The 72089-nt window shown below is 44.4% G+C and overlaps 2 protein-coding genes across 5 annotated transcripts; one reads left to right on the top strand and one right to left on the bottom strand.

The window, feature by feature from the left end:
- Positions 1-1089: 1089 nt before the first annotated feature.
- On the bottom strand, positions 1090-5361 carry LOC120670106 (protein FATTY ACID EXPORT 1, chloroplastic-like). The gene is made up of 6 exons (XM_039950100.1): positions 5040-5361; positions 2322-2517; positions 1819-1986; positions 1543-1589; positions 1427-1467; positions 1090-1341 (listed from the first exon to the last, which is right to left on the bottom strand). Exons 1-6 carry the CDS (start codon positions 5205-5207, stop codon positions 1260-1262), a joined length of 702 nt encoding a protein of 233 aa, XP_039806034.1. The 5' UTR covers positions 5208-5361; the 3' UTR covers positions 1090-1259.
- Positions 5362-21129: 15768 nt separating this feature from the next.
- Positions 21130-56218, top strand: LOC120671529 (proteasome activator subunit 4-like). 4 transcript variants are annotated; one of them, XM_039951893.1, is made up of 35 exons: positions 21130-21495; positions 23902-24004; positions 24092-24204; positions 24282-24404; positions 29768-29869; positions 29964-30129; positions 34144-34260; positions 36582-36649; positions 36734-36835; positions 36926-37142; positions 37302-37529; positions 37624-37751; positions 37852-37969; positions 38064-38279; positions 38364-38513; positions 38613-38689; positions 38793-39010; positions 39290-39503; positions 39586-39665; positions 39736-39853; positions 39931-40101; positions 40496-40664; positions 40745-40788; positions 40976-41018; positions 41129-41274; positions 42664-42758; positions 42904-43802; positions 49665-49946; positions 50040-50135; positions 50506-50684; positions 51157-51238; positions 55064-55185; positions 55301-55393; positions 55574-55727; positions 55819-56218. In XM_039951893.1, the coding sequence occupies exons 1-35, from the start codon at positions 21335-21337 to the stop codon at positions 55858-55860; spliced, it is 5436 nt and encodes a 1811-aa protein (XP_039807827.1). In that variant the 5' UTR covers positions 21130-21334; the 3' UTR covers positions 55861-56218. The 4 variants fall into 4 exon arrangements, with proteins under 4 accessions (XP_039807827.1, XP_039807826.1, XP_039807828.1 ...); XM_039951892.1 differs by having other exon boundaries at positions 21149-21495; positions 39287-39503; XM_039951894.1 differs by lacking the exon at positions 34144-34260 and having other exon boundaries at positions 21149-21495; positions 39287-39503.
- The last annotated feature ends 15871 nt before the right edge of the window (positions 56219-72089 follow it).

The raw sequence follows: 72089 nt of genomic DNA, 5'->3' as shown, positions 1-72089 counted from the left end.
GGCGTATCCCAAGACTACATACAATGTTGTGGGTTTTTTTTCGCAGGTCAAATTTGTGGTTTTGATTGATGCAGATACATTAATAACTCATGTTTGGACGGCGTAGCAATAGGCAGACTAATGCAGATCATATCTGATTTCAACACATGATCACTCACATCTTTTCTACATCGATTCCATTGTACATGTCAATACATATTGTTATGTACGTATAGATACTAGATAGGATAATTTACCAGTGACACTTTAAACTTGAGCTCAGACATTAGCTTATCTGTGTTCTTGCCAAGGGTAATTAGGGATGGTGATGGCAGGTAGTCTCACAAATATAACAGTTTATTTGAGAGCTCGTTTGCGCTATCTGATCTAGACCATTCCGTACATACATCATTTTCCCAGTGTTTCATGCTCCATACATATAATCCCCAATAATATTTGGCTATTTTCCTGGCATGTGAATGCATAAGATTATACTCCCTCCGTTTTTGTAAATCACTTTGACAAATCTTGATATGTAGTATTACTATATGTATCTAGATGCGGCGTATGTCCATATGTATAGAAGTTATATATTTAGAAAAGCTAAAATGATCTACAATTTCGAAAGAAGGAATTATTCGGTAACTCTTCAAATCACTACTACCGCCTACTTCCCTGAAAAGCTTGGTAACAAGAAAGACAACACCAGGACGCCGCGGAAGTCCCATACAAAATGCACACACAAGTAGTTAGAACAAATAATACATTGTAGTGGCGCCATTCATCGGTTGGCATGCAAGCCGCAAACTGGATCATTCGGATCGGCACTGATGCTCTCACCCCTTCCATTCTCAAGGAATTGGCAGAACCATTGCATTCTTTCAGAATAAAGATATTAAAACATGACCTTTATTATTACAAGAAACAAAAGTTAGTTGCCATTAGATAGTGAAGACAAGAATACAGATTTTTAAGATTACTCATTGAGGGGTTAAATTGGCAAGGAAAAGGCATCTAAGGTTATCTGAAACAATAAAACTAACGGAATTTATGGAGCGGCTTCTTTTTTTTGTAAAGAGTGATGCTATTGGTGTATAAATAAAACAATAGTCATGTAAAATCAGGGAAAATTTTATTATCTATACTCAGGACTTTCACTTAGTACAGATGCTACAACGCAATTTTGTGTTCAGTATTCACCAACATAAAGAAAACAGTAACCCTATCATCAACATAAGTACAATTATGAGAAGCTTCGGTGAAAGGTCTTCAAGACTGAATCAAGCAGCAGCTTTTGCCTTCTTTGGAGGTGGATTCCCTCCAGCAAGGAGAACGTAGGAGTAGAAGCAGATCATTGCAATACTGGTGAAAGCAACAGGTATTCAAAAGGTAGTGGAGGTATGAAACGCAACTTTGAAACAAGACACAGAATTGGGGTTAGCAGTACCTGAGTGCAGCATAGAAGCCCCAGGGAAGCAGCTTCTTCGTCTATCACAAAAGAGTAAAATAGATCAGAAAGTGAATCAAAGTGGTCCTTGACAACCAAATTACAGTTTGACTTACTGTGGTGTAAGCCTGACAGTGTTTCCATGCTACCGCAGCAGCAACACCTGCAAATGACGAGCACCACAAATTAAATCTCATAATTTTCCACATGCAGAACTTCAATTCGGCTTATGGTAGGAAATAATCAGCAGGACCAAGATTTTGGGGAAGTCATGATATTGCCTCCTCAGAAATACGTATAAGAAGACCTATCAGATAGTCAACTTGCACATGAACTCTTCACTCTGATTCAATGAAATCTGATAAGATGCTATATTGGGGAAAGCAAACTACCTGCTTGCGCCAGTATGAATGGCAAGCTGGATTTTCCACTCCTCCAAACCTTAAGGCTAAGCACGCCAAGGGCTAATATAGCAAGGCCAGGTGCGACACCGAAAGTAAGACTCACAGGAGTCCTCCAAAATAGAAATCCAATAAGGCCCATACAAAACAGAAATCCACCTGAAAGAGGAAATGTGCATGTTGTTAGTACTAATGAACTTTTTGACGAGACAATATTGTACAACGAAGGGTAGCATAATATTAAAGAAATTAACAAGCTCACAAAAAGGTCGAAATATATAAATCATCTCCAATTAGATCTAATGATAGAATATCTGGAACTTCCCTACAACCTCTATCTGAAGATTTATTCAGGGGCATGGAAAAATAGAAGAAATAGAAGATATCATACACAAGTAAAAGAAGCAAACTATATCAATAAGACTTAAGTAATGACTAACTTCGGCTTAAACTTATTCACACTAAAATTTGCTAGAACAAATCTGAAATCATACCAAAAGGGATCCCTAGGCAAAAGTCATGTATTTTTGCACACTTTTGTTGAGGAGCAACTTCCTGTGCTGTATTTATCTCTTCATTAGCAGGTGACATAATGGCTGGCTCTTCAATTTCAACACCTGTTTGCTCTGTAGCAGTGACAGAATCAACAGGAGTGGTATAGTCTGCCTTCACGCACATTGTAGTCAATGGCTGCAGTGTGATACAGCAATGCCATCAAATGAAATTTAACCATAGAGATTAGGAGCACAAGAGGACCAACGTAAACAAGAGTAGATACAAATATGCCAGAACTTTTTTGCTAGAAAAGATTTTTATTGCTAATAATTTGCTTACTCCTCCATAAAGGAAGAACAATTAACTATTTGCATGGAAGGTACAGCACATAGTCATAATCACACATACATATATTCATGGGGTTCAACAAAAAGCTTGCTTTACTCAGAAATATTACCTCTTACATCATAAAAAAATACGGGCGCATAAAAAATGATATAAACATTCTAGGCACAAAGGGTATGATATCTAATATTTGCTTTAGCTTTGAACTTGTATAAATAGATGATAACTTCAGTAAGCGCGTATCTTGAACCCAAAAATTTATTTAAATTAATCTGACAATTAAGATAAAGTGATGTTTTGTGAAGGAATATTAAGATGGAAGCTTCCAATAGCATGATCTAACAATATATAATATATTTGCAACATTAATTTGAGGCAAAAGCTCATGAGAACAACAGTTGAAAAGCTCAAATTTAGAACTTCAGTAATGTAATACACACCAGGAAATGTGCTCCAAGTTATACAGCAATTAAGGCATATATTCATTTTTTTAAAAAGAAAAAAATGAGCAGAGATAGTAAAGGCCATAATGATTACTGATAAATTAAACTCTGGTCCTTCAACTTAGTCTACCAAATAAACATATTTGTAGTTTTAGACTTTGGAATCTAGTTTCAGATTTGGATTCGAATAATAGCATATAAATGTGACAAGTGACAGTTCTGAACGCTCCTACTGCAGCACCAATAAACTGAATAGATAAAGAGTACAGTTGTACAAAGATTGATTAGCCTATAGGATTCAGACAAAACACACGCACATATCTAATCAAGGGCTACTAATGCAAATTGAAGCGCAAGCAATCATGTAGTTGATGTCTACTGCTAAGTTACACAACAAAAACTTATTAGTGTGAAAACAATACTTTAGTTCTCTATCTCAAGTTACAAAATTCGGATTTAAAGAATAGAAAAAAAACTGCACATGAATACAACTAGCTTTGAACTAACAACACAGAAAAGATTCAGTAACTAAACACACAAATATGGCTGACTGATTCGAGATCATTGAAAGCCAAGGACACTACTGCAGACAAAAATAATTCTTATAGCAGTCTGGGTTATCGTATTGGGACAGGAAACCGAAGTTCTGACAGCTCGACAAGTCGAAGCTATAGACTCATTTTGAGTTGAAATTTCGTTCTTTAGTACCCACAACAAGTTGAAAGGTTCCTCTTTCTTATGAGCGGACCCACATAAAAAATGGGCACAAAACCAAACTGCTTGACATGGAAAATCAGGACAAATCAGGGTTGCCCTAGCGCTCCCGCAAAAGGCAAAGAAGGTGCCCTTCGGGAATTTTCACAGTGACAAACTTGAATTATGCCAAGCTCTACGGCATTGGCTTCATAACTTATACAGCAGAATTGGCTTCATAACTTATACAGCAGCATTGGCGACCATGGGAGTAAAGAGCAATGTTTTCAAATCGAGCGACTAATCGCGATTAATCGCGATTAATCGACCTTATCGGTCCAGCGTGCTCGATTAGGGTCCACGACTCGATCAGGAAGCCTGATCGACCGATCGACCGACTAATCGGCGATTAGAGGCGATTAATCGTCCGACTAGGGGTGTTCTCGATCAGGTTTGTGTAACTGGGCTGGATTGCTTGTGGGCTGGTGAGAAAATGAGAGGCCCAAAGCCCACTAGGGTTAGAACTTAAGAGGCAAGACTGGAGAGGCTCCCAGCCAGGCAGTCACCATTTGCTCTATATTTACTAGACATAGAAAACTAGACACTTTTTTGGTCTGAAATATATATGAAAATATATACTAGTACTTCAGGACTTAACTCCTATATATATATACACACATATATATATCCTAAATGTCCTGGACGACTAGTGGACGACTAGGGTCGATCAGACCCGACTAATCGACCCTAGTCGACGACTAATCACGATTAGTCGTCAGGTCCACCCATTGTTCGATCAGACGATTAGGCGATTTAAAAACATTGGTAAAGAGTGCAGAATTGTGGCAATGATGAGTGGCCATGTTGACCCCCAGATAAACCCATACAAAATAACTGCACTGGTAACGAAATGAGGTACAATTCATGAATTCGGCATTTATTTGTTTGCCAGGGAGCGTTAAATGAAAATATTGACAGGAAATTCAAATTTGTGATTCTTTTCTGAAACTCACCACGTGTACTAGTTTTATTCCCAATTTGGAACAAGCCATTCCGTGCACTCTCTGGCACTAGATCTTCCTCCTCTTTATACTATTCTGGAGTAGCAGTAGAAAATTTTCCTAAACCATGTGTCCTCATTCTAGCAACGAAACACAAGGACCGAAGCACGAACATGTCTAAAATCTAGATCCAGGTAGGCGAGGCAGCTGACGAAAACCGCAGCAGGAAGCTCACCTTGTACACGGAACCAATGGCAAGGCCCCCGAACACTCCCCGCCGAGGCGAAGCCGGGACGGCAGTCGGGGCCAGCGGCGCGAAGCGGAGGATCCGGGCGCTGGGCGGGGCCGGCCACCGCCTCGCCGTCGCCGGCGCGGCGGATCCACGGATCTGCGCCGCCGCCATCGACTCTGCCGCCCGCGGGACTCGCTCGCGCCTACGGCACCGTTCTGTGAGAGAGAGCGGCGGGCTTGCTCGGAACTCGCGGCGCGGATTGTGCGGAATGGGGTCTTTGATTCTTCTTCTGTTCCGAGTGGAGGCGGTCAGAGGAGGAGGGGAAGAGCCGACCATATAAATAGTATTGAATCGGTAAAATAAATAATATTTTATGAGAGAAAATAAATCAAAATAAACCGAATAAAATCGTCGAGGAACAACAAGCCACCAAGATAAGCCGAACAGGCTCGAAGTCTTTGCGACTCGAGCTGTTTCTTCGTGCTCAGCGGCGACCGGAGCACGTGGGTCGTGGCCTCGCAGGAAACGGGGAGCAAGGCGGAAGAACAATCATGCCAAGGGTCTGTTTACTTAGCAAAAATTTTGGGGCAAATTTTGTTTGGCAATATTTGTAACACTAATTAGAAATATTAAATATAGATTAATTATAAAACTAATTATACGGATGGACGGGAAATCACGAGACGGATCTAATAAGTTTAATTAATTCATCATTAGATGTTGTTTACTATAGCACATCATTGTCTAATTATTGCATAATTAGGTTTATTAGATTCGTCTCGCGATTTCACTCGGGGTCATGGAATGAATTTTGTCAGTTATCTACATTTAATAATTCTAATCAATGGTCAAACGTTCGAAGTTATTTTAGCGTATGAAAAATTTTGGAAACTAAAAAGGACTTAAGACGATGTTTGTTTCTGATTATAATCTGTTATAGACAAAAATAAACGATAATTTTACCAAACGTCTCACTTATTTTCGCTTCTATAATAATTGGATTTAGATTATACTACGAGAAGTGAAAATTGAGAAGCGATAAAAATCTTCATTTCTCTCAAACATACTTAGATTATAAACTAAACGAAAACAAATAGAACCTAAACCTAAACCTAGGCAGGGAGCCGGGCGGAACTCGGGAGATGGGCTGCCGCTTAGCAGGACAGCGGGCTCTGTCGGCGATTTCCTTCGGCGTGGCGGCCCGGGGAAACGAAGCTTGCGGCCTCCCGGGATGACGGGCAAGGGCCAAGGGTCCGCTTTTCGCTTTTCATTTTTTTATTCTATTCATTCTTATTTTCCCCTCTTCCTAGTTTCCATTTTTATGAACAAGAGATCTAGTAATTCGGAATAAATGGTCAAAATGAAATAAATGCATGCCCACCGTACGAAATATAAATGCTCATATACATGCATACACACTGATCACTATGGACACCACAGATGTTTTAGTATCGATGGTCACGTTTCCTAAAGATGATGGAGTTAGAAGATTCCGAAGATGAGTGTGATAATGTAGAAGAGGATCTGATTTCACTTGATGAAGTTGGTTTATGCTCTCCAATAATGGAGGACAAGACTGTGGATTCTCCTATGAAGAAGAAAAACAAGTGGGGTCCTATTCTGCAGCCTCAGAGACCGAGAAGACACCCAGAAGATGGGAAGACTACGATTCAAAAGGCAATGGAGTATGCTAAATATAGGAATCTGGAAGTGGACTACAAACCTGGTAATTCTTTTGCCTCCTCCGATAATCATTCTTTGAATCATATTGCTGATAAAGTAGATTTAAAACTTGGCATTGATGCCTCAGTTGTGGATAGGAATATTGATACTATGAAATTGCTAGAAAAGGAAAATAAAATGGCTTTTAAAGCTGAAAACTCAGATCTGAATTTACCTGGGAATTTGAATGTAGAGCTGCAGTGGGAGAACTTCCCTCCCCTGCCTATCAACTTGAATTCTCCTAATTCACCCTCCTTAAGGGGGGTGGGAGAACAAGAAATTTCTTCTAGTGGAAAACAGAAAAAAGATAAAACTTGGTCTCAGGTGGTTCTTGAGAACCCCTTGGAGAGTCATACAGTTAATTCTGATACAGTGACCCATGATAAGCGCATTTTGGAATATAAGAGGCCTGAATAAAGCAGGTCGCGCATCAGTGCCTTACTGATTTTATTAATAATAATAATCTAGACTTTGTAGCCATTATGGAGACAAAGAAGGAAAAAATTTGAGGTCTCTTTTCTCAGCTCTATTAATTGTCACTTTAAGTGGCATGTTCTGTCTGCTGTGGGTACTTCAGGTGGTATTGTGTTTGGGGCTGATGAAAGATCTCTAGAGGTAATTAGTTGTCTTAAGAGACAGTTTTCTATATCTATGCTGATTAAGAATACTAGAGATAATTTTGTTTGTAGGGTGATTGTTGTTTATGGTTGTCCCTATGATGAAGGAAAAGGTGATTTTATCACTGAATTGCATGAGGTTATGTTAAACTGGTCTGGGCCCACTATTGTTGGTGGAGACTTTAATATGGTCTGTAATCAAAGTGAGAAAAGTAATGGGATGATAAACCATCATTGGTCTGACTGTTTTAATGACTGGATCAATTCTTGTGGCCTAATGGATTATAAAAATCCAACTAGATCTTTTACTTGGAGTAATAATCAAGAACAACCAATTATGGCTGCCATTGATAAGGTCTTTTGTACCACTGATTTTGATCAGCATTACCCTCTTGCTAGCATTTCTGCTGGCTCTAGAGCTGGTAGTGATCATGTCCCACTTATCTTAAATTTAGGTGAGACACCAAAAAGAACAAATAATATTTTTAGATTTGAGAAATGGTGGCTAGAGAGAGAGGACTTCCATCAAATAGTGGTTTCTTGTTGGGATGCTCCCTGCTCCTTTTCAAACCCTCTTGACAAGTGGCAGTACAAAATTAGGAAATTAAGGAAGAAAGTGAAAGGCTGGTCCCTCAATATTAATGCTGATATAAAAAAGAAAAAACATGTCTTCTTTTAGAGTATGACCTTCTAGATATTTCACAAGAGTCTTCCACTCTTAGTCCAGAGGATAAAACTAGAATGTCTAATATTCTGGCTGAACTAGATGAGATCTGGAAGATGGAGGAAGTGAGAGCCAGGCAAAGATCTCGTGAGAGAAATGTGAAGGAGGGTGACAAGAACACAGCATACTTCCATGCTCTGGCTAACCAGAGAAACAGGAAGAAGAGAATTTCTGTGTTGGAAGGTCCACTAGGGCCGGTGACTGAAACCAAAGATTTACTGTCCTTAGCAACTGACTACTATAAAAGCCTTTTTGGTTATAAAGAGAAGCTGGATGTTAAGTTAGGTGACAACTTTTGGTCAAAAGAGGAAATGATTTCTTTGCTGGAGAACGAGCTTTTGGAAGCCCCGTTCTCGAAAGCCGAGATTAAAGAAGCAGTGTTTGGCTCCTACTCTGATGGAGCTCCCGGCCCCGATGGCTTCTCATTTATGTTTTATCAACATTTCTGAGAAACCATTAAAGGGGATTTAATGGAGTTGTTTAGTTGCTTTGAGAGAGATGAGTTGGATCTAGCTAGACTAAACTATGCCATGATTACTCTGATTCCTAAGGAGAATGAAGCCAAACACCTCAAAAAGTTTAGGCCTATTAGCCTGATTAATTGAAGTTTCAAAATCTTTGCAAAGGCTATGAATAATAGACTCATCAAGATTGCTGATAGGTTAATTGCTTCTAACCAGACAGCCTTCATTAAAGGGAGGTTTATTCTTGAAAGTGTAGTGGCAGCCCATGAAATTATTCATGAGGTGCCCAAAAATGACTCCCAAGGAATCATCTTGAAATTAGATTATGAGAAAGCGTATGATAGAGTTAGATGGGAGTTTCTAGAGGATATGATGTCCTCTAGAGGCTTTGGTGAGAAGTGGATCAGATGGATTAGAAAGATAGTGAGAGATGGTTCTATTTGTATCAGAATCAATGATGAAAATGGGAGCTACTTCCATCCTGGTAAGGGTTTGAGACAGGGTGATCCCTTATCTCCTCTTCTCTTTATAGTTGATGTCTTCACAAGAATTTTAATGAAGGCAGCTAAGGAAAATTTGATCACTGGGCTGTTAACAGATGTGTGTGAGGGGGGCATTGTAAGCCTCCAATATGCGGATGACACACTTCTTTTCTTGCAGAATGACTTAGATAAAGCTAGAAATCTTAAGTGGCTTTTGGTCTGCTTTGAGCAGCTCTCCGGCCTTAAAATTAATTATGACAAGAGTGACTTGACCACAATTGGCCTGGACGAAGATAGAGAAAATGATATAGCTAGAATTTTCTGCTGCAAGAAAGGGCAATTTCATTTTAAATACTTGGGTGTGCCTTTGCACCACAGTAATCTCCAAAGAGAGCATATTCAACCTGTGGTGGATAAGGTGATTAAAAGGATTGCCGGCTGGAAAGGCAGACTTCTCTCCTATGGGGGAAGACTGACCTTGTTAAACTCATATTTAGCTAGCATACCCATTTATTTGATGTCTATTATAAAATTTTCAAAATGGGCTATAAAGCTGATTAATTCTCAAATGAGTCATTTCTTCTGGGATAACACTGAAGAAAAGCATAAGTATCACCTAGCCGATTGGCATTTAGTTTCCCAGAAAAAGGAGTTTGGGGGCTTGGGAGTTCCTGATCTAAGAAGTCTGAATATGTGCTTGCTTGCTTCATGGATCCAGAGATATCATTTAAGTGATAATGTCCTCTGGAAAAATATTGTTGATCATAAATATAGAACCCATCAACCAAACCTGTTTTGCTGTCCTAATTATGGAACCTCTCCCTTCTGGAAAGGAGTGTTGTGGGCTGCTCAAGCGGCTAGATTGGGATATTGTTGGAAAGTGGGGAATGGCCGTAAGGTCAGGTTTTGGGAAGATATGTGGTTTGGGGGTCTAGTCTGGCTGTGCAATATTGGCCTTTGTATGTTATTAATAATGAGAAAGGTATAACTATTGAGAGAGCTTGGGATGGTGTCAACTTAAAATTGACATTTAGGAGAGCGATCCCTGAGAGGTTAATGTTGTTATGGGAGGAGCGCCTGCATATTGCAAGTACTATTGAATTCTCTGACAATGATGATGACATCATTTGGCAGTATGATTCTAAAGGAAAATACTCAGTGCAATCTCTGTACTCTGTAGTGAGCTTTCGAGGTGTTACTCCAATGCATGTTCCTACGGTTTGGAAATTGATCATACCACCTAGGATTCATATTTTCCTTTGGCTGTTGTCTAGGAATAAACTGCTTACTAGGGATAATCTGGGAAAAAAGGGAGCTGCATGATCAAACATGGCTGTTTTGCTGTGAGATCGAGTTGGTTAATCATTTATTCTTTGACTGTTGTGTTGCCAAGGCGATTTGGTCTGAGATTTCTATCCTTATGGATAAAGAGGTTGGGCAAGATTTTGAATCGGTTGCCCGGTGGTGGATCAGCAATAATAAGAATGAAATCTTGAATTGTGTATGCGCAGCTACTCTTTGGGTTCTATGGAAACTAAGAAATGGTTTATGTTTTCAGGGAAAATGTTGGAGAGGTGTGGAACCGATACTAGGATCGGTGGCAAGGATGCTGGAGAGATGGGAGGTGCTGCTCAAGGACGACAATACAGTGATGGAGGACTATATTGGGAAGCTAGAGGTGCTGGGACAAGAATACCGTGGATTATGGGCGCTATGGAGGGATCAAGTTTGGGAGTGTCTCTGTCTACTCTGTCCCAGCAAGTCTCCAGCACTGCGGATCAGGAAGGGGATGAGCCCTTGCTTCCGAGAGTTGATGTTCTGTCGTTAGTTCCTTTGTCGGCTGCTGTTGTGAGTGGCCTGGATGTTGAACCTTCTAGTTTTCCAGGCGCGCCTTATACGCTATTCTAGCACGCTTGAACTCTTTTGTACGCTTTGTTCTGGTAATAGAACGGGGAAACCTTTTGTCTAAAAAAAGCGTAGTGCGCGGTTAAATGCGGGAAGAAATATATTAAAATGCAATCACCCGTGCCGAGTTGAAAGCTCGAATTGAGATAGACAAGATCCATCATGATAAATCTATCCAGATGACCTACGCTCATATCTTATCGTTATCATTATGACCACACATAGCTAATTCTCATGACGAGTAAGTATAGGGATGGATTTTGAATATTATCTCATGGTTGTAATTCCTATAACATTAACGATATTGACCCAATACTCGTTATCACCCCTATCGTGTAGTGATATATCATGTTGTTGCTTACTTTAGCAAAATTATTGTTTAGTGGGGTCATGTTCCATTTGTTTTTTTGTTATTTATCTATACTATAAAAATTGAAAATAATTAAAAATATTTATTACTCGAATCAGGTTCACTATAGCCATCACACTGAACCTATAAGGGAGGTGGGAGAGGGTGCAGAACTATAGCAATCGAGAGGTAGAGAGTATTTCTGTCAAAAAAAACAAATATTTTTGTCACCAGGTGCTTTTTTACCCGCCGCACATACCCACCAATCCTCATCATGTCTCTCCATCGTCCCTGCTCACCCCGTCCTGCCTCTGCTCCGCAGGGTTAACCATTTCGTTTTCGTTGCAAATACCGGTGTTTAGCGGAAACGAAATTTCGTTCCGAAATTTCGGTAAATTTCGGCGAATTTCGGTGTATTTTGGCCGAATTTTTTTGAATTTTGAATTTTCAATCGAAATTTTCCGAAAAATACCGAAATTTTTTTTCCCGGTAACTAGCGAAAACGAAATTTTTCGCCGAATTTCGGCGAAATTTCGCCGAAATTTCAAACCCTGCTGCTCCGTCGTCCACACCCTTCCCCCCACTCCGCCACACCCGCCCCAGCCGCGGGGAGCCGTTCCCCACCTCCGTCATCGAGGACCGCCACGCCGCCACGCTCCACTCCGCCGAGCTCCTACACTCCCCCCTCCGAAGACGCGGGCTCCGGTGACGGTGGAGCCCAGGTGCCGCCGCCAAAGCCCCGCCACAGGGTAGGGGAGCGAGCCCCAGCCCCGCGCCGCTGCCGGCTGGTCGAGCGGCTCCCTCTCCCCGTGCACTGGAGGCCGCGACCGCTACAGATGCGGATGAAGAAGCTGGTCCAACTCGACGACATCGAATATCAAATCAAAAAATAAAAATAAAAACTATTCTGCTATGTCGCCGGCGGATCGGAGCTTCTTCTCCATTGGTGACAGTCATAAGCGAAAGCCAGGCCACGTGATGCTCCTCGGCTTTCTAGCACGAGGCGATCTGAATTTTTGTTCGCCCATCCGGAACCCTGTAGCTATTTAAGCAACATAGACTATAATGAAATTGATTATAATTTATGTTTTTCATTCTTATTAGTCTTAATAGTAAAAATAGAGATATGTTTAAAATTAATTAGATTTTTCTAAATCACGTACGGCATCTATGCTAGTCTAAAATAGTGTCCCAAACTTTTGGATGTGCTCCTACGTTAACATACTTTTTCCCGTGATCCAAATCAACATCTTGGGCATTATCTAAGATCCTGTTTGGATCCTCCATCTAATGATTAGCTAGCTAAATTTAGTTACGAAGGAACCAAATATGTCAGCTAATGAATCACTTAATGATCTCCTAGCTAATTGGGTCTATATTATGCCGTTAGGACAAGTACATTGGTCTAGTCTAATAGACGGTCTCATTCATTACCATATCATCTTGAGACGACGTACAGACAATACATACAATGAGTAGCCTTATAAACTGTCTCATAGTAAATACATAATTTCATAATTATTTGTGCATAGAAAAAAATAAATATTATAAGTTGCATAGCAACAACAACTTGTACAATAGTGAGGAAGTGGTCTCGTCGTTCTAAATTTTAGCCTATGAGGCGGTTGTCTCGCGAAACAACCACCTTATTCTATTTTCTCCCTCTCTCCGTTACCTAATCAAAAATCCTACATAGACTTGCATGAGACGGCCTATGAGACCGATGACATGTAGCCGTATACTTTCCCTTAGCTTGTTAGAACAACTCCAGCAAGACTCTTTAAACAGCCCCTATCTCAAGTTTAGAGGATTAAACGAAAAACATACACTCCCGGAGACTCTCTACTTCGGAGAGATCTCCAAATCCCCTCCTCCACTCTCTATTTCTATGAGTTTATAGGAGCCTTTTGTTATAAATTAGAATTGATGGTTGTTATTGGAGTTGAACAAATTTGAAAACTCCTAAAAAGTAAAAGCGCGCAGCCTCCATTTAGCATTTGGCCGCACTCTCAACCCTTGCGCCGCCACATCCCTACGCCGCCGCTCGTCCTCCAGTACCAGTAGCTGTCGAGTGTCTGTAGGATGCAGCCCGCCATCGCTGGCTTGATGGCGCGGCCGTCGGAGGAGCATACGAGGAGGCGTTCCGAAACTCCAAGGCTCTCCGGTCCGGCATATCCAGGAGAGGCAGTTCATCTACTCTTCCTCGCTGTCCAAATGCCTGTGTCACATTCTTGACGCTAGATGCAAGCGCATAGGGCTACACAACATGTGACTTGCCCATGAGACAGGCACCACTATACTGGCCTTCAGTGCATTTGGACAAGAAAAGAGTTAAGGTCATAGCAAGAGTTTAGGCAGGAGATGGTAAGCAGTAGTTGAGAAAGAAATATATGATTGAACTTGAAAAAGAAACGGAAAATGTTACAATCACTCAATTTATTTGGATTTTACATAACTTTAACAAAAATACTTTGATTGCACTTAAGGGCACGTATGAAAATGGAAATAAAAAAGAAAAATGATTTTGTATAGAAAAGTTTAAAGTTTAAGGGTAAGTACATTAAAGTCGTCCAATAAACGATCTAATGCAATGACACGCCATCTTGAGATGATTGAAAAATAGCTCTGCAATAGTTGTCTTTCCTGTTTTCTTGTAGTAATACCATATTCTTTTAATTTGTTGAATTGAAAAAGGAATATTATGAGTAGAATAATAACATCAACTCATACAATGGTGACTAAGTGGTCTATGATCCTTAATTCTAGCATATGAGGTGGTTGTTTCCCGAAGCAATCACTTAATTTGTTTTCTTTCCTCGCTCTATTTCCTCTACATCATCAAAAATATCTGAATGAGAACCCAATAAGACCGATAGTTCTAATTGGTAAGAGATTTCGACAATTTTGACGTGACTAGCAAAAGTGTCCGTACATTGCTACAGGTGAATAGCTTGTAAATATATTATTATTAGTTATTTTTGCTATTGAGACAAAAGATTATGATTCGTCCAAGCTAAAATATCATGGATGCGACCTCGTCTGCACGTGGACAACTGCCTTCTACTTAGGAACAACTAAAAGTCTAAGCATTCATTATTTTTATAACATTGCTTGATTCAATGTTGGGAGAATTCATTTTATTTTTTTTGCAAAAATATAACAACCTAAATTGTGTCAAATCATAACAATCACGACTGGATCGTTTCAATAGTAAAGACTACAAATATACGAACTTGTGTGCAGGTTAACAACCTAAATTGTGTCAAAACATAACAATCACGACTGGATCGTTTCAATCTCTACTACTAAAAAGAGACTAAGGGTCACTTTTTTTCCTTGGTCATCCGCCCCTTCGTACGTCGCCTCTCCCCCTTCGTACGTCGCCGCGAACCGCGCGCCCGCGTCCGTCGTCTCGCCGCCTGCGATTGTTAGCCCTTTGATCGGTGTCGCGTTGCTTGCGATACATCCTGCGCCATACGATGATTTTGGCCCCGCGCGTCTCGCGCGCCAACTCACCATCGTCTCGCCCCCAGCAATTTTTACCCGTTTGATTTTGCTTGCGTTCCAAACTGAGCCATACGATCTGATTGCCGCATCATGCTCGGTCTCCAGGCCATCGAACGCGGCGTGATCGTCGTCATCTGCCAAAGGAGGGAGAAGACGCAAGATCAACTGCGGTCGGCGGCGTGGTGTCCACGCCATCGAAGGCGGCGTGATCATCGTCACGCAAGATCGGCTGTGGTCGGCGGTGCGGTCTCCAGGGAAGCGAAGCCGGCGTGATAATCGTCACGCAGGATCGGCTGCGGTCGGCGGTGGTGCGGTCGTCACGCAAGATCGTCAAGGGCCGTCTCTTGCAGCGTCGCCGGCGGATGATCTCCTCGACTCCTCCTGCAGCGTCGCCAACCTCCCCAGCGGCGACCGATCTCCTCCCGCACCGTTGCGCGCCGCTACGCCAACGGCCAGTCTCCTCCAGCAGCTCTCTCGGCCGTGTGCGTACCGAGGCCAGGGCCGTGTCGTGCACTTTCCCCTCCTGCATGTGTTTCAACCGCACCAGACTGTCAGGGCGCGGAACCCTACTCCAACTCCAAGTCCGGTAGCAACCAAAGATGACTGCTCGGCGGACGCATTGCGGCGGGGGACTCCGGCGACCTGCCCCTTCAGCACGCATGACACTGGGGTAAATTCGTTGTTGAATTCGTGGGACGCAATGCAGACTTTTTTAATTGAATGCTGTCAACCAGGGACGCGAGAAGGTGGAACTTTGCTTGTACGATCACCTGGCGCTCGCATTGCGGGTTGCGGCGACGCGGCGAATCCCAGTCCGTAGTACATCTTGAACACACCTCTTTCATTTGCATTAAGGTTTTAGTTTGATAATGAGGTCAGTGAGTATATGCGTATGTACCAATGACGTTTTGATGAGCACATCAAATGCAAGTAACAACGATTTTCTCATTTAACCGTCGAGCTCAGCTGATCGTGCGGTAGTTTTTATTTTCCCAAAGGCTCTTGCTCAGTTGGTCGATTCATCAGATTGTGAATAAAAGTGTGTTTAGTATAATTTTTCTGGATCAATGTACCAAGCTGACTATGCTGGTGTTTAAAAAAAGGCTTTTGGTGCTAATTCCTAAAATTTAGTTAAACTATGGTAGTTGTCCATTTATTTTAATTTTCTATATCAGCGTTAAGTCTGGGCTGTGATCCCTGAGGTTCTGCAGTTGGTGCATGCTTCCCTGCCGGTGCTACGCCCTGTTGATCTAGATGACCGCCGTATCAATGCATCCTAATGTCGAGCTGATGGTGGTGCAGCAGGTCATCGAGAATCATATGCGCCGACTGGTGCTGGTGGACAAGGTCTCAGCCGCTCATGTAGGTGTTGCCCTGTTAAGCACATCTCATCGGGTGCCGTCGTGCCCGTGCGTGGGCCTCCATGCTTCCTCCAGGTTGGTACCCTAACGCCGTGATCTGCATGGTTCTGTGTCTCGTGCTGTAGGATCTGGTTTGATCAGGATCTCAGGCATGGGTTCACCCGACGAGAAGAAGGCAAGGTCGCAATTCGCCGACATCACGAACATCAGCGTTCTCGGTAATGGACAATGTGGTTACAACTCGTACTGTTGTCTTCATACTGTTAATCCTCGCTAAACCGATCCAAACAGTTACAAGGAACTTAAAAGATGACAAAGGGATAGGGAACGTGCAAATGCTTTGTAACAAGCGTCGTCGAGAGGCTTATGCAAAGAAAAAGAACCAAAAACAAGCGGCGGCTAGAAAAGATGTCACCTAAGAGCCTGAACTGGTACTGATCTACACTATTGTTGTTTTATTCTTATTCTTTTTTCTTCCCAAATCCATTGCCGCCTGACCTATAGACATCTGGTTACGGTGAATGTGTAGATAGGTATTAGTTTTGTAAGTCAATCAACGCTCTATGCGTTAGTCTAAACCAGGTAATATTCTACACATTTTATTTATTTTGAATTAGACCGGCGGGCTGCTTCACAACTTGAGCTGACGAGTCCGGAGGAGTGCATCACCACAGAGATGCCGCACGGGGCCATTCACCTCACCTGACAATGCCGGCGACATGTGATAAATCGGGTATGGTTGTGGTGGTGCATCTATGTTTTATTTTTTTTTATCTGGTTACGATAGATGAATTATGAGACAGATATTAGTTTTGTAAGTCAATCAGTTAGTAAATTATATATATGTTTGATAAACCAGGTAGTGTTCTACATTTTGTTTATTTTGAATTAAACCGGGCTGCTTCACAATTTGAGTTGACGTGTCCGGAGGAGTGTATCACACCACAGGTGACGCACGGGGCCATTGACCTGGTATACACTTAGTTGTCTATATTTTGGCATTTGATTGGAACCTGATATGTATGAACAAAGGAGAACTTGTATGCTGTCACGTAGAGCAGTGGTAAAGGGCCTTAAATTTTGACTTAGATTGTTTAAGAGCCGGGTTCTAATCCTATACAATTTTGAGCTAACATGAATTATGAAGAAGCCATATGAATTATGAAGAAGCCACTAGGGCCGCGGTCCATTACCACGCGCGGGCAGCTGAATAATTAAGGTCCACCTCGGGCAGCTGAATAATTAAGGTCCAGCAAGGTTAGGCTACCCCATCTTTTAGAATTGGCACTTAATTGTATGTATTTTGGCACTGTTGATTAATTTGCTTACATGTTGATATCATAGACTTGATAAATACCACTACTACAGAATATGCCTTTGTTCCAGGCCATTTGTCCCGGCAGCCTTTGGGCCCGGGACAATAGGTGGCTTTTGTCCCGGGTCCAACGGCTAGCCGGGCCAGCGGGGGGACAGGGGACTTTTGTCCCGGTTGGAGACACCAACCAGGACAAAGGGGGGGACTTTTGTCCCGGTTAGAGCCTCCAACCGGGACAATAGGCCTTGGCCCCCTTATCCCCTTCCCTCTCCCCCCGCCCGAGCCATTCAGCTCACTTGTTTCTTGCTGTTCTTGGCTCGGGAGAGAGGAGTTCTTGCTCATTTCTTCACCACGTTTGTGAAGATCTTTGATTCCCCGTCCATCCATCGGCGCTAAAGGTTTGGGGCTTGTTTTTTCTCTTCTTCCTTGACTTGTATAGCTCATTTCATGCTTTAGAAATAGAGAAAATATGTAGCTAGCTCATTTCTTAGACATTTAGCTAGATTGCATATGTAGGTGTGATTTTCTTTTAGATTTAGATGAGTATGTGGATAGTAGAAATTTTTAGAATGAGTGTAGACACTTCATGTGATGTACTTGTATATATGATCATATTGTGGATAGTTGATTTTTGTATTCATGAATGAATTAATGAAATGAGTATATTAGAATTTTTTGTATTATGAATGGATTATTTTGACACTCTAGTGATGTATTTATTCAGGCTCACATTGAAACCTTCTAGAAGCTAAAAAAATCTTTATTTCGGAACAAGTATACGTCATTAATCTCCATCCAACGGTGATGGCACTACCTTTCGGGGATAAACGATGCGCTATAAGGACGTCGCGAATCTCCATCCAGCACTTCCGATTGATAAGAAGACAGCATTTGACGCAGTCAGCATGGCCGTTGTTGTACTGAGAGCATATCAACGAGCACGCTGCCTGTGCCAAGTGTTGTGCCTATTAATCGTAAATGTTGGTGCTGCGACTGGCCGATTGGTGACATCCTTGTACCGCACTGTGTCCCCCCGAAAGGCAGTGTCATCACCGCAGGGTCGAGGTTACTGACATATACATTTTCAGAAATAAATGTTTATTTTTCTTCTAGAGGGTTTCTGGATATTGAAAAGAGTGTACTCCTGGAACCGAAGGGTGTCAAAGTAATTAGAAGTTATAGAGATTTCTTTCAATTAATTAGAGATTTCTTGAGGATTAATGATACATTTCGTTTTTTATATGATTTCATTGTTATTTGCAAGAGTTATTAATCTGATCATTGTAATTATAATAGTAAATAATTTTTGCATTGTATTGGTAAGAATTTATAATTTTGTGGAAAATAAAGGTATTTTTCAGTAAAATATGGCTTCAGCAGCTGGAGGGAGTGGCGCCGGTGGGGGTGATCGTTGTCCTTCTGGAGAGAAGGGCACAACTCGAGTAACTCGAGTAGGCCACATGTATAGATACGTGTATACATATATATAAGTGAATTAATTTATATATGAAAACTATCTAGGACAAATATTATATAAGTAACTATATATATATGTATATATTAGTGGATATCATACACACTGAATTCCAATACATAAGTTTAATTGAAATGCAAAAGTATAATTGAAATAGAAAAAGAATTGAGAAAAGAAAAACAGAAAAAAGGGGACATTTTGTCCCGGTTGGTAACACCAACCGGGATAAAAGGGTGCGCCAACCACGTGGGCGCTGGCAGCATCTTTTGTCCCGGTTAGTGTTACCAACCGGGACAAAAGGTCCTCTTTTGTCCAGGTTGCTAGACCCGGGACAAAAGGGCACCCTCTTTTGTCCCGGACTGGCGTTCCCGGTTGGGAAATCGGGATAACAGGGGTTTCCCAACCGGGACAAATCAACGTTTTTGTAGTAGTGTACTTTTTGTTGCCTATGATCTATGTATTGTTATGAATATTTTTATCGACCGTAGCAACACACGGGCATAATCCTATAGGAAGACTACAAATATACAGACTTGTGTGCTGGTTGCGGGGCAATACTAATCTACTACAAACCTTGTGTGCTGTTTGCAGGGCACGATGGAGGGGATCTCCGAGTTGCACGTGATGGCAGTTGTGCCAACAAGAGGTTGCAAAGTTGAGCATTCGTGGATGGCGAGGATTTTCCAGGACGGCGAGGAGCTTCGCTGCGGAAACACGTCGGAGAGGCCTGACTGCAATTTCAAATGCCTTTGATTGAAAACAATTCCGATCCCTGGACCCCTGCTACTTATTCGGGAACAAGAGCATATCGATTCTGAATTGACAAGGACCTCTATTATTCCTAGTCAATGCGTACCTTGATCCTGACACGCAGTAGATCGATGCCTCCGTTTTTTTCGATTCCAAAGGGAGGTGCTTGCTGCCGGTGGCACCGCACGCCAGGTCCGGGGCCCACGCGGTGAGGTTGATCAGCGTCGCTCCCCGCTCCTGCTTCGGCGGTCATGGCAAAACCTCGAGCGAACGCTCCTGCTTCGCCTACAACGTGACCACCTGGACGCTGACCCTGAGGACGGAGGGGCCAATGGCGTGGGCGAAGTACGGCGTGCTCAACTGCAACGAGCTCTAGCAGCTGCCGAGCTATGGGCGCCTCCCGCGGGTGGCCCTGGAGAGTTCCCATCGTGAGCTCCGACAACCCTGATGTCATCTCGCAATAGCACAAGTGCATTGAAAGGCTCCATCAAAATCAAGAGCACGCACTGAATTAATGTTGATGGGGAGGCCGTGCCGAACTGCCACCAGCTCGGCACGACGTTCAGGAACTGAATGTACTGCCCACCGGTGGTGGTCACGGGAAGCTGAGACCTCTGGCCGACGAGACAGCGTATGCACGGGCGGTGAGGGGTGGTGGTGGACTGGTGGCGGCGGATGCAGGCGCGTGAGGCGTTGCCGCCGGAAGACGAAGAACATCGGCCGATAGGTAACGTGCGTGCGTGGGAAAAAATAGAAAAAAAAAAGGGCTGCGGACCGTGGAGTTCGGCCCACGATAAAAAAATCCGACCCAAGCCTAAAATGAATTAAGAAAACAATACTTGCTTTAAAAATAAATAAAAATAAAAATCTTGTTATCTTTGCATATTTGAAATATTAAATATAGACTAATCACAAACTAACTACAAAACTCGTTTTTAAAGTACGAGACGAATTTAAAACTAATTAATCCATCAGTAGGTACACATAATTACGGTAGCAATTACTGTAGCAATTTAGTGTCTAATTACATTCTATTAGGCTCGTTAGATTCGTCTCAATTTACATTTTACAAACAAACTATGAAATTTATTTTTTATTTCATCTAGATTTCATACTCTATGAATGTAAGCTTTTTTTTGATGTGATAATTTTGAAATTTTAAATTTTGCAACTAAGGCCAAAGATAAAGATTTTTGAGCATCGGCATCTCGACGGGCTGCGATGCCCGTGAGAATCTGCTCGGCACGTGCGTGCATCGCCGTCGCATCAACCAAAGCAGCAGAGATCCCCGTGATCCGTACGGCTCGGCCCGAGCCTAACCGTCCCAGTCCACCGTGCACCGAGCCCACCCTCCCTCTGCTCCACCCCCGCTCCCCGCCCCATACGAGGCGTGCGATCCCGATAACACCACCGGAGTAGAGCACCGGCCGCCAAGTCTCCCTCCCTCCCTCCCAGTCGTCGTCGTCTCCACGGCTGGACGCCCCTCGTCTTGGAGGCGAAGAAAGAAATCGCCCACCTATAAATGCCCCGCGCCCGCCGGCCCTGCCTCCCCAAACCTACCACTTGCCCATCCATCTCCGCTTAGACTCAAGAGTCAGAGAGGGAGGGGGTCCGAGGGGGATTCGAAGATGCACCTCTACAACGCGTGGTTGCCGCCGCCGGTGGCCGCCGCGGCGCGCGGGGAGGCGGCGGCGTTCGCGGCCGCGGTGCGGGCGGCCGCCGACGCGTGGCGGCCCGGCGACCCCGACTCCGCCTACGCCACGCTCAAGTGGATCTCCGTGTTCGACCTGTAATTGCCCACTCCAACTCTCACCCCCTCTTCCCGCGCTGCGGCTCGATTGCTTCTGAGGTCTCGTTTTACGCTTTCGGCGTGCGGGTACGACCTGCTCCGACTGGTGCTGCCTGGAGTGCTGTTGAGTTAGCAATCCGGTTTGTCAAGTAGCGGAAAGGGAGTGCGGAATTCGGCTGGTAGTATTGTCAATGCGTGTGCTGGGTCTGGGTGCTTATTTCTGCTTGGTACGATCGCGTTTGTGTAGAGGGAATTTCGGGTTGAGGTAATCGCTATCTCAACTCTCTGGTGCTCTGTTTTGTAGTTTTGGTAGTTCATACCTCCTATGCAGTGATCTAAAGGTGACAAGGTGACCAAAGGCGAGCTGGGTCTGCCTGTACGCCTAGGCGACGCCTTCAAAACGCTGCTGCTATGCCTGTTTTTCTGTTAAATTTACGTATTCTGCAAGTGCTTTCCTGAACCATGCTCCACATTGAGAATTATGACAGCGAGCGAGTGATTCAAGAGAACTCTCTTGATGGTTAGTTTTCTCATGTCTGCGAGGTGTATTTTTGACCGAACTGTGGAATTCAGTTTATTGCAATTGTCAGAATTCAGAACTATGCTGAACTGTCGTTAGATTCACCATACAGTCAAATGAACTGCTGTGTGTTTGTTGTGTATATTTGAATTTTGTTTCATAAAAATATGTTGTATTTTTGGGAAATTGTTCTCCAGAAAATAGATCGCAATAGATTGTGCTTTTGTATGAAATGCCACCCTGAAGAATTTGGTCAGTAAAATGGCACTATAAAGTTGATAGTATGCCAGTTTTGTGGCATTTTTCAATTTCACCACACCCTCCAATTTTCTTATAGTAAAGTGACCGGACCTTCTCTAGGCCTCTTCTAGATCCTGCTGAACATGACTCAGACTCTATAGTTTTATGGAAAAAGCTTATTGTTGTACACTGTGACTCCATCCAGGGCTGAAAATGGTTGCAAAGCACAACTAAGTTGATGCAGTCTGCTTAATCCAGGCTCCCAGGGTTAATGGGGTATGATCCAAACTAAATACTTGTAGTTTTGGTTTGGCAAACTCTTATGCGCTACTGCTTTCTGAGCAACTGAAACACATAGCCTTGTTGCTTGCTAGTGAGGAGCTGCATTGTTGGGGTTTGGCTGGGGCTCGAGGTATTACTCATCTTCTAGCCCTGGTGCCGAATGAGCGTTGAGTATGTGCTGGGGTCGTTTCTTTGTTTGAAAAGGCACGCTGGTTTATGTGAGACTCATTGGCATGAGTGTGTGTGGGTTTTGTAAGGGTTCTTGCCCCTTTTTTCTTCCTGCGTGTTGTACGGGTTCCTGCATGTTCGATAAGAAGAAAAAAACAGACCTCCATCCCTAGTGGAGTGGGAAGTCTTTTGCTATTTGTTGATTGAAATGATATGATAATGGGAGTGAAAGTGGCACATTTCAAGTGAACAACAAGTCCATTCTCTCCACTTATAGCAGCAGGCCTTTCTGCCAAGGCACTGTGTACACCCCCATTAAATAAAAAGCCACTGTGTACAGCCAGAAGTTGGCTGCATGGATATGGAGCAGTAGGTACTAGTAATGCCTTGCATGTCATGTGAACATTGATTACTTCTTGAAATGACATTTGTTGCTGGAATTAGAGAAGATGCTAAGACGATTTTAATATTTGGCATTAAGAAAAGCAGAAAAAAAGGAACTTTGGTTTAAAAAATGGCTATGTTGTTGTTGTTGTTGTTGGTTTATAAAAAATGGAAATAAACCAATGTAGTACATTGTGATTTGCCCCCTTTTCAGTGGCAATTTATTGACCAAATCCTTGTACTGTAGCATTTTTCAACAACGCTTTGAGTATTATTTTTAACTCTCTTTAATTTGTGATAGTTGATTGGTTAATTTCTTTTTGATCTACTGTGTGTCTTGTGCAAACCCTCTTGAGTGATTGATGGATCTGATTCAAAGGGACGCAGATAAGTGAAACAATCATAAATCATTTCTAGATGCTTTTGAGGATTGTTTGCAAATATTTATATATGTAGCCTTATATCTCTTCGGCTTGAATTCACCTGAACCAAATTTTGTGGCCTTTTACACACATGATGCGTTCAGATGTTAGTCACAGTGCGGGAAGCCTACGGCACTGGGTACGCCCTTTTTTTGTGACAATTGGATACATTCAATCACTTTAATGTTTAATTTATGTAATGCTATAATAGGAAACATTCATCATATTTCTGTTGCAGGACAGTTGATAAAACAGTTGTATATGATTTATAGAAACGTTTGTTCTTTTACGCTTGCTCTAAGCCTCTAATTACCATGGAATTTGTAAATGATGTGATTTACAGAGTTTGAGGATGTATTAATGTTGGTGTTTGTTTTTTGAATGGTATAGTTTTATTAAAGCGAAGAGTGATATTTCTCCTGTGGATGTACAAGATCTTGTAAAGCTTGGGTTGGAGATATTTCATGCATCTCAGAACAAGTTAGTTGTCCAGGTAAGTAATTAATGATCTGTATATGGATAGTTGAGATCTGTTTGCTCTTTGTTGACACATTTTTTTTGTTAAATGGATGATAATCAGATTAAATGGGGAGGTTTGCTCATCAGGCTTTTAAGAAAGCACAGGAAGAGGCTTTTACTTGATGTGCAATGGTGGCCGTTGTATGATACATTGATAAAGACTCATTTCAAGAGGTAAAGTTTGACCAGGACACATTCTCCAACAATGAAAGAATGACAAAATATCTGAGCGAATGTCATGTCTGTTTCAGAAACATGGGGCCTGAGGGCTGGAAAGTAAGGAAGCAACACTTTGAAACTGTCACCTCCTTGGTGCGTGCATCTAGGAACTTCTTTCCTGAAGGTGCAGCCACTGAGATTTGGTCAGAGTTCAGGTTTGGCAGCTTCTATTTGACAAATTAAGCACGAATCTATACTTCATTCTAGCAGTCATATTTTTAAAACTGCTTTGCTGGTTTTACTTTTTTAATGATCCGTGTTATCGACTCTCTAAAAGCCAATGCAGTGTTTGGCTGGACAGAATCACAGCTTAATTGACTAAGCATGTGCGTGACATATTGTCCCTCCATTCCAAAATGCACCAACATCTGTAACTTTGACCAAGCTTATAGAAAAATGCACCAATGTCTACAACATCAAATTTGTTACATTAAATGCACTGCGAAATATGTTGTTTGGTATTCTAGATTGGTACACAGGCTTCAAACTGAGGAATTCCTTCCCCTTCACCTTAATTTTTCTATAAACTTGTCAAAATTAGAAAACTTTTGACTTAGGAAAAACTAAAACCTACATTTTGGAACAGAGTATTCATTTTACTTTTATTATGAGTTTGCAATAACAAAGGTATCTAATCACCTGTAGTGCAATAGATAAAAAGCCTGTACCAATCGTCTTTAAAAAGCTCTCGTAGATATTTAACGTTGGTGTCAAACCCTTCCAACACTAACCAGATATCCTAGAAAGAGCGTGCACTAGGAATATTTGGTTAAATTTTACCCAGCATCAAAGAGTATTATGTTCCTTTTGGTGTGAGCTGCACAAGAACTCCCTACAAAGAATGTAATTTTGCATTTTTATCTGAATTCTTGCGGGTCCTTAAACTTGCCAAGTATGACACTTATGTTCGTGTAATTAGGCAAGCTAACCTTTTAATCCATTAGCTAATAGTCATAGCTGACATGGAACTGATGATTGATGATGTAGCTGACATGGAACTAATGGTCGTAGCACACAAACATCAAGGTCCAAGCATGTGAATAAAAAAAATCCTCACCTCACATTGTGAGCAAATATCTGATTCCTTCATTGTAAGGGTACTTGAGCAGTGCAATGAGGAGCAATTTGGCCATTTGGGAATGCAAGTAGGTGAAGAGAACTAAAATGTTACATATTGTTAGTTGGTGCTGTTACAATATAAGAGGAAGATGAGAGAATGAACTGGATGTCTATATTGAGATAGGCCCAAAGGGCAATATATAGTATATGAGGCACCCCAAACCCTAGAATAGGAAATTACAATACTAGCCTTGACTATCATGACTATTATACCCTTAACACCCCCTCTCAAATGCTACGTGAATGCAATGGTGTTGCATTTGGAGAGTTGATACTAAGCACTAGACTCAATAAAATGAAAATGATACATCCAAAATCCAAAATCAAAGATGTCGTCGAAGCGTGCAACTCTTGAACATGTCGCTGTAGATGATCTCCTCCACAAGAGGGTATTGCCTTCACAACCGTACTTAAGCAAATAGCCCGAGTCTTCACAAACCAGTATGTCGACTCTTCAAACATGGACCTTGTTTTGGAGACTTTGAACTTGACAATAATAGTGAGATGTGTCAAACCAGTCAAAGAGAGGATAGAGAGATCACTGCTGCAAGATGCAAGCAGGAAGATGACATGATGATGACGATAAATAAACGACCATTGATCATGATGTGGAGCAAAACGGCTCCGAAAGGGACCAAGATGGCATTGCCGCACCAACAATAATGATGTGATTAGCTAAATCGACGGGATTCAGCTAACCATAAAACTGTTACTAACCTTGGGGATTAGAGAAGGCAATCTGCCATTAGGGATGGAGAGTCTATATAGAGCCAACATGGGCCATATGGGCCTTTAGTGTATATGGGCCTTTGATATACTGTAACACCTTTAACACCCCCCTCAAACTCAAGGTGGGAATGGAGGATCTGAACAACTCAGTTTGATCAAGTATAACCGATGTTGCTCTCGAGTTTGTGCTTTAGTGAAGAAATCTGCCGGTTGCAATTCAGAAGACACATACTGAAGAGCAATTGTTTTCTAATGACAATGAGACCGAGTAAAGGAAGCATCAACACTGATATGCTTTGTAAGCTCATGTTTCACAGGATCATTGGCAATTTGTATAGCTCCAGTATTGTCACAAAGAAGAGGAGTGGGAGCATCATAAGAGATGCCAAAATCAGCCAACAACCACCGAAGCCATACGATCTCAGAAGTAGTGGTGGCAAGTGCGCGAAGTTCAGCCTCTGTACTGGACCGAGAGACAGCTACCTACTTCTTGGACTTCCATGTAAGAGGAGAAGAACCAAGAAGTATGCAATAGCCGGTCACAGAACGGCGATCGGAGGGATCACTCGCCCAAGTGGAATCCGAGTAAGCATGTAGCTCAAGCGGGCTGAGTGGACGGCGGCAGCGTCGGGCTGCGCCAACCGCGAGGACGAAGACGGCTGGCGGAAATGGGAACGGGCGGAGATAAAGGGGCTGACGGCGATGGAGATTCGCGGGGAGGCCGTGACAGACGGCGGTGTGGACGACGGCGACAAATCCATGACGGGCAGGGGCTGCTGCTCCCCTCTCGCGAGCGGATGGACGACAGCGGGCTGCGATGGAGATCCGCGACAAAATCTTGCTTCTGCTATTGCTGCTATGACGCATGAAGGGAATAAGTCTCTGTACTTGTGGTCTTTGTGGGGCTGTACTTGTAGTCCTGTGTGGGGCTGCAGCATCTCATTTTCTGCAGCACGCACTAGCACCATTGCTGCCCTAGAGGACAGCATCTTAGACTGCTTTAGCATCTAGATAGGACAACAGTTAGTCCTTTCATTTGGCATCTTAGACTAGGAGTAGAATATGCCTCAGTGTTGGCTGCCCTGCAGCTGTGTATAAATGTGTTGCCTCCCCTCCCGTTGGATGGCATGGCATTGTGAGTGTAAATGAAGAAAAACCAGAAAACTTCCCCAGCTCGAGTGTCATCCTCTCATTCATGAGAGTAACCATTGAATTGCTAACAACGCAGCTACTAAAAAAATGGGTTTGGAGCTACTGGAGGAGATTGCCACCTCAGAAACACGGATACATGGCTCTGATGGCGTATCGCGTATCCGACACGGATACGCCGCGGATACGCCGCCGATACGTATCCTGGACGTATCCGCGAGCTGGGCCGTATTGGGCCGGGAAACCTCAGATTCGATACGTATTTGGTAGGATACGGCCCAGTTACAGCCCACCTAAAGGAGCAGGGGAGGAGCTTAGCGCCGGATCCGCCGCCGCGAGGGAGGAGCAGGGGAGGGGAGCCGGCGCCGGATCCGCCGCCGCGAGGGAGGAGCAGGGGAGCCGGAGCCGGAGCCGGATCCGCGACGCTCCGCCCTCCCCACCCGCGGCCAGCCGGCCACGCGCGCCGGCTCTCGAGGTGGCGGATGGGAGGCGTCGGCCATGGCGGCTGCGGAGGAGGAGTTGGCCGCTGCCGCGCCTGGCCCCCGCTTGTAGGGGGAGGGAGGGAGAGCGGCCTCCGCGCCTGGCCGCCACCGGCGTCCGATCCGCTCGAGCCCGGCCGGTTCCGCCGCGCCTGGCCGCCGCCGGCGCCCGATCCGCTCGAGCTCAACCGGCTCCGGCGTGTGGGCCAGCGCCGCAGAGGCAGGCGAGCGCGGCGAGGGAGGCGCGCGAGCTGAGGGGTGAGGAGGAGTAGAGGGCGGCGGGGGAGGAGGAACAGAGGGAGGCGCCGGGGTGGACGGGGTGGAAGGGCAGCGGCGGCCGGACCCGAGGTCGAGGGGGCAGACGGACGGCGGCGGCCAGACGCGAGGAGGAGGCGCTGGGGGCGGCGGCCGAACGGGATCGTGGGGAGGTGGGGGAAAGGAGGGTCGGTCTGGCTAGTGAGGGGACGGGGGAGTCGTAGATAAGGCAATGGTGGACTGGGCTGGGCCGTATTGTCTAGTTTAGTGGGGTTATTTACATTTGGTCGACTACTGCAGTGTATAAATCGACTGCTATTTCGCTCTTTGTTCGATTGGGATCAACACTGGAGCTGCCCTAAGGAGGTGGGTGGTGTTGTAGTGGAGTTTTACGTTGGATTGCTGGTTTTTTTATTTAATTAATATATAATATTATTTGTTTCTAAAAATATTAAAACGTATCCACGTATCGGATTTTTGGGAAAAATGACGTATCCGCGTATCCGTATCGGCCCGATACCGATACACGTATCCGTATCCGTGCTGCATAGATTGCCACCCCCAGGAGCAGATCGATGCTCCTAGGGGCAGCAACGGAGCAAAGAGTGTCTATCGGATCTGAGAGTTCAACCTTAGGTGTGATACCATGTTACGATATAAGAGGAAGAGGAGAGAATGAACTGGATGTCTATATTGAGATAGGCCCAAAGGCAGTACATAGTACATGAGGCACCCCAAACCCTAAAATAGGAAATTACAATTAGGGATGGCACTCGCGGATGCGGATGTGGGTTTGGCTAAAACCCGCCTGCAGGCAAACCCGCGGGTTGGGGAAAAGCCGTCCGCAGGTAGACCCGCGGGTGCATTTCTGCATCCGCACCTGCACCCGTTGGGTTTCGGGTGCTCGCGGGTTTGGCAACAGCTATAATAAAAATGCACAAATCCCTCAAATTTGAATAGTCAAACAATACATTTTCAAAGTAATAAGAGCAAACTAACAGTCAATCTATAAGTTCAAAGTCACAAATCACAATCCCGGTAGCCGGTTGCAAGCCTGCGACAGCAGATGAAGCAACCAGTGGGCAAGACCGAAGTGGCGAGGAAGGGGGAGGGGCTCTGGTCAGGCCGTGAGGTGTAGGCGCAGGCTGCCAGCTGGGGACACGAGGGCTGGGCGCCCACGGCCTGCCGCCTGGGCCACCGGCGGCCGGCCGCCGGGATGGGGTCTGGTTTGGGGATGGAGCAGGCGGCTGAAGCTTGCAGCCTGCGGGCTGCCTCCTGCCTGTGTGTGGCGGCTGAGATGAGGCACGGGTGGGGATTGGAAAATGGAAGTTAGGGTTACATCTAGGTATTTATTTGTTGGATAAATGGGCTGGGCCAAAATGTTATCTAGGCCAGAGTTTAGGTATGGTGCGGGTGCGGGTTCATCCGCGGGTGAAAGTCGAGAATCGCACCCGCATCCACCGGGTCTGAAATCCGCGGGTCCCCGTATCCGCGGCTGCAATTGCCATCCCTAATTACAATACTACCCTTGACTATTATGACTATTATACCCAACAGGTGCTACATTTTGAACATCAAAGAAGGAAGATGGACAAGATACATGGAACAACATTGGAATTATGTGTTTAATTTTTGCAATGAATGTAGTGCATATGTAAAAAAAAAAAATTAAAGATTGGATATACATTTCTTATGTGCTAATTGCATGTATTCAGTGTCTATTTCATCCTGTCTCAAAGGGCTGCAAACATTGAAATACCTTACCTTATACTGTACTGGAACTACAGGCCCATGCTGGATAATCCATGGCATAATTCAGCATTTGAAGGTGTTGGATTCCTCAGGCTGTTTCTTTCTGCGAACTCAAGGAATCAGGATCACTTTACGATGTAAATCACATATTTAGTGGATAAGCTCCCTTCTCTCTTTCTGTAGTTGTGCATCATTGTACTTTATATTTCAAATAATTTTGCTATGTTGCAGTGATTGGATTGCACAATGCCTTGACATATGGGATTCTGTCACAAATTGTAACTTCTGGGATATTCAATGGGCTTCCATCATAGCACGCTGTATAAAAAATTTTAGATCAGTGAACTGGGATGATTTTTTGCCGTTGTTATTCACAAGATACTTGAACATGTTTGAGGTATGTTACTTCTTTCAGTTTATTCTTGAGCAGACTCACAGAGTGGACAATATTTGGATAGAATCTTAAATATCTTGCCACGACTTCTTTTTTCCATTGGTCAACTTTCTTAAGGCCTTGTTCAGTTACACATGGATTTATTTCGGGAAAGGAATGATAGAGACAATAATAGACTCATGATAGGTATAGCAAGAGACCAGGATATATTCCGGGTTAGAATCTAATTGCAATAAAATAGTTTCATGATAGGTACAATAAGAGACCGGGAATCAATCTATGAGTAAGAGGTGTGGAATCAATCCCGCTCTCTTGTTGTACTATTATGTGTCTATTTTGTTGCAACTAGTTTCCGACCCGGAATAAATCCCGGTCTCTTGTTATACCTATCACGAGTCTTTTATTATTCCTATCACTATCATTCCCGGTTTGGAATAAATCCATGTGTAACTGAACAAGGCCTAAGGAAAGAAATTTATTTTATTCTTGTAAAAATGAAGCAGGTATTAGTTTGAAATTTCTTGAGATTTTCTTGTTAGTTTCCATCGGAATTTTATCTCATGTGCAGTGATAGAGATTACATAGCAGTAGTGGAAATGCAGTGGCAGAGTGTCTCTGTAGCAGCCATGCATATGGCATAGTATGATTGGCCATATATGCAATAAAAAGTTTCTATCTTAAATTAAACATCAAAAGTAAAGTAGAAAAGTAATAATTTTTATTTCAAAGCCCCAAGATAATATCAGACAAATGCATGTCAGTGCCATGCTTTGTGAAATTCTCTGAAAACAAGTAGTACCTTCAATTCTATTTTTGTAGCTTTCTCGAAACATAACAGCTGGGTAGAAAATTTACAAAATATGTTCAAAGAGAAATAGTGGGAAAAAGGTATATGAAGGTTGGCAAGTGAACCGTAATATAAGGGATATGAGTTCACATGCACTATTTCGAGAATCTGCAGGAGAGCTGCTTATCTTTTTCATTAAGCAGTAAATATTTCAGAAACTAATACAATACGAGCTGCTGTGACCTGTGAGGCGCTTGCCATTACATGAACAATTTACAGGCTTATGCTAAAGAAACTAGAAACAACCAAATAAAAGAACGAAACATGATGCAATCTAAGTGACAGATGTCATAAACTACTACTGATGTGGGAACTTTAGCAATGCTGTTCACCAAGCCTCTGCGATCCCACCTGAAACCAAAGCCTGATTTCCTCACCGGTCTCCCCAACCAGTTGAGATAAAGATGTTAATGAGTTCACATGCATAAATTGGAAAGGAAGATTATTGTAGGAGGCCATATGAGGAAAGGCGGAGCATTCCTTTTCTTTCTTATAGGATTGTTCTTTGTAGTCCATGTCTTTTGCTAAAAGTTTTCAAACTATTAATCTCCTTTTGAACATAGGAAAAATGGAGGAAATTTGAAGTTTGAAGGTATTAAATCATGTGGGAAAATTAACTATGTAGCCCTTAGAAACAGGATGAACCTCCAGAGTTCGTATTATAATTCTTTAGAGTGGATTGTTCCAGATGACTTTTGAAGGACTTTTAACATGATGTCCAACCTCATAGAATAATTCCTTCATGAATCTCATAGAATAATTCCTTTGTGTATCCCAATGATCATTCTTTAGTTTTCATGTGTTTTGCACTTGCATGTAGCCAACTTTGTGTTTTTTTGTGAATCTTCTTTCCAAATAGTATTGATTGTTTAAGGATATATGGTAGGACCATTCACTGGAACTATCAAATATGCAGTAATGGCCAAATAAGAATCTGCGATATTTCTGCTGTGGTAATGCTCCTCCGCATAGCATTGCCACCATAGAAAAGTGAAAGAATTCCTTATATAGCACCGGATAAAAATCTGGTTCCCAATATGGCACTAGAAATTTTTGCCTTCCTTACCTTGGCACTTCCGTTAGCTTGGTTGTTAAGTCCAATCTGAGACATTTTTGCCCCTCGTATGCACCTCTCACAGATGTTATCCGATCGCTATGCACCTCTGCCAGATACTCTTTCCTGCACGGCTCATACTTGCTGACCTCCAGGTCACTGGCTTCACCCATTCTGTCGAGATCAAGCTCAATTAAAGTTGGAATTGATATTCAATAATGTGGCTGGCAACTTGATTTTGTACATGGTGCTTGATTTATGAGCAGCAAGGTGGATTTAAGCGGTGGTCGATGTCGATTACTCTCAGTCTGATTTGAGGCTGCCCTTTCTCGACGACGCGGGCTTGCAAATGGGCCTCCAGCACGCAGACGCCGCCATCCAATTGCCGTGCGCCGAAGACCAACGTGGCGTCAGCGGCTGCGACCAGACGAGCGAGCACTGCATGGGTGGCATGAGGAGGACGACGCCCTCATGGGCGAGCGCCGCGTTGAGTGTCTGCAGCTAGCAGATCTTGGGGATCTTGATGAGGCGATGAGCCGTCATCCACTCATCCTCCACCTCCACACGCATGGGCAAGCGGCCATGGACCTGCTGGTTGTGTAGGTGCTCGACGAGGCGGGCCATAGCCGCTAGGTGCGACTCCCGCTCTTGCAGCTCCTCGTGACGAGGCGGAAAAGCTTGACCCCGGAGCCGTGGACACACGTTGCAAGAACTGGCGGCGGATGCCGAGCGGGCTGCGCTCTGCACCATCCTCACACCTGCACTGCCGCCAGCCGCTGCATGTATGTGTCGGGAACTTGGGATGAGTCGGGCCGAGCAGAATTCTCTGGGCTAATTTGGTCACAAACCAAATCTGTGACATGCATGAGACTGAATTTTAACGGAAGTAGCTGACGGATCTAACAGAGGTGTTGAAAAAGGAATAGAAGATAAGTTTTGGTGTCAAATAACGGAGCAAAATTTCCAGTGCTATGTAGGGAATCAGAATTTTATCCAGTGTTATATAGGGATTTTTTCTCTAGAAAAGTGCTTTGCAAATAAGAGCTAAAATTATCCCCTGTTGCATTTGTGGATGAGAGCTAAAATTGGTCCCCGTGTAGTGTCTACCCAACCATGTCCGCAATACCAGCACTATAATGTGTTATTTGAAACATCGAGGTTTATACAATGCTTTGGTGGAGCTATCAAAATTTCCGCAATATTTGTCCACTGTTTTTACACTATGGCCTTGTTTAGATTCCAAGGCCGTGTTTGGTTGCCTCCTGTAAAAATTTTGAAAAAGCATCTTTCTACATTTGAAGTACTAAATATAGACTAATTACAAAAATAATTACAGAACTCATCTGTAAATCGCGAGACGAATCTAATGAGCCTAATTAATCTGTCATTAGAGGTTGTTTACTGTAGCATTACTGTAGCAATTTAGCATCTAATTACAGCCTAATTAGATTCATTAGATTCGTCTCGCCATTTACAGACAGCAGTCGCGATGCGTTTTTTATTTCGTCTAGATTTAAGTCTCCATGCAAGTGCCGGGAAAAAAATTTGGAATTTGGAATTTTGAAACCAAACGCGGCCCAAAACGCAAAATGCAAAATTTTTGTAAATCGCTTGCATGATGTACTAAATGTAGTAAAAAAATAAATCGCATTACACAAATGGACTGTAAATCGCGAGACGAATCTAATGAGCCTAACCAGGACGTGATTAGACACTAAAATGCTACAGTAATGCTACAGTAAACAAGCTCTAATGATGGATTAATTAGGCTCATTAGATTCGTCTCGTAGTTTACAGACGAGATCTGTAATTAGTTTTGTGATTAGTCTACATTTAATACTTCAAATATTGAAGATTCCCTTCTAAAAACGCAAAAATGCAAAGTGAACTAAACACACCCTATGTTAAACTTATCATAAAAGGTATTTTCTTGTGTATTTCTTAGTAAATGAACATAGTTGATACAATAGAAAAATGCATGTTATGATATTCAATTGATGTATTTAAAATACAATTATTTGGTAATAGGTAACTACTTTGAGTTGTGCAAAAGGTTGGAGGATTAGATTCTTTTTTTGTTACCAAATCATTTGCATATCTCTTTCTGCATGTCTAGGTTCCTATATCAAGTGGGAACGGGTCATACCCCTTTCCAGTGGTGGTTCCTGGGAACACGAGATTTTTATTTTCCAGTAAGACAAGAACACCTGCCAAGGCAATTGCAAAATCTATTGTAAGTCATTGACTTCCTTTAAGGCAGCTCTTATTTATTTTTATCCGATTGGCTCATGGTACTTATGTATTTTTGCCTCTGAATCTCTGATGCCTTGGTATAGGCAGAATATATACTGATCAGTAACGGCTCCAGTTTAATAAGGATGCTTGATTCAGTCTGTAGCCTGTTAAAATTTTCTAATACTCCACTGATAAAATTGTTAGTCCTTGTAGGAGAGAATAATAGATTGTATTCCTCCAAACCCTAGAACGGTGGAATATATAGATCCTATACATGGGCCTCTATACATGGGCTCATATATACACCAACACCCCCCCGCTGTCTGAACTACCGGCGCAGCGGTGTTCAAGACTGGACAACAAGAAAGCCAACACCCCCCGAAGTCTGAACAACCGGCGCAGCGGTGTTCAAGACTGGACAAGAAGAGAGTACAAATAGAGTACAATGGGCAAATAACACCCCCCCGGCAGCTACAACTAGCCACCGGCTACATTGAGGCTGGAGCGAAACTCCAAGAAGGTCGAGGAGGGCAGCCCCTTGGTGAAGATATCAGCAAACTGGGAGGTAGTCGTGAAATGGAGTACCCGAACATCGCCGATGGCAACTCTGTCGCGCACGAAGTGTCGGTCGATCTCCACATGCTTCGTCCGCTGATGTTGGACGGGGTTGGTGGAGAGATACACGGCGCTCACGTTGTCGCAGTAGACGAGCGTGATCTTGGCGAGCGGGCTGTGGAGCTCCGCCAAGAGCTGTCGTAGCCAGGACGCCTCCGCCACGCCGTTAGCGACAGCACGGTACTCCGCCTCAGCACTGGAGCGGGAGACGACCGGCTGCCGCTTGGACGACCAGGAGACCAGGTTGCTGCCCAGGAAGACGGCGTAGCCGGAAGTGGAGCGACAAGTGTCCGGGCAGCCAGCCCAGTCAGCGTCGGTGTTGACCACCAGCTCAGCAAAGGACGAGCGGTGAAGCACCAGGCCGAGGTCCACAGTGCCACGGACGTAGCGGAGGAGACGCTTCATCGCAACAAGGTGTGACTCTCGGGGATCATGCATATGGAGACAGACCTGCTGAACAGCGTAGGTGAGGTCCGGCCTGGTGAAGGTGAGGTACTGCAAAGCGCCAGCCAGACTCTGGTAGGCAGTAGGATCAGCCACCGGATCACCCAGATCAGCAGACAGCTTCGCCTAAGTGTCGACAGGAGTGGAGCAGGGCTTGCAATCAGTCATCCCAGCCCGCTCTAGAATATCGAGTGCGTACTTCCGCTGGTGAAGGAGAAGACCAAACGGGCGAGGCTCAACAGTGACGCCCAAGAAGTGGTGGAGCTGACCCAGATCCTTCATAGCAAACTCCTGCTGCAGAGAGGAGATGACACTCTGAAACAACTGCTGACTGGAGGCTGTGAGCACAATGTCATCGACATAGAGCAGCAGATATGCAGTCTCATCCCCACGGCGGTAGATGAAGAGAGACGTGTCAGCCTTGGCCTCGGTGAACCCCAATGTCAGCAAGAACGTGGCGAACCGAGAGTACCAAGCCCGAGGAGCCAGCTTCAGACCATAGAGAGACTTGTTGAGCCGGCAGACCATATCCGGACGACTCGAGTCCACAAATCCCGCTGGCTAAGAGCAGTTGACAGTCTTTGACAGAGTGTCGTGAAGAAACGCATTCTTCACGTCCAGCTGGTGCACAGGCCAGGAGCGCGAGAGCGCAAGCGAGAGGACCGTGCGCACAGTAGTAGGCTTCACCACTGGGCTGAAGGTCTCATCATAGTCCACACCAGGTCGCTGAGTGAACCCCCCCGCGGCGGCCGGGCCTCGCCAAGGGCCGGCAGCGGCGGCGGCTGGCGGCGCAGATCGGGGCGCGGCAGATCCGGCCGGCGACCAGGCGCCCAGCGCAGAGGAGGCAGCGGTTATGGCTCCAGTAGAGGAAGAGGAGGGAAGGGGAGGGGCGGAGGAGAGAGGAGGGGGCCCCGGCGGCCGGCGGCCGGCCATGGTTGCCGGCGGCGGCGGCGGCGGCTGGGGTAGGGGAGGGAGGAGAGGGAGAGGATCTAGGCTAATGATACCATGTAGGAGAGAATAATAGATTGTATTCCTCCAAACCTTAGAAGGGTGAGATATATAGATCCTATACATGGGCCTCTAGATAGGCCTCTATACATGGGCTCACATATACAGCAACAGTCCTGTATATCCATATAAAACAGCTTGGCAAATGAACCAAGGAGATGATATATTTATGTTACTTCATAATTGTTACACCTTGCATTGTTCAACTAAAGCAAGAAAGGAATCATCCATTTTTGTTTCTACATTTTGCAGGTATACCTTTTGAAGCCTAAAAGTTTAGCATTTGAGTATTTTGAGAAGCTCATTAATTTTTTGGAACAGTATGCCTTCTGACCTTCGATCTTATTTGAGCTTGATGCAGTGGCAATTCATTTTGTTTTAACTTGATTACTTACGGTTTTTAGGTTCTATCATCCATCAAATGGGGGTCAATGGACCTACTCATTGGAGCGGTTCCTGCTGCATCTTGTTGTTTACTTTGAAAAACGCCTTCAACATGAACAAGTGTAAGGGATCAATTTTTACTTGCATGAGTAGCTTAAAAACATCTTCATCTTATTGACTGCAGTCCATGTGTTTCAATATATACACTTTAGTGATGCAACGGTTGAGGAACATGATCCGCCTTGTCTTGGAAAGGAAGAAATGGTTATTTTTATCAAAGTTATCTTGAAGTTACTGGATCGTGGTCAGTACAGCAAAGATAATTCTCTTGCTGAAACAGTTTCCATTGCAACTTCCATCCTGTCTTATGTTGAGCCAACCCTTGTGCTTCCGTTTGTCGCAACAAACTTCCAACTAGCTTTAGAAACAGTAAGTTTAACACCACATGCATTGACATTCATTTTGTCATATATATTTTTTCTGTAGTTGACTTATGAAAGTCCTGCAATCTGTTTAGTTTTCAATTGGTGTGCTCTTTCAAGAACATACTTAAGTTACTTGCTAATTATTTCAATTGTTCTCTAACAGACTACAGCTACCCATCAATTGAAGAATGCTGTCACATCTGTCGCATTTTCTGGACGTGCTCTTCTTCTGTGTTCTTTATTTTCATCCCAGTCTGATGATAGCTGTGCTGTCGACTCATTCAGCGATCTTATTACCACTTCCCTTTCAAATGCATTACTTGGCATGGATGCCAACGATCCACCCAAAACTGTAGCTACAATGCAGTTAATTGGTTCCATATTTTCAAATGTAAGTCTTGTCTTTTACCTTTTCTTTTGCAATGCTGATTTGTGTTAAAGAGTACTGTTATACTAACCATCCTAATATCCTATGGTGCATCTAGCTAGCTACAGTTGGTGCTAATGATGATGTGCCTGCATTTCTCCAATCTACCACTTTATCGCACTGGCTAGATGAGTTCTTTTCCCGGCTGTTTTCTGTGCTTCAAAATTTGGAATCAAGTAGTCCAATGTAAGCTGTAAAGGTTTGCATATGAAAGTTATTTTACTGTTGAGATACTTGTCACAGCAATACAGCATTGTACCAACATTATCTCATTTGGATATTGCAGTAATGAGGGTTACCAAACCTCATTCACGTCAGGGACTTTTCTTTCTAAGGATGGCTCATATTACTTCTGCATGCTTGAAATTCTTCTTGGGAAGTTATCAAAACCCTTATTTGATCAGGTATCGCATCCTTATCTAAATGTTGCTACACTTCCTTGTCCAGTAAATATGTATTTCCAATCACGCACGTGTTTCCTTCATTTGCAATTGACAGTCCCTGAAGAGAATTGCCAAGTTTGTTAATGCAAATATCCTCCCTGGTGCTACTTCAGAAGTTGGGCTTCTTTGTTGTGCCTGCGTATATTCATATCCTGAGGAGGCTTCAGTCCATCTTTTTAAACCAATCTTAATGAATATCATGTCCTCCTTTGAGGGCACCCCAAAACCAGGTTATGTTGGAAGAGCAGTTCCTGATAAAACGTCTAAAAAGGTCTGTTCAAATATATAATGTCTATGTCGGTATTACTTGAGCTATTCCATGTGTTACACACCACTTCTATTTGATGATATGCAGGCTGCACTTTCTCCTGCCTTGGAAACAGCATTAGACTACTATCTGAGGGTTTTGGCCATAGCCATCAGTTATGCTGGTCCCGTGTTACTCAATTATAAGGAAGAATTAAACCATATAATAACGTCTGCGTTCCAGGCCCCTTCATGGAAGGTTATACTTTTTCATACATTTGGACATATAGTATTCCCGACTCCTGTAATATTTTATACTTTTTTAGATGAAAAATTTGCTTTCCTTCTGAATGACTAGGTCAATGGAGCTGGGGATCATCTCCTTCGCTCTCTGCTAGGAAATTTGGTTTCCTATTATCCAATAGATCAGTACAAGTATGTTTACATCTTGTTCACCTGATGGTTTCGTCATTTGATCTATAAATTGTTTACCCAATAACATATATATTATCCTGGTTTTTTTTTATAAAATTTGTAGGCCATTCACTTGTCAGCCTATTGGTAATATTATTGAACCATGGGGCTGTGCAAAGGCTCATCAGGATAGGGAGGTTGAAATGCTTAATTTCCCTCCAAAGTGGCATGATCCCAGTCAAGATGAACTTTCTTTTGCAAACGAATTACTACAATTTCATTTCCAGTCAGCTTTAGATGATCTTTTGAGTATTTGTCAGACAAAACTTCATTCTGAGACAGGTATTTATGGTTTCTGGCCATTTACATTCAGTTTTCTTGCTGTTTGATTACTCGTTTGGGGAGAAATCAGTATTTCATATCTCATATTTAAGCCCCCCCCCCCCCCCCCCCCCACACACACACAAAAAAAAACAACAACAACAACAACATAACCTTTTTTCCCAAGCAAGTTGGGGTAGGCTAAAAAAAATTATGCGGTCAACATTGCTATGTTATCCTCTTTTTAGTATTTGGTTATTTGCTCAGGAGTCTACTTATAATTTATTTTTCTTTTAGCAGGAGATGAGAAGGAGCACCTAAAAGTAACTCTATTACGCATCTTGTCTTCATTGCATGGTGTCATGTCTTGCTTGCCAGAAATGCGCCCATCATATAAAGATGGGAGGTCGCAGGAAGTGGAGCCCATATTCTTCATAGCAGGATCTGCTGGTAGCACCGTTGGCAGCTCAGAAATGCGTGAAAAGGCTGCAGAATTTGTGCATATAGCTTGCAGGTGAAGTTTAAAATTCTTGATTAATCAATTATCATGTGATAATATTTAGTATTTATTTTCACAATTGCATTTCTATCAACAGGTACTTATTAAAGGAAAGAACTGATGACAGTATTCTCCTCGCACTTGTTGTGCGCGTAATTGATGCTTTGGTAAACTATGGTATGTTCACTAAGCTCAAAGACTCGAGCTGAGTATTTTTCCCTGTTTATGTGATGGTTTACTGTTGTAGGCAGCTTGGAATATCTAGAATGGTCACGCCATTTTCAAGCTTGGAAAGTAGAGTCTACTTCTATAATTGAGCCTCCATGCAACTTCATTGTTCCATTTCATGCTCAAGGAAAAAAGAGGTATTCCTGTCTGAATTTGCGGATTCTCATTCTTCTATATGGATTGTGATTGAAGTTCTCAATTTTGTTTCCATTAGACCTAGATGGGCACTTATCGACAAAGCAAACTTGCATAGTACATGGAGATGTTCACAATCATCATATCACAGATACAGAACGAATGCAGAAGTATCTCCATCTGGCCTCATGACTGATTTGATGAATGATCTCTTAGAGCTCTCACTACACAACTATGAAATTGTTCGCTCGTAAGCTCTCTCTCTCTCTCTCTCTCTCTCTCTGGCTTTAGTTATATGTTAGAAATGTCTTAGCTTTAGTACTCCCTCCGGTCAGATTTAAGTGACATTTCTGCATGTAGCCATTATTGTTTGTCTCTAATGTCATATAAAAATGACTGGAGGTGGTACATATTTCAGTTGAGTGTTGCCATGAACAATTGCAACACACGAGTTTTACAAACTATCTAATATTTTTTTTATCAGCATACCTTTTTTCTTTGACGAGAAAATTGGTGTACCTTAATTCCTTTATATTTTGTCTGAAACATCATTCGGGATATGAGCAGCACATGATTGTTGGTCTTTCTTGTAGTTCTCTTCCAGTAATGCCATGCTATTTCTGTTTCTGTACATTCTTATGCAGGTATGCTGGAAGAGCTTTAACAAAATTGTTGAAGCGCTGGCCTTCTCTAATTTCTAACTGTGTTCTCACACTTACTGGAAATTTGTGCGACCCGAAAGCTCCTGAACATGTGGTGCTTGGTTCTTGCAGCATCCTTTCATCACAGACTGTTTTAAGACACTTGACCACTGTATGTGTATAACTACTTACATGCTTTAGACCTAAGTTAATTTCATTATGTGGTAGTATTAACATAATTTTTCCATATAGGATTTCGTTTCCCTCTCTTCATTTATCATGGGCATTCTGGGAAGGTAGACTCTAAATTTCTCCTACACATCATTTCTACATTTTGCCCTATGAGTATGTTTTTGTTGTACATCACACTTAACAAAAATAATCAGCATTTGATAATTGGGGAATGGAAAAGTGTGCAATTTGTTTTTGTTGAAACAGGAGAGCTGATCAGTATGTTACTAACTCCAATCCTTTCTTCTGTAGCTCTCACCATGAATCGTTGAAGTGTCAGAAAGCTATTACTGAGGTACTTTTCAATAAAATAAATCTCAATCTCTGTCAAAAAAAGGAGAGATAAACTAAATGAAATTGTTAGATAAACATGCCACTGAAGATTTTTGTATATGATGTTTACAGCTCTTTGTAATGTATAATATACGTTTCTCTGGAATATCAAGGAGTTTCTTTAAAAACTCTGAAAGTCACGTCGACAAGTCGGGATTTCTCAGTTTAGTTCGTCGAATCAATGCTTTGGGCTTTGAGAGCAACAGCCTGCATTGGAGGTGAGCAATTTTTATATTCTCACATAATTTAACCCAACTGTAGTGACATATGGCACTTAAATTTTTTGTTACCTTGAAATTTTAAGATTTCTGTCGTCCCAATTGTATATATTCTGTCTCACTTTTCTACTGTTGTTCTCTACCTTTCAACATACATCAATTTATGTGCTGAGCTTTCTTTTCACTATGGAGTCTTTTCATTGATTAAGTCACCATACCCCAATTCCTATAGATGCCATGAAACTAGTTCTCCTTACGAATTTGTCATGAATTTAATCTATCTCAGGTCATGCTATTTAACAATAAATTGAAGAAGATAACAAATGAAAAAGCTCATGCCATGGGCATTTGAAATTGAAATTTTGCATGTTCACATATACTTGTTTATAATACATACATGATTTTTTTGGAAACATTGCAATATGTTGGATAATCATTTTTTTGCTAATAAGGATGCCGGAAACCCTGGTCACAAATGAAGGTTGTGTCTAATTTTCTATTTATTTGTTTGTTTACCCACATGATATGACAGCATAGCACAGGTATTTGAAAGTGCTTGCCATTTTCTTAATTGTTAATGACTAGTGACTGAGGATTTTGTTGTTTTATTTTTCTGGCGACCCGAGATATACATATTTTTCATTACTCCTAACAGAAAATAATTAAAGAGTACAATATAACCTTGTTCGTATCATATTTAAAAGAACTCGAAGCTCAGTAGCTTTTTGTTTCCTTGACGCCTTTGGTGCCATGACACCCTAGGCGGCGGCAGGGGGGGGGGGGGGTAAATTAGGTGTTCCAAAAATCTAAGGCTCCAAGCACATATAAAAACCTACTCCAATTTCTATCTAAACGTGCACTAGGTTTTCTCTGTGTTGCTATCTCTACCGCAAAAGAATTTTGCACCCTAGGTCCCAATCCTATGTTGTTGTTGTTGTTGTTGTTGTTGTTGTTGTTGACCTTTGTGTCTTCTGGGTTTCATCTCTAGCCTACCCCAACTCGCTTGGGACAAAAGGCTATGTTGTTGTTGTTGTTGATGATGATACATCTCATTTCAGTGAGGCAAGCTCTGTTTGCTACCTTGGAGCCATGCTGTGTGGCCTTGTCTGCATGTTAGATGTGTCCACTGCAAAATAATACTAGAATTGAATTTGCACAACCAAAAACATGCAGGATGTACAGAACAACCTTCTGTGCTGATTGTTCATAGTCATAGTACACAAATATCATTTTCATAGTGACAGGTACACAAAAAAAACTATTACTTGTTCCTTTAATAATGTAATATCAACCATATATACATATCTACTTGAATCAAATTTTACTATCTTGTAGTCATTAACATAGAACATAGATACATACTTAAAACTTGCATCTGGGTAATTTCAGGTACAATTTGATGGCCAACAGAGTACTCCTGCTGCTGATTTTAGCATCCAGAAGTGAATCTGGCGTATATTCACAAATGCTGGCAGAGACTGCTGGTATGGACAGCATGTCTCCTCTTTCTAGCTTCTTGTTATTATGGAACACATTTCGGCCATCATGCCTTTATCATCATGTTTGAAAAGGCCAACTTTGAAAATATTTTAATTGACCATCATTGTTCAAATAAATGTTCTATTTTAGGTCATTTCTTAACGAACTTGAAGAGTCAACTGCCTCACTCAAGAATGCTTGCAATATCTGCGCTGAACACATTATTGCAAGGATCGCCTCATAAGGCATATCCACAAGATTCACAGCAATCATTGGATCACCCCGAATATTGCAATATTTCATCAACAGGAGAAATTTTGAATCAGATAATTCAAGAGGAAGGATTCATGAATGAGACACTGAACAGTTTATCTCATGTCCATATTATTTCTGATAATGATGGTTCCTCAAAAGCGAGTTATGGGGCTTCATCTTTTCAAAGCGGATCTGAAAGAGCAATCACTGACTTCTATTTTGATTTCTCTGCCTCGTGGCCACGTACTCCTAGTTGGATTTCTTTAGTGGGTGGTCACATGTTCTATTCCCGCTTTGCTAGGATATTTAAAAGGCTTATCCAACAATGTGGCATGCCTGTAATGTCTTCTCTTCAGACAGCACTGGAAGATTTTCTAAGTTCGAAAGAGAGATCAAGGCAATGTGTGGCTGCTGAAGCCATGGCAGGGATGCTCCACTCTGATATCACTGGGAATTTGGAGTCAGAGAATAACTGGTTGATGGTTCAACTGCAGAAGATTATGCTAGTACCATCTGTGGAATCAGCTCCTGAATGGGCAGCTTGCATTCGATATGCTGTTACAGGAAAAGAAAGATCCGGAACTCGTGCTCCTGTTCTTAGACAAAAAGTATTAGAGTGCTTATGTAGTCCTGTTCCTCAATCCGTGGCAACTAGCGTACTTGCCAAGAGATATGCTTTTCTATCTGTTGCTCTAATAGAAATATCTGCACCAAAAATGTCTGCAGCAGAGAAGCAATACCATGTTAAAATTGTTGATGAACTACTTGACAACATGAACCATTCATCTGCACAGGTAAACGAAATGGCTCCAGCGTGGGGGTGTCTATGAGCTGCCATTCCTTTTATTTCACTCTTATTTGAGAATATAATGCTTTCACAGCTGAAGAGCATTTCCTAGAATTTTCTAGAAGCTTTCTCATTTTTTTCTTTCACAATTGTAAAGTATGCCACCATATCTTAGTCTCTGCCACTAGGTTTTGATGCTCGATTGTGTCTGGTAGGTTCGATCTGTAGTTCCTATAGACTGGATCAAGCTTATGCCATCATTGCTTAGTGTACCTATAACCTGGATCTGGCTTATACTACCTCCAGTCAAGTTCACTTGACGTTTCAGACAGCAATACCAGCTTGTTTTTCTTGTCTGAAACGTCAAGTTTACTTGACCGGAGGGAGTACTGTTATATATGCTATTTTATGATGGGTAACTAGCAATGCTCATTACATGTGTCCATACTACGATGTAGGCACTCCTATATTATTTCGATTATTTGACAAGTGCATCAGCTAGTCTTCCAATGGTTTCCCTTTTTCTCCATGTATTAAAGAGGAGGAACAATGACAACACCCAGCTGCAGGAAAATAATGAAAAGAAACATTGGAAACCTTTTTGCTTGTTACACCAACTATTTGTCCAAAATTTCCCTTCCTCCTTTCCAAAAATTAAGAGAAGGAAGAATTAAGGCACTTTTATGGATTGTGCTAGAGGGAATATTCAGAGTGTATTCCTCCAAACCCTAGAAGGGTGGGCAATATAGTAGTCTGTACATGGGCCTCTAGATGGGCCTAACACATATACACCAATACCCCCCGCAGTCTGAACTACCGGCGCAGCGGAGTTCAAGACTGGAGAACAAAGAAAGCACACATAGGGACGACACCCCCCCGCAGCCACAACTAGCCACCTGCTACATTGAGGCTGGAGCGAAACTCCGAGAAAGTCGAGGAGGGGAGACCCTTGGTGAAGGTGTCGGCAAACTGAGAGGTGGTCGGGACATGGAGGACCCGAACATCGCCGATAGCAACCCAGTCACGAACGAAGTGCAAGCCGATCTCCACATGCTTCGTCCGCTGATGCTAAACGGGGTTGGTGGAGAGATACACGGCGCTGATGTTGTCGCAGTAGACAAGCGTGCTCTTGGCGAGCGGGCTATGGAGCTCTGCCAAGAGCTGTCGAATCCAGGACGCCTCCGCCACGCCGTTAGCGACAACACGGTACTCCGCCTCAGCACTGGAGCGGGAGACAACCGTCTGCTGTTTGGACGACCAGGAGATAAGGTTGCCGCCCAGGAAGACGGCATAGCCGGAAGTGGAGCGGCGAGTGTCCGGACAGCCAGCCCAGTCAGCGTTGGTGTAGACAACCAGCTCAGCAGAGGGAGACCAGTGAAGAACCAGGCCGAAGTCAACAGTGCCACGGATGTAGCGGAGGAGACGCTTCAGCGCAGCAAGATGTGACTCCCGGGGATCATGCATATGAAGACAGACCTGCTGAACGGCATATGTGTGGTCCGGCCTGGTGAAAGTGAGGTACTGCAAGGCTCCAGCAAGATTCCGGTAGGCAGTAGGATCAGGCATGGGATCACCCAGAGCAGCAGACAGCTTCGCCTGAGTGTCGACAGGAGTGGAGCATGGCTTGCAATCAGTCATCCCAACCCGCTCCAAAATATCAAGTGCATACTGCCGCTGGTGAAGGAGAAGGCCAGACGGGTGAGACTCAATAGTAACACCCAAGAAGTGATGGAGCTGACCAAGGCCCTTCATAGCAAACTCCTGCTGCAGAGAGGAGATGATGCGCTGAAGCAACTGCTGACTGGAGGCTGTGAGCACAATGCCATCAACATAGAGCAGCAGGTAGGCAGTCTCATGCCCACGGCGGTAGATGAACAGAGAAGTATCAGACTTGGCCTCGGTGAACCCCAATGTCAGCAAGAACGTGGCGAACCTAGAATACCAAGCCCGAGGAGCCTGCTTCAGATCATAGAGAGACTTGTTGAGCTGGCAGACCATGTCCGGACGACTGGAGTCCACAAATCCCGCTGGCTGAGTATAGTAGACTGTCTCTGATAAAGTGCCATGGAGAAACACATTCTTCACATCCAGCTGGTGCACAGACCAAGAGCGAGAGGACCGTGCGCACTGTAGCAGGCTTCACCACTGGACTGAAGGTCTCATCATAGTCCACTCCAGGCCGCTGGGTGAAACCTCGGAGAACCCAGCGAGCCTTGTAGCGATCCAGTGTGCCATCAGCCCGACGCTTATGCGTCCAGATCCACTTGCCAGTGACCACATTGCAACCAGACGGACGCGGCATGAGGTTCCACGTCTGGTTGGTAATAAGAGCCGCGTACTCCTCTTCCATCGCGCGACGCCAGTGAGGATCCGCCAAGGCGTCGCGGACAGAGGAGGGTACCGGAGAGATTCGCGGCTCTCCCTCGGTGGTGGAGAGTCGCGGGGTGAGAAGCCATCCGCCGAGTCACCATGGGATGAATATGATCAGGATCCCGATGGATGACGGGCGGGTGGTACACCACCGGCTCGTCACGAGAGCGAGACGGTGGAGGTGGCAGTGGCGACGGCTCCGGTGGAGGTGGCGGCGGCGACGCTGGAGCCTCCGGAGCCGGAGTCGGCGCTGGTGATGGCACCGAACGATGCCGGTACACCTGCACCGGCTGAGCGTAGCGCGCAGGCGGAGCAGGAGACACCGGGGCCGCGCGTGGCGCAGCTGGAGGCACTGGGGCCGCGCGCGGCGCAACAGAAGGCACCGGGGCCGCGCGTGGCGAGACAGAAGACACCGGGGCCACGCGAGGCGCAGCAGAAATCACCGGAGGCGGTGCCGGTGTACCAGGAAGACCTGCAGGAAAAGGACAGACAAAGACAAAGGGGGGCTGAACCACCGGGTCAGGCAAAAACAGGGACTCCAACTCAGGGTCAGGGAAAGGTGTAGAGGAGGTGGAGTAGGGGAAATCCGACTCGTCAAACACAACGTGTCGGGAGATGAGGACCCGGCGAGAGGTGAGGTCAAAGCATCGGTACCCTTTGTGGTCAGGGGAGTAACCAAGAAACACACGAGTCGAGCGGGGTGCCAACTTGTGAGGAGCAGTGGCGGAGATGTTAGGATAACATGCACACCCGAAGACACGAAGGTGGTCGTAGCTGGGAGGGGTACCGAAATGAGCGTGGTGTGGAGTGGGAGCAGGAGAAGCTGTGGACGGAAGGTGGTTGAGCAAGTAGGTGGCAGTGTGGAGACTCTCAGCTCAGAAGTGGGGAGGCAGAGAGGCCTGGATCAGAAGAGTGCGCATGTCGTCGTTCGTCGTGCGAATCATCTGCTCAGCCTTGCCGTTCTGAGGAGAGGTATACGGACAAGACATGCGTAACTGAACACCCCGAGAGAGGAAGAAAGAACGGGAGGTGGAGTTGTCGAATTCACGTCCGTTGTCACAGTGGACGGCCTTAATGGTGAGGCCGAACTGAGTGGATACCCAGGCAAAGAAGTGGAGGGTGGGAAAGGTCTCAGACTTGGCGTGCAAAGGAAAAGTCCAAGAGCAATGAGAAAAATCATCAACCACCACCAGATAGTATTTATAACCAGAAATGCTGGGGATAGGAGAAGTCCACAGGTCACAGTGAACAAGATCAAAGGCATGTGTCGCATGCCAAGAAGAAGAAGAAAAATAAAGTCTAACATGACGACCAAGCTGGCACGCATGACAGAGATGCTCAGCAGGAGCCCTAGTACAAGGAATATCGGTACTACAACTAAGTTGCGCCAAAACGTCGCGACCGCGGTGACCAAGCCGGCGGTGCCAGGTGGTGGAAGACGGCGTCGCGGCAAAGGCAGCAGACGAAGAAGAAGTCGAATGCGGAGCAGCGGAAGTAGGAAGACAAAGGGTGTAAATGGGCCCCGAGCTGTCACATCGGAGGAGCGGACGTCGGGAAGCCGAATCCTTCACAGTAAAACCAGAGGAGTCAAATTCGATGGAACACGAATTGTCAGTACTAAACTGGCGAATGGAAAGAAGAATATGAATCATCTGAGGAGCAACAAGAACATTGGAAAGACGGAAAGAACCAGGAGCAGAATCCACGGCGGTGACAGAAAGACAAGACCTATCGCCAACCATGATGGAAGAAGGACAAGAGGGATGTGGGGGTCGAACAGAAGAGAGGATACCGGCATCTGGGGTGGTGTGGAAGGAGGTACTCGAGTCGGCGATCCACTCGGTGCTGACCAGCGGTGTCGGCCCCATGGTGTTGAAGGACTGCGCCAGCGCGGCCTGGTCCCACCCCCCAGGCCAGGTCGGAGGCTGGCTGGGCTGAGCGGGTGGAGTCTAGGACGGCGCGAACAGGGGAGCAGCACTAGTGAACATGGCCGCCGGTTGGAGCTGAGGAGCGGCGCCCGTGAACATGGCCGCTGGCTGGTACTGAGGACGATGACCCCCCCTGGGGGCCTTGGAATGGTCATATTGAAATGTGCCCTGACCATGGGTTATTGATGGATGGCCATGGCACTCCAGCAGGAGCAGGAGGTGTGGGTGTGCTCCGACGACCAGTACCACCACCACGGCCCCTTCGCCGACGACGTCCGCTCCGGCCCCCCTCCCCCCCACACCCTCGCTTGGCCCGGGGGGAGGAGCACCAGGAAGAGTGGTGGCAAGCGGGGCAGAGGAGCTCGGTAGAATAGCAACGAGCGCCGTGGAGGAGGCGGAAGTGTCGGCGAAGTCAACGATCGGCTGCCGATCGGGGGAGACGAAGAGGTAGTGCTCCGCCTCGGCGACCTGGCGAGCAAGAGCATCTGCCGCAGCACGCTCGCGCTCCCAAGCGAGTGCGGCCGCGCGTACATGCTCCTGGGCCGCCGCAGCCTCAGTCTTGGCGGCGAGGAGAGCTGCGGCAAGGGCCCCGCAGCGATGGCAGCGGCCGGTGGGTATCCTGGAGGAGGAAGGGGCCACCGGGAGGAGGAGCGGCGCCAGCGTGGGGAAGGGGAGCGACGCCCAGGCCAGCCGCGCCATGCAAGGCAGCGGCGGTGGGCAAGGCGCCCGCGGGGGCCAGGCCGGCCGTGCCTGCGTCGCCCTCGGTGGCTAGGCCGGCCGCGACCCCGGCGCCCAGGCCGACCTCCGCCGCGGGCAGGACAGCAGTGGCGTGCACGGCGACGGGCAGAGGCGGCGGCAGATCCGCGACGGTGGCGGCCAGGGCCGGCGCGCCCGCGACGGCGGCGCCCGGGGCCAGCCCGCCCGGATGCCAGGGGCCGTGCGCGCCTGCAGGGGCAGCGGGCAGGGCAGAGGCGGCGGGCTCGGGCGACGGATCCGTGACTGCAGCGGCCAGGGCTGGCCCGCCAGCGGCCGCTGCGACGACGGCGGCGGTGGCGGCCGGCCCGCCCTCCGCGGCGGCGCCCAGGCCTAGCGCGCCAGCGGCCGCAGCGAGGGCGGTGGCGGGCCGCCAGGGACTGCGCGCGGCAGGGGCAGGCGGGAGGGAAGGAGGAGAGGGGAGGGGGCGCCGGCGGCCAACCAGCCATGGTGGCGGCGGCGGCGGGAGGAGGAGGAGGTGGGGAGGGAAGCAAACCCTAGGCTGCTGATACCATGCTAGAGGGAATATTCAGAGTTTATTCCGCCAAACCCTAGAAGGGTGGGCAATATAGTAGTCTGTACATGGGCCTCTAGATGGGCCTAACACATATACACCAACAGATTGAACAAGCAATGGAATAAAGAATAAAGAAATATATTAACACATATTTAGTTTAGTCAATTGCCATTTCTATATTAAGTAAGCTTTTGGCAAGTTACCAATGTTAAAGGGACACATCTGCAAGGAAATATTTACTGTCTTTACAACAATAATTTTTCTCAACCGTTTTACGTTTTCAATTAATTTTTGGGTTCAGATAAGAGAAGCAATTGGTGTTGCCATGTGTGTTACATGCTCAAATATGAGACTTTCTGGATCGTTTGGCCCTGGTTCACGAGAAGAGCTTTGTGGGGATGTAAGCATGATCGAACAGACAGGAAATGAATATTGGTCTAAATGTTTGACAGATGGAGCTAATGAATTAGCTGTAAGTATACAAAACAGTATTCAATCTAAGCAACTGGAGTCAACATCAGATTCGGCTACTGAAAATAGCATGGATCATAGAGAGGAGTCTGACGCTAAAAGGATGGAAACGGTGCTTATTTTGTACCTTTCTCCAAGTTTAAAGTTCCATATCCACTTGTTTCATTTCTGTCTTATATCTTTTTTTTTTGTGGTTTCTTTGCAGATTTTTCATTTCATGATCGCATCTCTGAGGTCTGGGAGATCTTCTGTTCTACTAGATATTATTATTAGACTCGTGTACCCTGTTCTCTCACTACAGGTAAAATTTGGTATCTTATAGCAGTGTAAGGGTGTTTTCCTCGCTTTCTTGTTTAGTAATGTCATCTTCAATATATTGTATCTTTTGATGAAATAAAAATGTTGAAGGTGGGAAATTTTCTCTCTTCTTTTCTTTGTTAATGTCTCAAGGGAAACTTTAAAGTGAAATTTCTCTTCAGGCTGTTTGATCACCTTGGTCTGATAGCTAACTGAAGTTGATTTAGTCTGTTGAACTTTAGAAGTTGTTAAATGTTTTATTCCAAAGACATGCTCAGAAACTCTGGATGTTGGGTGGCAGAAATGTGTGATTTTATTACAATCAATTGTTATTTTCATGTACTGCATTTTCTCTGCATATTTTCTATTTGCAGGAAACCTCAAATAAGGAACTTTCATTGCTCGCTAAATCAGCTTTTGAGTTGCTCAAGTGGAGGATTCTACATCGGCCTTTTCTTGAAACTGCTATTTCGTCTATTCTTTCTTCAGTTAATGATCCTAACTGGCGCACCAGATCTGTGCTTTTATCATACCTCAGGACATTTACATACAGGTCTGATTACTTTGTTGCCACTATACCCATTTTTATGATAGTGTTTTGGCTCTACCATGAATATTTCTTTCCTTGTGTATGCTTAGTATGAAAGGATTAGCTTAGTAGTACATTGTGAATAACAATATTTTGGTCCTTGCTAATAACACTTTTTTTTTCATTTCCATTGTAGTAGAGTGCCATGACTTTTAAGATATTACTGATACATGTATTCTCTTTAAGACTAATAGAAACATTTTTCAAACAAGGGTAACCTTTACTGTTACCTCTAATGAAAAACGTCCATAAGACAACAGCGATAAAGCTAGATGAAGAGATACAAGACCAACAGAAACATACCTTGTACTTAACAGATTTAGCGTATTTCTACATACTTATTACATGATAACATCACTATGGTATTGCATGCCTTTGATTTTTTTTTTCACGGTATCATAGAGCTAACAAAAAATGCATGCTATCTTTGTCACAGGCACACATTCATCCTTTCTGGTTCAGAGAAATCACTAATCTGGCAAACAATAGAGAAGTTACTTGTGGACAACCAAGTTGAGGCAAGTCTATGTTGGTTTCACCTCCATTCAATGAATATTTATATTTTTCTATACCCTCTTACTCAAGAAAATGTGTAGTCTCGGTTCATTCCAGATAAATATATAATAAACAATGCACCTACATTATGACCTTTGCCTTAAGAAAACTGAAAGAAGGTATGGCAAGGAATTGTAGATTGATTGATGAATGGGTACAAGAGAGGTACACATATATAGGCAAGGAACCCTAGGGCTTATAGAAACAGTACCAATCAGAGGGATCCTTGCCTAATCTACCAATCATACCATAAACCTAGGGCCGGCGCAGCAGCCAACGGCTGGTGCGGCTAGGCCCCCATGGCCCAAAGGGCCAGCCCAAGCACAGCCCATAATGGGCACCTGCAATCTTCTAACACGCCCCCGCAGTCAGATCGGCAGCACCGCGGGCGTTCAGACTGGACCTGAACTCACAAAAGATCGATGTAGAAAGTCCTTTGGTGAAGATGTTGGCGTACTGCGATGTGGTCGGCACATGAAGAATATGAACATCACCAAGAGCAACCTTCTCCCGAACGAAGTGCAGGTCGATCTCTATGTGCTTGGTGCGCTGATGTTGAACAGGGTTGGAAGACATGTAGACGCGCTGATGTTCTCACAGTAGACGAGGACAGACCGTCGGAGCGGCACATGAAGCTCATGAAGAAGTTGGCGCAGCCAAGAGACTTCAGCAACAACATTGGCCACAGCCCGATACTCAGCCTTAGCACTGGACCTGGAGACTGTGTTCTAGCGCTTGGAGGACCAGGAGATGAGGTTGTCACCAAGAAACGCAACATAGCCCGAGATGGACTTGCGCGTGTCTGGACAACCAACCCAGTCAGCGTCGGAGTAGGCTGTCAACTCGGTTGTGGAGGTGGGTCGCAGGAGCAGTCCCATGTGCAGAGTACCACGAATGTACCGGAGGATGCGCTTCAAAGCGATGAGGTGAGGCTCCCGAGGATCATGCATGTAGAGGCAAACTTGTTGAACAGCGTAGGCAATATCTGGTCTGGTGAAGGTCAGATACTGGAGCACAAGCAAGGCTCCTGAAATCTGTAGCATCCTAAACAGGAACACCATCTGCACTGAGCTTCGGATTGCAATCGACCGGAGTGGAACAAGGCTTGCACTTAGCCATGCCGGCACGGGCAAGAATGTCAAGCATGTACTGTCGCTGAGAGAGGAACATGCCGTCACCATGATGCTGAACCTCCATGCCCAAAAAGTGATGGAGCTGACCCAAATCCTTCGTAGAGAACTCCTACTGAATGGGCCTGGATGATTCGTCGAAGGAGAGCAGCTGAAGATGCAATCAAGACAATGTTATCCACATAGAGAAGAAGATAGACAATGTCCGAGCCTCGACGGTAGATGAACAGCGAAGTGTCGGACTTGGCCTCCACAAATCCCAGTGATAGCAGGTGAGTGGCAAAGCGGCTGTACCACGCACGAGGGGCCTGCTTCAGGCTGTAGAGGGACTTGTTGAGGCAGCAGACGAAGTCCGGGTGAGCTGAATCCTCAAAACCGGAAGGCTGAGCGTAGTAGACTGTCTCCGTGAGGGTGCCGTGAAGGAAAGCGTTCTTCACTTCAAGCTGGTGAATGGGCTAGTGCTGCGAAAGTGCCAGAGATAGCACAGTGCGCACGGTGGCCGGCTTCACGACGGACTGAAAGTCTCATCAAAGTCAACACCAGGTCGTTGAGAGAAACGGCGAAGAACCCAGCGGGCCTTGTACCGCTCGAGTGAGCCATCCGCATTGAACTTGTGCTTGAACAGCCACTTCCCAGTCACAACATTGCCCTGCTATGGACGCGCAATGAGGTCCCAAGTGTTGTTCTGGAGAAGGGCAGCGAACTCCTCTTCCATAGCAGCCCGCCAATTGGGGCCGACGAGGCCGCTGCGGAAGGTCTTCGGCACTGGTGACAGCGGACGAGGAGGCATCCAGAACCCGATCTTGGCCCGTGTGGTCATACAATGCTAGTTGACCACAGGTGCTCGAGGTGTGGCGGTGCTGGGGTGGGAGCCGGCGGCGGTGTGAAGCCCGGCGGGACTTGAGGGGCGCGCCTGGTGTAGACGAAGCGAATGTCCCGCGCCGGGGGCACCCACTCAGTCGTGGGCGGCGACGGCGCAAGAGCCAGGGAAGAGGCCGCACATGGTTGTGCGGGCGTCAAAGCTGCAAGAGCGGCGTCTGGAGACGCACTGGTCGCACGGTAGTCGGCAGGGCACCAAGGCTGGCGACGGCCGCACGTGGCAGTGCGGTAGTCGGCAGGGCACCAGGGTTGGCGACGGCCGCACGAGGCAGTGCAGCAGGGGTGGCCATCGGCGCAGGCGAGGGTGGGGGTGACGTCGACGCTGGTGGCGAATGCAGGGAGCGCCTAGCGAGCTGAGGGCTCAAGCCAGCACTGCAACCGGGGGAATCTACAGACAAAAGGGGTTGTGACGGTCCTATAGGGGCCGACACAGTGTCAGTGATATCCAGAAAATCAATGTCCGCCGAGGAGGGTGAAATTGACTGATGTGAGAAGGGAAAATCGGACTCATCAAAAATGACATGGCGGGAGATGATGACTTTGTTGGTGGCAAGATCAAGACATCGATAGCCTTTGTGATGAGCTGAGTACCCTAGAAGAACGCACATGACAGAACGAGGGGCGAGTTTGTGTGTGGCAGGTCTCGCGATTGCTGAGGAATTGAGATTCGTCGAGGTAGAGCGCCCAGATCTCGCGATTGCTGAGGAACTGAGATTCGACGGCGACCCAGGCAAAATGGGCGGAGGAGCAATGCGAGGGGATAGTGTCGGCAAGGTCGTTGGAGATTGTGCTGAGGATCCAGGACTTGACGACGCAATCCATGCGCGCCCAGTACGGATAGGTGGCGACCGTCTCGTCGAGGAAGACGTGCTTCTAAAGGGAGAACTTCCCAACGGTGAGGAGGAACTGGTCGCGCCAGCGGGTGTAGTTGCCGGAGGAGACGTTGAGGACGTCGGAGATCAGACTTCGGATGTTCTGGACAGCCACAGCCTGCACGTGGAGGTTCACGAAGGCGGCGGCCTCGTGAAGCAGTAGGGTGTGGTGCAAATCAGATGGGCCGCCAGCATCGCTGGCATCCTCCTTGGCGTCGTCCTCGTCGTCAGAGGGAGGGGGAGCGTTGGCGCGCTCACACTCAGCGCGCGCTAGGGCGTCGCGCATGCGCGCAGCAGCAGCATCACAATCTCGGCCAGCGGCGGCAGCATCTTCCTCTGCCTAGGTGGCGCGATCACGGGCGGCCTGACGGGCGGCCCGGCGATCAGCCTTGGCCTTCGCAGCGGCGTCGGCGGTGGCCTTGGCGTCCGCCTCTTCTTTGGCGGCTCTGGCCTTTGCACAGGCGGTAGGGGAGGGAGGTGGTGTCCCGGCCATGGGAAGGGGAGGGCGCAGTTAGGGAGGGGCGCGCTAGGGCAGCGGAAGGCGAGGCGGGCGAGGAACCCGGTCTCTTGATACCATGAAAGAAGGTATGGCCAGGAACTGTAGATTGATTGATGAATGGGTACAAGGGAGGTACATATATAGGCAAGGAACCCTAGGGCTTATAGAAATAGTGCCAATCAGAGGAATCCTTGCCTAATCTACCAATCATACCATTAACTTAGGGCCGGCGCAGCAGTCAGTGAGGCTGGTGCGGCCAGGCGCCCATGGCCCAAAAGGCCAGCCCAAGCACAGCCCATAACGGGCAGCTACAATCTTCTAACAAAAACATGTAAAGTGCTTTTCAGCTAAGGAGCCTATGTGGGAGGCTGCTTCTCAGTGGTATGAATTTTGTTTTTATACAATCAGGTTAGGGAACATGCTGCTGGTGTTCTTGCAAGCTTGATGAAGGGTATAGATGAAGATCTATCAAAGGATTTCCGTGATAGGTCATATGCAAAAGCCCAGCGAATAATTGTTGCGCAGAGAAGGTAAAATTTATGCTGGTTGTGGGTTGTGACATTATCATGGACCTTGCCTTCTCTCTTTCCTTTGCGTTGATTTGTTGAGTATGCAATCAACTATTACTTCCATTATTGTTTACAGAAATTCAAAATCGGGCCACTCTGTTGCTACCATCCATGGTGCCGTTCTTGCTTTGACAGCTTCGGTCCTTTCTGTCCCATACGACATGCCTAGGTACTCTTTGTGCTATTTACTTTATATGCATGGTAGTTGTCAGATGCTTATAAAAGGAAGCAGGTGTACCTTGTCTTGTATGTGTGGATGATCCTGTCGATTTGAATTATATCTACCCCATAATTTTGAGTTCTAACTACCTTTCTCTTGACTGGACATGTGGTTTTGTGGCCTTTGCAGCTGGCTTCCTGCTCATGTCACGCTACTTGCTCGCTTTATCAGCGAGCCTTCCCCCATAAGATCAACCGTCACAAAAGCTGTTGCGGAGTTTAAGCGTACCCATGCTGACACATGGAGCATCCAGAAGGACGCGTTCACGGAAGACGAACTGGAGGCAAGCTTGAAATCTTCCCCTTGACTCCCCATTTGTTACTGCTCTACAGATTACACACATTCTCATAGTTTCGCTCACTTTGCTCATGCAGGTTCTTCGTGATACATCCTCATCCTCATCATACTTTGCCTAGATTAAAATTCTGAAGGTTATAGGATATTCTCAAATACCGTGCGATGTATATAAATTTGTGACTGTTGAGCTGCCAGTGTTGCTTATATAGTATCACCTTGTATCATATTTGATTTTCTCCATTATTAAGGCTTTTGCTAGGGGTGTTAATCTGTAACTCTTAGGTGCACCTCCAATCCTATTTAGTTCAAAATTTTGTCCTACTTCTTCAAAATGAGATCTAATTTTGAAAAAGTAGTATACAATTTTGAATTAAAGAAGGTTGGAGGTGAATCTAAGAGCCACCAATTAACACCCTTAGCTTAGTGAATTGCATGTTATACTATAAAAGGTTTCAGAATACTGGATTGAAGTTTTCAGTGCGGCGTAGCCCGGCCAATATAAAAATTATATTCACAGATATTTTGTCTGGCCTCAGCCCAAAATTCACAGCTAAGCCAAAAAAATGAACTTGCACATTCTGCCAAAACTTTAGCCCCTTAAAAATTACAGACATCCAAAAGCTAGGAAACGAGTCTTTTGCCCTTTTCTTAGCTCTGTAATCCACAAGAATAGCCGAAGCCCGACAACACAAGGCCATAGACTCAACCTGCCACAGCCCACAGCAGATGAGGGAGATGGTGAGGCTTTACATGATCTCGATGAAGCTCACGCGGGACAGAGGACGACCGAAGGCCTCCTGTGATCTTATAACCAGAGCACACATTGATTCATCATACCTGTTTAGTCCTTTGCTCTCCAGCCTGGGCCCCACTACTTTTCCATCATCACCGGATCTTTGGACACCGGGTATTTTATCCGGTGTTGAAGGCCACCTTTGATATGGATTGGAAGACCAATCAGTAGTACTAGGCAAACTAACAGCCTTTTAGTATCTGTTGGTCTTTTCAGCTGATACCAAAGTGTTATCCCCTTTGTTTGTATATCCTCTTTCATTTCAATTGATTTCAATTTTTTTGTTAATGTCTATTCTTTTAGAATTGCTACACGTACCCGAGCTATACACTACTATACGTCCATTAGTTGCGTTGGAGTTAAGATAATGTATGAAACTAAATGAAAGTCATTGCCAATCATATAATTAAGTTATTTAGACATAACAATATTTACAAATATACAAATGTTGATCATACGCACTAGAAATGTTACGAGCAATCTTTTTTTATCACGATTACAATGCAACTACTACGCCCCTTGCGAGGATGATGCGGATTATCCATTGATATGACCGTCGTGGTAAAACTTGCCTCTAAGATTCATGATCTTTCATAATGAATCTATGAGCTTCTCCGACACGGTCCTTATTCTATCCACATCGAAAACTTCATCCCTGATTTGCATCATCTATTATTTTGAAAAAAAAATAAAGGCTCATATATTAATTCATTGTGTCAGTATAATTAGAAAAACGTAGTTGTGAACAGTTTATACATACTCTTAGCCTACAATTGTTTGGAGTGTGCATGAACTCACATGCATAATACCTACACTAAATATTTATTTATTGTTATCTCACACACTATAGGAGAAATAAATTAGTTATACAATATTTTATCTACCGTGCAGAAAAGGTAGACAGCCAAGGTTTGCGGGGAGCGGCAGACATAAGCACCATGTAGTGACGACGCAGGCATTAAGAAGCACAAATTGCAAATTACATTTTTTTTTTCCAATTTAATGCAAAATTATGTGCTATTTGTTTCTTATTTTGTTTTAGTGAAACTGCGAAGCTACTATGGTGATTATGTGTAAATTTAAGGAGCTTTTGGCTAAGGGTAAAATGTCAATGCCATTTCGCCATACCTTAATTTTTTTCTGTCCGACACTGAGCGTGTGGGGTGTAAGGATACTGCTCTCTAAGTGACTGTTTGGAAGTTTTTTTCTTCAGCTTAGATTTCACGTGTGTCCTATAAATCGGAGCAATAATAATAACCAAGAGCAATGTGTCGAGTGACATAGCCCGTGTTTAGTTGCATCCAAAATTTCAAAACTTTATAAGATTTTCCATCACATCGAATTTTTAAACGCATGCATGAAGTATTAAATATAGCTAAACAAAATAACTAATTACACAGTTTATCTATAATTTACGAGACGAATCTTTTGAGCCTAGTTAATCCATAATTAGATAATAATTATCAAATACAAACAAAAAGCTACAGTACTAAAATTCCAAAAAAATTTGCAACTAAACAAGGCCATAATGGCATCCATATTGGGCATGGCACCGTACCAGTTTACACTGGCTGGGTGGAGAGAAGCTCCTCTGCAGTCGACTGCAGAGTGCCACTGCACCTGGACCTGATGTCCATCGGACCCACGCGTCGGTTACTGCAGGATCTGAACCCGGCTGGGTGGCTATTCATGCCCGGCAAGTGGCTATTCATGGGCCCAACAGCACAACTTTACACTGCAGAATCATCACTAGAGGCCAACGTACATGTAACATGTCGATCGTGTAGGTACGGATGGCCATTAAAGAATGGAGCGCGTGGAACTCGCCTTCCATTGTTTATTGTGAGAGGATAATTGCCTTGAGATTTGGTTGGTTTAACATCTGATTAACATATTGATAACAACGTTTAAAATGAAAAGAAGTGGTAGATGTCGATCCCAGCTCCCCAAAAATTATCAAAAGCGACCCAATAATAATTCCAGCTTGGTGTGTGTGGGGGGGGGGGATATAAATACTAGGCGATTATACCTGTAAGTTGGTAGAGACAAAGTATAAGTATAAAAATATGTATAATTATTGGTACGTTAATTTGTAGGAATCTACATGCAGTGGTGAATCTCCCGTACATGTGGAGGGAGCTCGCTACCCTCTCTTCTTCTTCCTCCCCCTTCCTCTTCATTCTTTCAACCAAAAACGAAGAGGGCTTAGGGGGTATCCATTGATTTTAGGAAGGTAGGAGGGGCTTGACCCCCCAGCCCCCCCATGTAGATCCACCCCTGTCTACATGATCGAGTCGTGGACGAAGAGCTGGTCCAACTCGTATACGGGATGGACTAAGGTCCACATATCAATAACAAAGACAGACCAAATAAAAAATTTAGCTGTAAACTTTACTTGCTTTAGAAATAGATATAGGTATAGATATGTTAATTCAAGACAAATTTTAAGAGTCATATGTAATATATTAATATTATATTTGGATTGACCCTTTTTATACAGTACTAGCAAAACGACTTTAGCTCCGATTCTCCGACCGGTACTATAAAACCGTCACCGGGCAATGACTCGGTACTAAAGGCCCTCTTTAGTACCCCAACGGGTATAAAAAATTTTCTCTTTTTTTCCAAATTTAGTTTTATTTTTTTATTCTTATAAAATTGCTACGTGTACCTGAACTATACTCTATTACACGTGCATATTGGTCGCGATCGAGTTGGTATAATATATGAGAATAAATAAATATCACAACCAATCATGTAATTAAGATATTTAAATATAGTAATATTTACATATATGCAAATATCACGATTACATGTACCAAAAATACCATGACCAAACAAGTATTAAGAATATCACGACTTTGATGTTGATTCTCTGTTGATATGTGAGTCATTGTAGAACTCGTCGTTAGGATTGAAGACCTGCTCATTAATGAATCCTATGAGCGGCTACGACACGGCCTGGATCCTATCCTACTGGAGAACTTCTTCCTTGATTCACATTATCTATAATTTTATAAAAATAAAGCTGAATATACTAATTTTCATCGTCTCCACGTACTTAGAAACAAACTTATGAATGATTTCTACGTACTTTTAATTCCTCGGACATAGTTGGACCACATCTGCTTAGAGTGTGTTATATAGTCATATATATAGTACCCACACCAATTGTTTTCTTCGTCTTGTCTCAAACATTGTAGAAGAAACAAACTAGTTATACAATATGCAAATAGTAGTGACCTTATATACCAGAAGATCCATTCTAATTATTAGTTCTTCCTTAAAATGATTTTCCTACTTCTCCTAAAACTACTTCCACACCCTGCCCATAAGAATTAAAGGTATATATGTTTAATGCTTAATTGATCTAAAAATGAAAAGAATTTATTGTGGATATAGTAAGCGTGTGGTGTTTTGTGCAAATTCACATGTTCAAAGGTTTTACGAAGTGTTTGATATTGGCCCGCGGTTTCCTCTTCGAGTTGAATGAGTTAAGTATATGTTGGCAGTCCTTAGCCTAATAGAATAAATCCGCAAGCGTACGGATACCGATGTAGCTTTCACCTTAGAGTATTCCAAGATATCGAATCAACGAGGAACGACAAGTGTACAAGTAGTGACTCTTGTTTATCCAGGGGATATGACGGGAATGAAGAGGTCTAGGTAAGATAGGTCGAGGTGTTCTAACGTCGTCTTGCTAACTACTCCTATCAAGAATACTTGATTTATACTCTAGTTGCTTCGGCGGCCTAAGAGAAGGACTCAGACTGGGATGAGAAGGGAGTCCAACATCCGTCGGCAACTACTACAGTGAAAGCACTCAAATGTGGTGGATTACAAAGGACGGACATGGCTGTCACCATCTGCCGCCTACCACTGCGGTTCTGTGGGGTGGAACACAACCCAAGGTAACTAACCAAGCCTAGGCACAACGCCTAAACTATCAAGTTACTGACTTCCGCCTCACGCTAAGACTAGAAGAAACCCCAAATGGATAGAACTTGCTACCCACACAGACAAGGGATCCCACAACTAGAGAGACCAAGTATTCAAGTACTAATAAAGTAAAGGATAGAAAGTAATACCGATAAAAGAAGAGGAAGTTACTCGAATCGAAGCTAAGGAACATGGCCCCATTAGGCTATTGTTTTTTATTTTAGTGATTGTGTGACAACATAATCAATGGGACTAACAAGTTTGAGAGATCACATTTGTAGAATTTCTAGGTCCCAAGGATAAAATCCAATATGTCCAATTCGCCGCAGAGATGTGTCAAATCCAACAATGAGGCACTCAAAAGCAGAGAAGTGTCCAAATGACCGCCGTGACGAGTTGGACAAGTGGATGCAGAAACAGCTGCACCGGAAGAACCGATGCTATGCCACTTGTGTAACCGATGGGCATCAGATGAACCGACAGCTAGGGCGCCGGTTCAATGGGTCATGCAATGCCAAGTCAAATGAAGAAATCTCAATAGCACTGGTTGAACCGACGGTTAAGAATTGAGGCATCGGTGCATTCACCGTACTATTGACCAGAGAGCATGTCAAGCGGCCAGGAAGCAGGTCTTCAGCACCGGTTAAACCGATGGTGTGTCGGTGCATTGCCACGTCAGATGCAAGGAAGTGAAGGTAGATCTCTTCAGCACCGGTTAAACCGGTGATGCATCCATGCAATGTGTCGGTGCATCCACGTCAGCAGCAGAGCGTGTCAGGAAGGCCAACAGCTAGTTGCAAGCCGTGTGTGACCGGTTGAACCGACGGTCCCTAACCGGTTCAACCGGTGCCCTCACAGGAAATTGGTTAACGGCTAGTAACGGCTCACTTGAGTTGAAGGCCTATATATATGCCATCCCCCGGCCATTTGAAGCTTGCTGGAGTTGGTAGAAGTTCCACACACATCCAAGAACATCTCCAAGCCATCCAAGAGCATAGTGATCATATCTTTAGTCCTTAGTACATCCTTGAGAGTGTTAGTGCTAGGTTAGCTCTTTAGTGAGTGAGACAGCAAAGTGTTGTGCCTTGTGTGCTGGTTCTAGAGTGAACCAAAATAAAATCTCGGTGCGCCGACCCCTTGGAGTCTTGTTGGCTCGTCGGCAACGTCAACGACCCTCCGACTTGATGTGCAGCGGCGTCGACAACTTTGTGCGGGGGACATGGAGAACGCCACCCTTCTTGGTGAAGCTCCTTAGTGGAAAACGGGATCAAGGTGACCGTGATTGTATTCACGGAAGAGAGTTGATTGCTGTGAAGCAATACTCTTCGTGAGTGCTTCGACAACATGGATTTAGGTGTGCCTTTGTGGCGAACCAACCACGGGATAAATCTTTGTGTTGAGAGTTTGCTTCTTCTCATCCCGCTCTTACATTTCCACATTTCATACTAGCAATCTTTGTGTGCCTTTAGTTTCATAGAGTAGCATCTTGATAGGATTGGCTATAGGTTGCTAAACTCTTTTTGGGATGAGAGTTTCACACTAAGAAGAACCGTAATGGCACTTTTAGATAGCATGTTTTAGTTTAAGTTTTGTGTAAACTAGTTGGAGCCATATGTTAAGTTTTTAAGTTGCCTGATTCACCCCTCCCCCTCTTAGGCTAGAGCATCCGATCCACTTCCATAGCTTCATTCCTCGGAGGTACCAAGTTGGAGAGGGGCCGACACTCCGGCTCCTCTCCGGACTCTCACCTCGCCTCTCTCCCTTTTTCTAAAGATATGTGGGCAGCGCGCTTCGCCTTGGACTTGCTCTTTAGAGGTCGGTATTTGAGCCAATGCTTCAAGTGTACGCAAAAGGATCAGTTGATGTAACTTCCACGCAAAGTTGAGCCTGAGACGCTGCAAAGTGGGGCCGGCCGGCCTCCCCTAGGCTGGCTGGCCTAGGATCCTCCGATTTTCGTTCATGCCCCCGTATCCTTTCTTGCAACGTCGGTTGGAGCAACTACCAATTTGATTTGGTCCGAACGGCCGAAAAGTGAGGCCGGCCGGCCTAGGTGAGGCCGACCGGCCTGGGATTCCTTCCTCAGGCATCGGATCGACCGCCATTGTGTGATGGGTGACGTGTAGCAAATCCTCCAAGGTGGTTTCGAGTCGGTTGGATGTTATTCATGCGGAAGGTGGGTCCTTTAATCCATGTGATATGCTCATCCATCCCTCCACTTGTGTTATCTTCCATCCAATGGTTGGCATTGATTCTACTTGTATTTCTTTGCATGCAAGTGCAGGCCCAATCCTTGGATGCTCAACCCAACATCGAGTGGCCACTTTGGGAGCCCATTGGAGGGACATATGAGGCCTTCTGGCCTTAGTTTCACTTTTGGATTGTCTCCCAAGTATTTAGGGGTCCATTGGTGAGTCCCCAAAGCTATAGTTATGAGTGGCAAGTGATTTGGGGAGGTGCCAGGCCGGCCGGCCTTGTCCAGGCTGGCCGTCCTAAGTCAGGCCGACTGGCCAGGCAGGGCCGTGTCGGTGATTTTTCTGGAGGCATAATTTTTCCATCTGGACTCCAAATTGGGTGATCCAAGTGTCCATTTCAATCATATTGATGAGCTCTTCAACATGGTGCTGTCTAATTTAGCATTTGAGAATGTTTATAGTGGTTTCAATGGTTGGCGGCCAAAATGGGCGTATAATGGCCGTCAACAGTATCGCGATCAAGATTTATTCCACGGAGAGGATGACTTCTAGATGGACTTCGAAGTTGTAAGTTGTGTGCAATATACCATCAAGATGCCCTCGACGTCTCTCTCATCACCATTTGGGTTCTGACTAACGTCTAGACTAATATATTTTACTAACTAGCATCGTATTCTTTGTGTACTATCTTATTTATATTGTATCGTGTAGTATGAAGATTCAAAGATGCCAAAAAGAAGGATGGGAGCTTCGTGAGTCCCTTGAAAATCAACGAGGCAAATTTACAGTCAAAAGTCAAAACATGTACAAAGCACTAACTGCACAATGTAACAAATCCTATATAATGATACATGGGGGGTGTTTGAATCCCAGTGCTAATGCCTCAAAGTCCTAACCTTTAGTGCTAACCTTTAGCTCACCATATTAACACTCCCGGATGGAAGAACTAGTGCTAAAGTTAAATGGCCACATTTTATCTATATCAAATTATATATATACCATGTTGGTTTATAGTCTGTACAACCTCAACAACAAAGCATTTGGATCTAGACTCATATTGGATCTAAACGACACTATTTAATCATGACGTGAACTTGTAGAATTGCACGTGAATATGCACTAGTACATTAATAATTTTGCATACACTACTACAATAATCTTTACAGAGGCGGCTAAAAAGTATTTTCAGAGGCGGTCAGAGGCAACCGCCTGAGCATACACCTCTGTAAATGAGGTGTTTTCAGAGGCTGTTAATCGATAGGAAAAAACAAAAAACAAGAGCTCACCAGGCCCGTGAGGCGAGCCCATCTGCGTCGTGCCGCCGCCGGCCGCGGTGGCTGCTGTCCCCCACCGCCGCTCCTGCCTGCCGCCCGCCGTGACTGCTTCTGCCCACACTACGCTCGGGGCCGTGCGGCATCGCTGCGCACTCGATGCCGCGGCCTTGGCCGCGCCACGTCACCGGCCGCCCACCGCCGCCTCTGGTCCGCCCATCCGCAGCCGCGCCGCTGTCTGCGGCTGCGCCACCGCCCATGGCCGCCAGATCCGGCGTCCCTGCACCGCGCCATATGATGGGAGGAGAGGGGGCGGGTTGGGTCGCGAGGGAGGGAGGGAGGCGCCGCCACGCCACACAGCCGCTCCTCCAATGCCGCCTGAGTGTGGCCGCCACTCCACCCGTCGCCGCCCTTCCACCCGCCGATGGCTGCGGATCCGGGCCCGGCGCCGCCGGATCCGGACGCCCCCCATGCGGCCGCCCCTCCGCGTTGAGGGAGAGGGCGCTAAGCTCCACCGTGTTAAGGAGAGAGGGGAGAGAGAGGTGTGGGAGAGGGGAGGGAGAGAGACTAGAGGACTGTAGGGAGGGTGGCTGCGGGGACTTAGATGTATTTAGGGTTTGTTCAGTCCGCCTCTAAAAATACGATGATTAACAGAGGCGGTCACGTTATAGGTGACCGCCTCTGTTAATCGATTTTCTGAGGAGGTTTTGTAACCGTCTCTGTTAATAAGAAACAACCGCCTCTGTTAATGTTGGGCACTAACAGAGGTGGTTATTTTTTATGCCCGCCTCTGAGCTGTTTTCTAAGTGCCTCGCTTAATCCAGAATTATAGTAGTGACATGATTGAGGTGGTGATTGATTAATCGATTCTATGGGCTTGTTTGGATGTTCTAAAGTCAAGTGCCACACTTTTGCACATATTAGCACTCATACATATGCTAAAGTTTTTGAGTTTTGGCTAAACTCTAACTCACCATATTAACACTCCTGGTTGGAAGAGCTAGTGCTAAAGTTTAGCAGTTTTACCAATTAGCATTTGGATCCAAACATGCCTATATCCTAATCCAAATAGACTGAGGTCTAGACTGCAATGTGCCTCCTGAGGAGCTCAAGGACTCTGCCCTTCTCACAGGGCGCTTGCAAATGGTTCTTCATGATGATGAGGACACAGAACAGTAAGTGGGTGAGAGTGGGCTGGGATGCTATTTTGCTCTTTTGCTTTAGGCTGCTACTTTTGTCTTATCTGTGGTCTGGTTGTAATATCCCCACTTTAGTTATCACTGTCTCTGATGCTTGTGGACTTCTTAATGCCTTCCTGGTGATGGCATTGTCAGCTTTCTTCTTCTCTTGGTTTTATGGATAATCAGACAAATGGGATGCCATAAGGCAGAAAATAGAAGAAAGTGCTTGCTCTATTGTTTGTCTGCAAGAAACCAAACACTCTTTGTTTGATTCAGCCTATATTTGAAATTTTGCTCCTAGACATTTTGATAATTTTGAATTTTTTCCTTCTGAACAGCCTCCCGATCATAACACAACTGGTTCGCGTATCTTCCTGGCTCGCCCAAGAGGACTAGATTTGGCTTGATTAGATAAAAAATCGCATAACAAGAATAGAAAAGAGATGATTTACATAAACTCATAAATATACAGATTTATGGAAGGTCATCATTGAATTGACTAGTTTTCGAAATAGTCTTTTTTTTAAGCTTAGCTCAATTCATGCATGATTCAGGATATACTCAGGCTTTCTCGGAAGTAGGGTATTCTAGGGAACCGTACTTGTTTTCCGACCCGAACCCTTAGCCGCCTTCCTAGGAAACAGACTAGCTTCAACCTACTACTTGACGGAATGGAATAACTACCGCCCACCCCAAAACCCCCTCAAGGGGGCTCTGAGGTTTATAAAAATAATCCGACTCCGCCTAGGGCCACCCCTCCTACCTCCCCTCGCTAGAGGAGTTGCTTTGGGATTATTAGGTAGTTATTTCATTCGGGGTTCTAGCTCTGCTGCCATGAGAAAGGTTGCCGCTCCTGTGTCTTAGGACTTGTAGCTCGGCAGTCCACAAGGTAGGTTTGTTTATCCCTCTTGATCTACTATTCTCCTTAAATGTTCTAATGCTCTGTCTCACTCAAGAATGGAATGGATGAGGGGAAAGAGTTTCACAGCACTTAGTAAGCATACGTTTGAAAACCGAGTTGGTTGATTTGGTCTGTCCATTCGCTCTAGGAGGGGCTCGACTTCCTTTGAGCTATGAGAATGACGTAACATGAAACCTATTAGTGCAAAAGCCCCATAGAGAGCGACAAAAGTCCATAGACCACCTAATTGACACCAACGAGTAAAATCCCCCCTCGTTATGTGGAATAGTGCGGACTTTTCTGGTCAAGTGGTAGAATCAAAACCCTTTGCAATCACTATTGATTTTACAGCAGCTTTAGACCATAGCAAATGGCGGCTTTCTACAATTTATGGTCCTTGTCATGAACCCCTGCGTTCTGAATTTGTCAGTTGGATGCGTGCTCTGGATAGCAATGCGGTTGATCATTGGCTTTTTGCGGGAGATTTTAACTTCTATCACTCTCTGGAAGATAGGAATAGGCCAGGAGGTAATCTGAATGACACTCTTATCTTTAATGATATAATTGGGTGGTTAGGCTTGGTTGAAATTCCTCTCAAGGGCAGAGCTTTTACATGGAGTAGCATGCAGCAAACTCCTTTGTTAGAACAGTTGGATTGGTTCTTTACAACAGTTAGTTGGACTACCTCTTTCCCAGATACATTAGTGTTGCCTCTTGCAAGAACAACTTCAGACCATGTCCCTTGTAAAATCTCGGTAGGCACTTCAATTCCAAAATCTAATATCTTTCGTTTTGAGAATTTTTTGCCTGAGCACCCAGAGTTTTTTGAAGTTGTTCAAGCAGCTTGGTCCAAGCAAATACAGAGGTCAGATCCTGCAGCAATTTTATCCTCCAAATTTAAGTGTTTACGCTATGACCTTAAGTATTGGAGTAAGAAAATCTCCAATTTATCACTGCTGATAGAAAAATGTAATAAAGTCATTCTCTTCATGGGTTGTTTGGAAGAATGCAGAAGACTGTCTGATCCAGAATGGAATTTCAGAGTGATAATTAAAAGGCAACTTGCTACCCTCCTCAAATATAAGAAAATTTATTGGCAGAAGAGATATACTGTTAATAGGATTAAATTTGGTGATGAGTGAACAAATTTTTTTCATTCCATGGCCATTGTGAGCCATAGAAAGAATTCTATCTCCTCTCTCAAAGATGATAATGGTAACTTCATCAATGATCATGAAGGAAAAGCTGCCCTACTTTATACAGCTTTCAAGGGCAGAATGGGAGTTACAAATCGTCCTCAAATGTAGTTTGATCTGAGCACCATGATTAATATAAATGTGGACCTGAGCTCTTTAGTACAGCCTTTCACAAAAGAGGAAATTGACCTACTCATTTCTAGACTTCCAGTGGATAAAGCACCAGGCCCTGATGGGTTTAATGGCTTGTTTGTGAAAAAGTGCTGGTAGATTATTAAAGAGGATTTCTATAAGCTATGTGATGCTTTCTTCCATCTAGATGTAAATCTTGAAAGTATTAATAGCTCTTTTATAACTCTGTTGGCTAAAGTCAATAACCCAGAACCAGTTAATGATTTTAGACCCATATCTTTGCTAAACATGGATATCAAGATATTAACAAAACTGCTGGCAGATAGATTGCAGTTGGTCATTTTGCAACTTCTGCATGCCAACCAATATGGATTTATCAGATCACGCACCATTCAAGATTGTCTTGCCTGGAGCTTTGAGTATATCCATCATTGCCATCAATCCAAAAAAGAAATAATCATCCTAAAGTTGGATTTTGCTAAGGCATTTGACACGGTGGAACATGAGGCAATTCTCCTGATGCTGCAGCATATTGGCTTCCCTGATCTATGGATGCAATGGATCAGATTAATACTAGATTCAGATACATCTTCTATAATCTTGAATGGAGTCCCTGGCAGACAGTTCAAATGTAAGCGAGGTGTTAGGCAAGGTTATCCATTATCCCCTCTCCTCTTTGTTCTAGCTGTTGAGTTGTTGCAGTATGTGGTAAATGATTCACTTCACAGAGGGTTTCTCAATTAGCCTCTGCCCCAACCTTCTGGTGATTTCCCCATAATTCAGTATATTGATGATACTATCCTTCTGATGGAGGCTGATGTAAATCAAATTCTGCACCTCAAGGATCTTCTGGAAAGATTTGCTTTATCCACAGGCTTAAGAGTTAACTATAACAATTCAAGCATGGTCCCCATAAATGTTCACCCTGATCGTTTGGCTTTGTTGGCTTCTGCTTTTGGCTGTGTCACAGGGTCCATGCCTTTCACCTATTTGGGGCTTCCCATGGGAACCACTAAGCCAAGATTAGAGGATCTGACACCTCTGATGGATAGAATGGAAAGGAGACTTAATGTTTGCTCCTCTTTGCTTTCCTATTCGTGAAGACTTGAGATGATTAATTCAGCCATCGCCCCAATATAGCCACTTACACTATGTGTATGATCAAGCTTCCAGTTGGGGTCATTGAAAATTTGGACATAATCAGGAAACAGTGTCTTTGGAGGGGGAATGACAGATCCAAAAAAGGTGGGAACCTGGCTGCTTGGCCTATGGTTATGAAGCCAAAAATTAAAGGAAGGCTTGGAGTTCTTAATCTTGGCATGCAGAATGATGCACTATTGGTAAAACAGCTTAACAAATTTTATAATAAAAGAGATATTCCATGGGTGCATTTGATTTGGTCTAAATACTACTCTAATGGGAAAGTCCCTCATGGCACTAAAGAGTGTGGCTCCTTTTGGTGGAAAGACTTGTTAAGACTCTCTATGCTATATAGAGGAGTGGCAAAATGTCAAATTGGTGATGGTTCCTCAGTCCTGTTTTGGGAAGATCGGTGGGCAAATGAAGTACTAGCACTTAAGTACCCTTGTCTCTTCTCCTTTGTAAGAAACCCAAGGATCATGGTAAAAAGTGTAATAGAGGCAGATGATCTTTACTCCCTCTTTACTCTACCCCTCTCAGAGCAAGCATACAATCAGTTGCAGAATTTGCATTTAGACCTTCTGTCAGTACCTTATAATGAGGCTCAAGAGGATCGATGGGTGTTCATGTGGGGTCCTGATCATTCCTCACAGAAGTTTTATTCCTTGTCATTTAAAAACTTGAGTACCCCCCACACTTTTACTTGGCTGTGGAAATCCAAATGTATTCCTAGAATCAAATTCTTTGGCTGGCTTTTGTTTGTTGACCGACTAAACACAAGAAGCATGCTCAGAAGAAGACACTTTCACCTGGACAATGGTTACACTTGTGTTATGTGCAACCTGGGTAGAGAAGAGGATATATTTCACTTATTTTTTGACTGCCCTTTTGCTCAGGCTTGTTGGACAACTCTGCAGATAGATTGGCCCAGAGAAACTGATACTCACAGGAAAATCATTCTTGCAAGGAATGCTAATGCCCACTTTTTCTTCATGGAAATTTTCTTATTAGCTTCCTGGGAAATTTGGAAGTTGAGGAGTGATAAAATTTTCAATCAAGGCTCCCCCAGCACAAACAGATGGCTCTACAATTTCAAGAATCAGGTTCACCTTCATCTTGTAAGAGTGAAGGAGTCTTTCCACCAGCAGATAGTTCAATGGATAGATTCTTTTGTATAGCTCTTTTATTTTACCTTTCTTTCCTTCCTCCCTAATGTACCTCTGTAAGTATGCTCTGCTTTGTACAGTCCCTTTTTTATTTAATTAAAAAAGCCTGAAGCACTGTGGGGAACTCCCCCACAGTTTTCCTTCAAAAAAAATATGAGGAATTCTAAGAAGATAATGGATCACCTCATTATTTATCCAAACACCCCATACAATTTGCTCAGTGGAAATAGTGCAATATATAAGTGACTAGCTAGCGTGAATGTTGGATCACCATCTCCAGAAGTCTTTCTAAGTTTCACTCTCTAAATTATCATTTGGAGAGCATTTTGCATAAAAATCGTTTTCTATATGTTTTCATGATCCAATAGCTTTTTTATATCTTGCGTACACTCTAGAAAGCCATTTTCATTATCTATCTTTAACTAGCGAGAATGAGGAACAAAGGATTCTACATTTGGATAACCACTTAGAGAATCTTTTGGAGGGTATTTTTTCCATCAAAATCTCTATTCCTAACAATTAGGGAAAAATAGAGAGTCTCTTCGAGTTTTTCTATCTTTGATGTGTACTAGGCAATTATACTTGTACGTTGCTACAAACAGAGTTGGTATAAGTATCGGACACATATAGTTGTCCATTCATTAATTTATAGAGATCTATGTGATTGAGTCGTGGACGAATGTATAGAGTTGGTATAATTGTCCATTTATAGGATCTACTTCATCGAGTCGTGGATGAAGCACTGGACCAACTTGCACACGTCTGTACTAAGACCCACCTATCAATGATACAAGATGTACCAAACTAAAACTTTAGGTGGAAACCTTACTTGCTTTAGAAATAGGTATTAGTCTACGTGATCGAGTCATGAACAAACGTACAGAGTTGGTATAAGTATCGGATAAGTATAGTTGTCCGTTCATTAATTTATAAGATCTACTTGATCGATTGATGGAGGGCTGGTCCGACCCGCATACATATGTAGTAAGGCCCACCTATCAATGATACGAGAAGGACCAAACCAAATATTTGGGTGGAAATCTTACTTGCTTTAGAAATAATACTAGGCAATTAAGCCCGTACGTTGCTACAGGCAAAATTGCTATAAGTATTGGATATGTATAGTTGCTCGTGTATTAATTGTAGGGGTCTACGTGATCGAGTCGTGGACGGAGGACAGATCCGACTCACATACGGGATCGACTAAGGTCCACCTGTCAATGATACATGACGGACCAAACCAAAAATTTAGATAAAAACCTTATTTTCTTTAAAAATAGGTATAGATATGATCTGTATAAACATAGTGTATGAAAGGACATTTCTCCAGTAGTAACCTTTTTTATTAATTAGTAGGTGAATATAGGTACCGTCATGTTAACCATATTTTTTCAAGGTGTCGCCTAGGCGACAAGATGGTGGTGGCTCGCCTCGCCAAAGGTGTCGCCTTAGCCCCCTTAGCCCGCCTAGGGGTCGCCTAAGCGATAAGAGGGTGGTGGCTCACCTTACCTAACCTTACTGCTTTAAAAGAACATAGTATGTTGATCAGGTGTTAAACCACCAAACGTCGAGACAATTATTGCCCTCTCGCAATAAACAATGGAGGACGTGTTCCACGTGCTCCATTCTTTAATGGCCATGTTTGTGTACCTGTACATGATCGACATGTACGGGCCGATACTGATGATCCTGTAGTGCAAGTGGTGCTGTTTGGGCCCCATAAATAGCCACTTGCCAGGCATGAGCGGCCACCCAGCTAGTGCAAACTGGTACGGTGCCACGCACAATATGGATGTGAACAACGCAACATGTCACTCGTCACATTGCTCTTGGTTTATATATATTGCTTCGATTTATACAAAACAGGTGAAACCGTCCAAACAAGCACTAGAGAGAGGTATCCTTACATGCCCCACGCTAAAGATACACATGTGCCTACCGGGCATGCCAATCAGCATGGAGACAGGGTTGAGGAGGTATGGACCCTCCGGTACATTGCTTAAAATGATTACATAAAGTTTGAGAGTTAATTGTGGACTTATATAACATATTGAGACAAGCTCAAGGGCCACTCGTACGTTTTATCATTATCAAATATATACCATGGTGGTTTATAGTCTGCCTCAACAACAAAGCATTTGGGTCTAGACTCATATTGGATCGAAACGACGTCATTATTTGATAACGATGTGAGCCTATAGAATTGCACGTGAATACGCACAAGTACATTAATAATTTTGCATATGATTGAGGTGGCGATTGATTAATCCATTTTATGGACCTATTTGGATGTGCTAAACTTGAGTGCTAAACTTTAGCACATATTAGCACTCATACCCATGCTAAAGTTTTTGAATCTTAGATAAACTTTAGCCCACCCTATTAGCACCTCCATTTGGAAGAGCTAATACTAAAGTTTAGCACTTTCACCTATTAG

The sequence above is a fragment of the Panicum virgatum genome, chromosome 4N (assembly GCF_016808335.1).
Source record: "Panicum virgatum strain AP13 chromosome 4N, P.virgatum_v5, whole genome shotgun sequence".
In the NCBI taxonomy this organism is placed as follows: domain Eukaryota; kingdom Viridiplantae; phylum Streptophyta; class Magnoliopsida; order Poales; family Poaceae; genus Panicum; species Panicum virgatum.
Note: the sequence above shows the minus strand (reverse complement) of the source record. Positions and strands in the feature narration are given on the sequence as shown.

Coding starts and splice junctions, on each gene's coding strand:
- LOC120670106 (XM_039950100.1), bottom strand. CDS start 5,207: ATGGCGGCGGCGCAGATCCGTGGATCCGCCGCGCCGGCGACGGCGAGG. Junction 2,518..5,039: donor CCATTGGTTCCGTGTACAAG/GTGAGCTTCCTG, acceptor ATCACACTGCAG/CCATTGACTACAATGTGCGT. Junction 1,342..1,426: donor GGCTTCTATGCTGCACTCAG/GTACTGCTAACC, acceptor TGCTTTCACCAG/TATTGCAATGATCTGCTTCT.
- LOC120671529 (XM_039951892.1), top strand. CDS start 21,335: ATGCACCTCTACAACGCGTGGTTGCCGCCGCCGGTGGCCGCCGCGGCG. Junction 38,690..38,792: donor TATCCAATAGATCAGTACAA/GTATGTTTACAT, acceptor TAAAATTTGTAG/GCCATTCACTTGTCAGCCTA. Junction 41,275..42,663: donor AGCAACAGCCTGCATTGGAG/GTGAGCAATTTT, acceptor GGGTAATTTCAG/GTACAATTTGATGGCCAACA.